Source organism: Arachis stenosperma, chromosome 6 (assembly GCF_014773155.1).
Source record: "Arachis stenosperma cultivar V10309 chromosome 6, arast.V10309.gnm1.PFL2, whole genome shotgun sequence".
Classification (NCBI taxonomy): domain Eukaryota; kingdom Viridiplantae; phylum Streptophyta; class Magnoliopsida; order Fabales; family Fabaceae; genus Arachis; species Arachis stenosperma.
Genome location: NC_080382.1, coordinates 51,791,118 through 51,863,206, shown reverse-complemented (window position 1 = coordinate 51,863,206; position 72,089 = coordinate 51,791,118). Strand labels below are relative to the sequence as shown.

The 72,089-nt window shown below is 35.9% G+C and overlaps 2 protein-coding genes across 2 annotated transcripts; one reads left to right on the top strand and one right to left on the bottom strand.

The window, feature by feature from the left end:
* The first annotated feature begins 39,097 nt into the window (after nucleotides 1-39,097).
* LOC130934038 (uncharacterized) lies at nucleotides 39,098-58,175 on the top strand. Its single transcript, XM_057863629.1, has 2 exons — nucleotides 39,098-39,278; nucleotides 57,677-58,175. The coding sequence occupies exons 1-2, from the start codon at nucleotides 39,098-39,100 to the stop codon at nucleotides 58,042-58,044; spliced, it is 549 nt and encodes a 182-aa protein (XP_057719612.1). The 3' UTR covers nucleotides 58,045-58,175.
* Nucleotides 58,176-58,236: 61 nt separating this feature from the next.
* Nucleotides 58,237-61,401, bottom strand: LOC130936546 (vacuolar protein-sorting-associated protein 37 homolog 1-like). Its single transcript, XM_057866637.1, has 7 exons — nucleotides 61,210-61,401; nucleotides 60,767-60,973; nucleotides 60,583-60,670; nucleotides 59,058-59,097; nucleotides 58,912-58,958; nucleotides 58,694-58,814; nucleotides 58,237-58,587 (listed from the first exon to the last, which is right to left on the bottom strand). The coding sequence occupies exons 1-7, from the start codon at nucleotides 61,221-61,223 to the stop codon at nucleotides 58,427-58,429; spliced, it is 678 nt and encodes a 225-aa protein (XP_057722620.1). The 5' UTR covers nucleotides 61,224-61,401; the 3' UTR covers nucleotides 58,237-58,426.
* Nucleotides 61,402-72,089: the final 10,688 nt, after the last annotated feature.

Sequence of the window (72,089 nt, the reverse complement as noted above, 5' to 3'; positions counted from 1 at the left end):
TTATTTACAATGAGTGAGTAGTTTCATTACTTGATGGGGAGTTGATTAAAAAGGAACTCTTGAGTTGGGAGGATTGGAAGGAAAATTTGTGATTGGGTTGAATGTTGGATTGCTATCCTGTCATCGACGCCAATACCTTTAAACTAAGTGGGTTGCAACTTGTGAACAGATCTGGCATTTCCATTTGTTTGACTTTCTCTTACCTAGTAAGGGATAACCAAACGGAACAACAATTAATAATAATAATAATAATAATAATAATAATAATAATAATAATAATAATATCTCTCTTCTCTTATAAATCGAGTCCGGTTCATTGAACTGAGACTATTTACGAAAAATAGAATCAAAACTCCTAACCGATACGGTTCAAAAACTAGGTTCTTCGTGACTGCGTTATCGAGATTGACTTAGAAAAGGTTCTAGCTTAAAGATGACAATGAGAATTGAGATACTTGATGATATATCAGAGGTTCTCCCGTTACTGATCTTCCAGAGAAATCCATACTTTCAGAAAAGATCTCACGTACTCGAAAATTGGGGTTGTTACAAGTTGACTAGGACATATAGATTGAGATCAATTATGCCCTTTTGACTAATTCTCAAGGAAAATTGACTAATTTTGATTGATTCCACACAATTTCCATGTTTGTGGTCCATAACTAGGATAGGAATCCTAAATTTCCCAATTCTTGCCAAGAGTTGCCATTTACATTCCTTGCATGTTGTTTTGCTCTCTTGCTATTTACATCTCTTCCTCTCTTGCATTCCCAATTTCCCATGCTCTCTTATAACCAATAAATATACATTTCATTGCAACTCCTAGGGAAGACGACCTGGGCTTGAGAATTCATTGTTGGTTTGGACTATGCTACCAATGAATTGATGTTAGTTTTGATTGATTCCAAACCATGTAAGAATTCTCTCTATCAGTTGTAGGTTAGTGTCAATGTTTATCAAATTGACCACTAAGGGTTCTCAAATCACCAATTCATTGAGACCCAATGACTCAAGGTCACTCAATTCCCTTAGCCTAAGCCAAGAGTAAAGAAACTACTCAAAAATTAGTGTAAACATTTTATCAAACACCTAGAGTGCAAGAAAGTAAACATCACCAAATGCAAGAATTAAAGACACCCATAACTAACATAAGTAAGAAATCAACAATAACAATGAAGATAAACATAAAAGAACATGGAAACATGAAATTACATTGAAAGAAAATTGGAATCAATAAGAGTGCATGAACATAAAAATGGGAAAATAAGGATATTAACAGGGAAATCTAAGAAGATTAAGACAATAGAACAACAAAATATAAAGAGAAATTAGAATAAAAACAAGAAATGAAAGTTGGATCTAAGGAAATTTGACCTAAACTACCCTAAATTCTAGAGAGAAGGGAGAGCTTCTCTCTCTAGAATTCTAACCTACAACAGAATGAACACTACACTATGACTTCTCCCCCCTCAATCCCTTGCCATCCTTGGGTTCAAAAGCATCATAAATGAGTTGGATTTGGGCCTCCTTGAGCTTAGAAATTGCCCCCAGTGTTTTGCCTTTAGTGAGGTCACGTGCTGCTTGTCACGCGTACGCATGAGTCACGCGTACGCGTCGCTGTCAAATTCCTGGTCACGCATACGCATGGGGTAATGCGTAGGCGTGGCCTTCAGTTCAGCAAGTCCATATTTCTTCATGAATTTTCCATTTTTGCATGCTTTTTCTTCATTCCTTCAACCCAATCTTTGCCTTCTAATCCTGAAATCACTTAACAAACATATCAAGGCATCGAATGGAATTAAAGTGAATTAAAATTAGAAATTTTAAGGCCTAAAAAGCATGTTTTAACTCTTAAGTACAAATTAGGAGCAATTCACAAAACCATGCTATTTCGTTGAATAAATGTGAGAAAAGATGATAAAATCCCCCAAATTTAGCACAAGATAAACCACAAAATTGGTGTTTGTCAAACCTCCCCACACTTAAACTAAGCATGTCCTCATGCTAAACCAAGAAAGACAAGAAAAGGTGTATGGACAATTATTCAATGCAAAAAAAATTATATAAACCTATCTATATGAATGCAACTAATTGCAAAATGACTCTACCTACTTGGTTAAAAGTAAATCAATCCTCCAAGAACGTATATGAACATGTAGGGCTAAGTAGTATGATGATTCATGAATCCCACCAATTTAAATATCAAAATTGAAGTTCAAGTAGATGATGAATCCATATTTGATGATGATTTCTTGGTTAGAATTGAATGGATTTCATCACATAAACTTGCACTTATTCCCTTGAATAGCATGCTTTTGAACTTTCCTCCCAAATTGTGCTTGATATTGAAAACATGCTCTTTTATGCTTAATTTGATCTATTTTTATTCCATTTGCCTTCCATTTGATGCCTTGATGTTTTTTGTGAGTGAATTCAGGTTTATAAGGTAAGAATGGGTTGGAGAAAATGGAAGAAGAGCTTGCAAAATGGAGGAAGTATGAAGAATCAAAAGAGAAGAGTTCAGAGACGTGTGCGTGCGCACAGCCTTCTGTGTGCCCGCACAGGAGCCCAAGCAGAGCGCGTGGATCAGTTCGAGTGCGTCACGTGTCCTGCCTAGTATCGCCTAGTGTGCGTACGCACAACCTCTTGTGCATACTGATGAGTGGATAATTTATATGCTTTTTGGCATTGTTTTTAGGTAGTTTTTAGTATAATCTAGCCACTTTTAGGGATGTTTTCATTAGTTTTTATGCTAAATTCACATTTCTGGACTTTACTATGAGTTTTTGTGATTTCAGATAATTTCTGGCTGAAATTGAGGGACCTGAGCAAAACTCTGATAAAAGGCTGACAAAGGACTGCTGATGCTGTTGGATTCTGACCTCCCTGCACTCGAAATAGATTTTCTGGAGCTATAGAACTCCAAATGGCGCGCTCTCAACAGCGTTGGAAAGTAGACTGGCGCTCAATGCCAGCTCTATACTTTATTCGAGATTTGACGACGTAAACTTGCGCTTAATGCCAGCTCTATGCTGCATTCTGGAGTCAAATGCCAGAAACACGTCACGAACCAGAGTTGAACGCCAAAAACACGTTACAACTTGGCGTTCAACTCCAAGATAAGTCTCAGCTCGTGTAAAGATCAAGCTCAGCCCAAACATACACCAAGTGGGCCCCGGAAATGGATTTATGCATCAATTACTTACTTCTATAAACTCTAGTAGCTAGTCTAGTATAAATAGGACTTTTTACTATTGTATTCGGTGTCTTTTGACCACGTTACATCCTTGATTGTATTTTTTGATCTTTTGATCATGTTTGGGAGCTGGCCATTCGGCCATGCCTAAACCTTCATCACTTATGTATTTTAGTTAGAGGTAGAATTCTAGAGAGAATTTATTTAGTTTTAGTTTTAGTTTTATTTAGTCACCATTAGATCATGTATTTAGTTTTATCTAGGTAGAATTTTTTAGATCTAGATCTACTTCTTCTCTTGCTTCAATTTTCTTTTTGCTTTATGAATTCTTATGTAGATTTCTATTTACCTTTCAATGCAATTTATGAGTTCCATGTCTTTTCATGTTTGATTTGGTTTTCTATTATTCTCTTGCCATTATAGTTAGATCTCTCTTTAATTCTTGCAATTCATGTTGTTTACCTTTATTGCCTTTTATGTGTTTGATGAAATGCTTCTATTAGTTATGAGTTAGATTTTTTTCCTCTTGGCCTAGGTAGAGAAATTAGTGACTCTTGAGTTATCTAATTCTTTTGTTGATTGATAATTGAAAGTTGCTAGTTGATTTGAATCCCTCTAAAGCTAGTCTTTCCTTAGGAGTTGACTAGGACTTGTGGACTCAAATTGGTATCCACTTGACTTTCCTTTATAGTTAGAGGTTAACTAAGTGGAGCCATGGACATTTCTCATCACAATTGATAAGGATCTTTCCTTTATAGTTAGAGGTTAACTAAGTGGAGCCATGGACAATTCTCATCACAATTGATAAGGATAACTAGGATAGGACTTCTAGTTCTCATACCTTGTCAAGAGCTTTCTTAATTGTTAGTTCGTTTCAATTTGCCATTTACATTTCTTGTCTCTTACTACAAAAACCCCAAAAAAAATTTCATAGCCAATAACAAGAACACTTTATTGCAATTCCTAGGGAGAACGACCCGAGATTTGAATACTTCGGTTATTTTTATTGGTGTTTGTACTTGTGACAACAAATTTTTTATTGAAGGAAGGTTGTTTGTTGGTTTTGAACTATGCTTACAACGAGATTTCATTAGTGAAACTCTTTACCGACATCAATTTCCCTTCATCATTAATCCATATACTCATTTTGCCCAAGCCAATGGGTGGAAATTATCCCATAACTAAGATTTGCATTTCATCAAACACCTAATAGGCATATTCACAAAACATGGAAAAATTAGGAAACTGATGAAAGCTATGAACCGTAAATGATCAAAATCAATAAAGGCAACTCAAACAAAGATAAAATAAGCATCAAACATCAAATTCAACAACTAGAAATCCAAAATTGCAAAACTATATAAATTGGCAAGAGAAATGAAAATATGAGAAATGCTACAATAAAAGAGAAACCTTGAAGTATAAAATGCTACAAACCATAATTAATCCTAAGGAAACTTTGTATGCTACACTACTCCTACTCCTACTATGTGTTTTCTATCTAATCTCCCTACTAAAAACTTCATGAAAACCTAATGTCTTCATATGAGATGTTGCTCCCTTCATATAGCCTTTGATTTCAACAACCAAGCCTTCAAAAATGGGCCAAAAGAGTCCCAAAACGCGAGTCCACATGACTTTTTAATGGAGGCACGTGCTGTTACCTGGGCGTACACACAGAGGGTTGTGCGCACGCACGCATGCTGATTTCCTTCTTGTGCATACACACATAGGGGTGTGCTCACGCACGCATGGCTGTGTGCTTCTACTTTGTTTTCTTCATATTTTCTCCCTTTGTACATGCTTTCTTCCACTTTTGCATATCCATTCTTGCCTCTTTGATCTGAAATCACTCAACAAATATGTCATGGAATCAAATGAAATAAAAATAGAATTAAATTGCTCAATTTAAGCATAAAAATGCATGCTTTCATATTTAGGTTCAATTTAAGGATCAAACACAAAATTATGCTATATAGGTGAATAAATGTGGGTTTATATGATGAAATCCACTCAAATCAATCCAAAATTTATCATCAAATATGGATTCATCACCTATCCTAAGGATCACTAGCCTAAGGTTCACGAAACATTACATATTACATAAAGAAAATCGAAATCATACCTTGACTGATTTCCAATAGGCACAAAACACTAAATTGATTGCAACAAGCCTCAAATCACCAATAACTCACCAAATGCAAGACCAATGCTCTGAATCAGCACCAATAATCTCAATTTCAAGCTATACACAAGCAATACACCCAAAATAAATCCTAAGGTTCATCAATAATCACAAATCCATAAGGGAAATGAGTTCCTTACCTTACTCATAGAAAATAGGTATGAAACCCAACAATTTATCACTATTAGTTGACACCTAAATAACGAAATCATGAAAATTCACTCAAAACCCAAACCTAAAACAAGAAATTATACAGGGTTGAGAACTTGGGCATGAGTTTTGAGTTCTTACCAACTTTGTTTGGATAGAAATGAAGAGTTTGACAAGAGTTTCGCGTCGCCGCAAATAGCTTGTCAAACCAGCGTGCCTTCCTTTCTTTCTTGGTGAAACAAGCTGATTTGATACATTAATAGGTTTATATACATTAGGCTTTGGCCCAACTTGAGCCCAGTTCAATCCGTTAGCTTTTTTGGCCCATTTGGCCCAATTTTGGGCCAAACCTTTAGAATTAGTGCCCATCTTTCAATTCCAAATATTTTCTTAAGTTTTTCTACTATTTTTATTACTCTCACGCAGTATCAGACAGATTTAAGCTGGTACTGCCAGCTAATTTATCAGTACACGTTTTTACGCAGTTTTTTGTAGAAAATTATATTTTTCAACTTGAAAATTTCTACTGAATTCAAATCTCACTTCGAAATTTACAAATTAAAACTTCTAAATTTTTAATTTATTTTGGGTAATTAATTTATTATTATTTTAATCTAATTAATCGATTAATTATTTTTGTTCTTACAACGTGCAACATGAAGACAAATCTTGATTCAAATTACTCCCTGGATTGCCCATGTTGTACGTGAACAATTCCACGTTGTACGTGGTCTTGAAATCCTTCAATTTTCACCTCAGTTTTGCCCCTGGCATTGTACGTCAAAAAGCTCACGTCCAACGTGAAAGTGAACTTGTGCGTATGCATGCCTCATGCGTACACATGATGGCCCAAAATCTTCTTGTTGTGCGTATGCATGGGTCATGCGTAGGCATGATAGCCGTATCATACGTGAAAGCCTTCACGTCCCACATCTAGTCTTGCTATATACCACAATTAAATGGGATGTCATGCGCATGCATGGGTCATGCATACGTATAATTGAGCATTTTTCACCACTTGTACGTACGCATGGGTCATGCACACGCACAGCTTCTATTTTGGCATTGCACGCCAATGCTCTCACATTGCACATTGAAGCACCTAGTTCCCTGGGAGTGCATCTTTGGTTGGCGTGGAACGTGAGCAGCGTCACGTATGTGAAGCTCTCTGTTCAATTCAGGGGGCTTTCTGTTTGTATCCATAGAGCTTTCTATTTGCTCCTCTATTCTCGCTCTTCTTGATCAAAGTGATTCCTTGCCTTCTTTTCTTCAATATTCACCAATTCTCTTCTAAATTCTCTTGTAATCAATGAATGAACACTAACTCAAAGTATTGCTCAATTAATCATGAAATCACTGCTCATCTTGTAGTAACTCTTAGTTTATTGATTGGAATTCTAAGAGAAAAACACTAAAGATGCACACGCATTAATAACTATCACAAAATATACACAGAGCTCCTAACCCTTTGACAGAGGATTAGTTACCCATGAAAGAAAATACGAAGAAAACTAGCTGAGGAACCAAATCCCCTCTCTGTGAACAGAGTTCACTTATTTATATCCTAATTCTAGAATTCAAATTCAAACTATCCTAATCTCATCTTACGGAGAAAAAGATAAGATAACTAATTATTGACTTCAAATTCTAATCGAAACAATAATTCAAATTAAATCCTAATAACTAAATCTTTTATGTTTCCAGAAAGAATTAATAACTAATCTTCTGGAGTCTTGAATGTTGTAGATGTGATTAAGGCTTCTAATAATGTGTATAATTGAGGTTGGGCCATAATTATTGCATTATGGGAGTTGGAATTTTCTTTATGCTGGGCTTGCATAGAGGAATTTGGGCGTAAGCCCAAAATGCACCTCCCATGGGTATTCACATGCTGGGCATCTGGCTTGGGAGCATGAGGGATGCTCAGTGGATCAAGGGAGAAGGCAGAGCCTCCGGACATGGAGACATGACTGCTGGGCATGTTTGAGGCAAGGGGGAAGGCCGTCGGGCGTGTATTGATGAGCGGATAATTTATACGCTTTTTGGCATTGTTTTTAGTATGTTTTTAGTATGTTTTAGTTAGTTTTTATTATATTTTTATTAGTTTTTAGTTAAAATTCACTTTTCTGGACTTTACTATGAGTTTGTGTGTTTTTCTGTGATTTCAGGTATTTTCTGGCTGAAATTGAGGGACCTGAGCAAAAATCTGATTCAGAGGCTGAAAATGACTGCAGATGCTGTTGGATTCTGACCTCCTTGCACTCGAAGTGGAGTTTCTAGAGCTACAAAAGCCCAATTGGCGCACTCTCAATTGCGTTGGAAAGTAGAAATCCTGGGCTTTCTAGCAATGTATAATAGTCCATACTTTGCCCGAGATTTAATGGCTCAAACAGGCGTTCCAAGTCAGCTCAAGAATTTTGGCGTTAAACGCCGGAACTGGCACAAGAATGGGAGTTAAACGCCCAAACTGGCACAAAAGCTGGCGTTTAACTCCAAGAAAAGTCTCTACACATGAAAGCTTCAATGTTCATCCCAAGTACACACCAAGTGGGCCCAGAAGTGGATTTTTATGTAATTTACTCATCTTTGTAAACCCTAAGCTACTAGTTCTCTACAAATAGGACCTTTTGCTATTGTATTTTAATCTTTAGATCTTTGAATCTTTTGATCACATTTTGGGGGCTGGCCTCACGGCCATGCCTAGACCTTGTTCTTATGTATTTTCAACGGTGGAGTTTCTACACACCATAGATTAAGGTGTGGACCTCTGCTGTACCTCGAGTATTAATGCAATTACTATTGTTCTTCTATTCAATTCAGCTTGTTCTTGTTCTAAGATATCACTTGTTCCTCAACTTGATGAATGTGATGATCCGTGACACTCATCATCATTCTCACCTATGAACGTGTGCCTGACAACCACCTCCGTTCTACCTTAGATTGAGTGGATATCTCTTGGATTCCTTAATCAGAATCTTCGTGGTATAAGCTAGAATTGATGGCGGCATTCAAGAGAATCCGGAAGGTCTAAACCTTGTCTGTGGTATTCTGAGTAGGATTCAATGATTGAATGACTGTGACGAGCTTCAAACTCCTGAAGGCTGGGCGCTAGTGACAGACGCAAAAAAATCAATGGATTCTATTCCAACCTGATTGAGAATCGACAGATGATTAGCTGTGCTGTGACAGAGCGCGTTGAACATTTTCACTGAGAGGACGGGACTGTAGCCACTGACAACGGTGATGCCCAACATACAGCTTGCCATGGAAAGGAGTAAGAAGGATTGGATGAAGACAGTAGGAAAGCAGAGAGATGGAAGGGACAAAGCATCTCCATACGCTTATCTGAAATTCTCACCAATGAATTACATAAGTATCTTTATCTTTATTCTATGCATTATTCATAAATCATCTATAACCATTTGAATCTGCCTGACTGAGATTTACAAGATAACCATAGCTTGCTTCATACCAACAATCTCTGTGGGATCGACCCTTACTCGCGTAAGGTTTATTACTTGGACGACCTAGTGCACTTGCTGGTTAGTTGTGCGAAGTTGTGATAAAGAGTTGAGATTGCAATTGAGCGTACCATGTTGATGGCGCCATTGATGATCACAATTTCGTGCACCAAGTTTTTGGCGCCGTTGCCGGGGAATTAAATGTCCTAACTACAGTTTCGCATTTGTTCCCTGCAATAACAGTGCCAAGTTTTGATCCGGCAACAACACCATGTTTTTGGCGCCGTTGCCGGGGATTGTTTGAGTTTGGACAACTGACGGCTCATCTTGTTGCTTAGATTAGGTATTTTTCTTCAGAGTTCTTAAGAATGAATTCTAGTGTTTCAAGGTGATGTCTTATCATCACCAAACCTGATTGATTCTCATCAATTTAGCTCTTGAATGTAATGTCCTGCTGAAGCTTGGCTAGCCATGTTTAATTCCTTTAGACTAAAGCTTTAGACTAACATTGCATGATTCCTGGAATTCTCATTAAGAATTTTGATATCCTTATTTTCTTTTTCACTCAATTTTCAAAAAAATCCAAAAAAATTATAAAATCTTAAAACCAAAAATATTTTTGTTTCTTGTTGAGTCTAGTGTCTCATTTTAAGTTTGGTGTCAATTGCATGTTTCTTTTCTTCTTGCATTTTTCGAATTCATTCATGTGTCTTAATTGATCTTCAAGTTGTTCTTGATGATTTCCTTGTTCTGATCTTTAAATTCTCTTGTCTTGAGTGTTTTGCTGTTTCTCATATGCATTCTCATTTTGTTAGTGTCAGTAGTATACAAACTTCTAAGTTTGGTGTCTTGCATGCATTGTTTATTTGATTTTAGTTGCATTTTGATTATTCCTCATCATTAAAAAAAATTTCAAAAAAAATTTAATTTGTGTCTTTTTAAGTCAATAATACAGAGAATTGAAGATTCAGAACATACAGCAGAGGAATTACACAGAAAAAGCTGGGCGTTAAAAACGCCCAGTGAGGAAGGAAAACTGGTGTTTAAACGCCAGCCAGGGTGCCTGGCTGGGCGTTTAACGCCCAAAAGGGTAGTGTTTTGGGCGTTAAACGCCAGAATGGTAGGATGGCACAAGAGGGAAGATTTTGTTTTCAATTCAAATTTTTTTTCAAGTTTTCAAAATTTTTCAAAATCAAATCTTTTTCAAATCATATCTTTTCAATCATATATTTTCAAAATCAATTTCTTTCCACTTTTCAAAAATACTTCCTAACAATTAATGATTTGATTCAACATTTCAAGTATGTTGCCTTTTCTGTTGAGAAAGGCTTAATGTTTGAATCATATCTTTTCTTGTTAGCCAAGTCATTAATTTTAAAAATCAAATCTTTTTAAATTGTTTCTCAATCATATCTTTTCAATCACATCTTTTTAAAACCATAACTTTTCAATCATATCTTCTTAATCACATCTTTTTCAAAATAGTTTTCAATCATATCGTTTTGATTTCTAATTTCAAAATCTTTTTCAAAAATCACTTAATTTCTTTTTCAACTCTTAGTTTTCGAAAATCAATTAGTATTTTTTCAAAATGTTTTTAAAATCTTTTTAACTTATTTTCGAAAATTTCTTCCCCTCTTCTCACATCCTTCTATTTATGGACTAACACTCCTCCTCAATGCACAATTCGAACTCCATCTTTCTTGATAAGTTCGAATTCTTCTACCTCTTCCTTCTATTTTTCTTTTCCTCTGACACCTCAAGGAATCTCTATATTGTGACATAGAGGATTCCATATTTTCTTGTTCTCTTCTCTTTCATATGAGCAGGAGCAAAGACAAAAGCATTCTTGTTGAGGCTGACCCTGAACCTGAAAGGACCTTGAAGCGAAAGCTAAGAGAAGCTAAAGCACAACTCTCTATAGAGGATCTAACAGAAATCTTCAAAGAAGAAGACATGGCAGCCGAAAACAACAACAATGCCAACAATGCAAGGAAGGTGCTGGGTGACTTTACTGCACCTACTCCCGACTTCTATGGGAGAAGCATCTCTATCCCTGCCATTGGAGCAAACAACTTTGAGCTTAAGCCTATATTAGTTTCTCTAATGCAACAGAATTGCAAGTTCCATGGACTTCCATTGGAAGATCCTCATCAGTTTTTAACTGAATTCTTGCAAATCTGTGACACTATCAAGACTAATGGGGTTGACCCTGAGGTCTACAGACTTATGCTATTCCCTTTTGCTGTAAGAGACAGAGCTAGGATATGGTTGGACTCACAACCTAAAGAAAGCCTGAACTCTTGGGAAAAGCTAGTCAATGCCTTCTTGGCAAAGTTCTTTCCACCTCAAAAATTGAGTAAGCTTAGAGTAGAAGTCCAAACCTTCCGACAGAAGGAAGGTGAATCCCTCTATAAAGCTTGGGAAAGATACAAACAATTGATCAGAAAGTGTCCCTCTGACATGCTTTCTGAATGGAGCATCATAGGTATCTTCTATGATGGTCTGTCTGAACTGTCCAAGATGTCATTGGACAGCTCTGCTGGAGGATCTCTTCATCTGAAGAAGACGCCTGCTGAAGCTCAAGAACTCATTAAAATGGTTGCAAATAACCAATTCATGTACACTTCTGAAAGGAATCCTGTGAACAATGGGATGAATCAGAAGAAAGTAGTTCTTGAGATTGATACTCTGAATGCCATACTGGCTCAGAACAAAATATTGACTCAGCAAGTCAATATGATTTCTCAAAGTTTGTCTGGAATGCAAGCTACACCAGGCAGTACTAAGGACGCTTCATCTGAAGAAGAAGCTTACAATCCTGAGAACCCTTCAATGGAAGAGGTGAATTACATGGGAGAACCCTATGGAAACACCTATAATCCTTCATGGAGAAATCATCCAAATCTATCATGGAAGGATCAACAGAGTCAACAAGGTTTCAACAACAATAATGGTGGAAGAAACAAGTTTAGCAATGGCAAGCCTTTTCCATCATCTTCTCAGCAACAGACAGAGAATTCTAAGCAGAGCCACTCTGACTTAGCAACCATGGTCTCTGATCTAATCAAAACCACTCAAAGTTTCATAACTGAAACAAGGTCCTCCATTAGAAACTTGGAGGCACAAGTGGGTCAGCTGAGTAAGAAAGTTACTGAACTCCCTCTTAGCACTCTTCCAAGCAATACAGAAGAAAATCCAAAAGGAGAGTGTAAGGCCATCAACATGGCCAAATTTGGAGAGGAAGAAGAGGCAGTGATCGCCACTGAGGAAGACCTCAATGGACGTCCACTGGCCTCCAATGAGTTCCCTAATGAGGAACCATGGAATCTGAGACTCACACTGAGACCATAGAGATTCCATTGGATTTAATTCTGCCATTCATGAGCTCTGATGAGTATTCTTCCTCTGAAGAGGACGAAGATGTCGCTGAAGAGCAAGTTGCTAAGTACCTTGGAGCAATCATGAAGCTAAATGACAAGTTATTTGGTAATGAGACTTGGGAGAACGAACCTCCTTTGCTCACCAAAGAATTGGATGACTTGTCAAGGCAGAGATTACCTCAAAAGAGACAGGATCTTGGGAAGTTCTCAGTACCTTGTACCATAGGCACCATGACCTTTAAGAAGGCTCTATGTGACTTAGGGTCAAGTATAAACCTCATGCCTCTCTCTATAATGGAGAAGCTAGGGATTTTTGAGGTACAAGCTGCAAGAATCTCACTAGAGATGGCAGCCAATTCCAGAAAACAAGCTTATGGACTTGTAGAGGATGTTTTGGTGAAGGTTGAAGACCATTACATCCCTGCTGATTTCATAGTCCTAGAGACTGGGAAGTGCATAGATGAATCCATCATCCTTGGCAGACCCTTCCTAGCCACAGCAAAGGCTGGATTGATGTTGACAGAGGAGAATTGATCATTCAAGTGAATGAAGAATCCTTTGTGTTTAAGGCTCAAGGATATCCCTCTGTAACCATGGAGAGGAAGCATGAAGAGCTTCTCTCAAAACAGAGTCAAACAGAGCCCCCACAGTCAAACTCTAAGTTTGGTGTTGGGAGACCACAACCAACTTCTAAGTTTGGTGTTGAACCCCCACATTCAAACTCTAAGTTTGGTGTTGGGAGGTTCCAACATTGCTCTGATTATCTGTAAGGCTCCATGAGAGCCCACTATCAAGCTACTGACATTAAAGAAGCGCTTGTTGGGAGGCAACCCAATGTTATATTTATCTATTTTCCTTTGTTATTTTATGTTTTCTGTAGGTTGATGATCATGGGAAGTCACAAAATCAATTGAAAAAGCAAAAACAGAATGAAAAACAGAAAGAAAAATAGCACACCCTGGAGGAAAACCTTGCTGTCGTTTAAACGCCAGTAAGGGCAGCAAATGGGCATTTAACGCCCAGTCTGGCACCATTCTGGGCGTTTAACGCCAGAAAGGGGCACCAGACTGGCGTTTAACGCCAGGAATGGGCATCAAGCTGGCGTTAAACGCCAGAAATGGGCACCAGCCCGGCGTTTAACGCCAGGATTGGTAGAATGAGCATTTTTGCTCGCCACTTGGTGCAGGGATGAATTATCCTTGACACCTCAGGATCTGTGGACCCCACAGGATCCCCACAACTCTCTCTCTTCTTCACCCATTCACCAATCACCTCAACACCTCTTCCCCAAAAACCCCTCACCTATCAAATCCTACTATTCTCTTCACCACTCACATCCATCCTTCATAAAACCCCACCTACCTTACCATTCAAATTCAAACCAATTTCCCTCCCAAACCCACCCATACATGGCCGCACCATACACCCCTCTCCACTATTATATAAACCCATCTTTACTCCTTCATTTTCACACAACCTAAACACTACTTCTCCCACTTGGCCGAACCACAAAGCCCCCTCCATCTCCTCTATTTTCTTCTTCTTCTACTCTCTTCTTTCTTCTTTTGCTCAAGGACGAGCAAACCTTCTAAGTTTGGTGTGGTAAAAGCATTGCTTTTTGTTTTTCCATAACCATTTATGGCACCTAAGGCTGGAGAAACCTCTAGAAAGAGGAAAGCAAAGGCAAAAGCTTCCACCTCCGAGTCATGGGAGATGGAGAGATTCATCTCAAGGGTGCATCAAGACCACTTACTTCTATGAAGTTGTGGCCATGAAGAAGGTGATCCCCGAGGTCCCTTTCAAACTCAAAAAGAGTGAATATCCGAAGATCCAACATGAGATCCAAAGAAGAGGTTGGGAAGTTCTTACCAACCCCATTCAACAAGTCAGAATCTTAATGGTTCAAGAGTTCTATGCCAATGCATGGATCACCAAGAACCATGATCAAAGTGTGAACCCGGATCCAAAGAATTGGCTTACAATGGTTCGGGGGAAATGCTTAGATTTTAGTCCAGAAAATGTAAGGCATTCAACTTGCCCATGATGCAAGGAGATGAACACCCCTACACTAGAAGGGTCAACTTTGATCAAAGGTTGGACCAAGTCCTCATAGACATTTGTGAAGAGGGCGCTCAATGGAAGAGAGATTCAAGAGGGAAGCCGGTTCAACTGAGAAGGCATGACCTCAAGCCCGTGGCTAGGGGATGGTTGGAGTTTATCCAACGCTCAATCATTCCCACTAGCAACCGGTCCGAAGTTACTATAGACCGGGCCATCATGATTCATAGCATCATGATTGGAGAGAAAGTAGAAGTTCATGAGGTTATAGCCCAAGAACTTTATAAGGTGGCGGACAAGTCCTCTACCTTGGCAAAGTTAGCCTTTCCTCATCTCATTTGTCACATCTGTTATTCAGTTGGAATTGACATAGAGGGAGACATCCTCATTGATAAGGACAAGCCCATCAATAAAAAAAGGATGGAGCAAACAAGAGATCACACTCATCATGAAATCCCTGAGATGCCTCAAGGGATGCACTTTCCTCCACAAAATTATTGGGATCAAATCAACACTTCCCTAGGAGAATTGAGTTCCAACATGGGACAACTAAGGGTGGAGCACCAAGAACATTCCATTCTCCTCCATGAAATTAGAGAAGATCAAAGAATCATGAGAGAGAAGCAACAAAGGCAAGGAAGAGACATTGAGGAGCTCAAGCACTCCATAAGATCTTCAAGAGGAAGAACAAGCCGCCATCACTAAGGTGGATCCGTTCTTTAATCTCCATGTTCTTTATTTTCCTGTTTTTTGAATTTTTATGCTTATGTTTATCTATGTTTGTGTCTTATTACATGATCATTAGTGTCTTAGTGTCTATGCCTTAAAGTTATGAATGTCCTATGAATCCATCACTTTTCTTAAATGAAAAATGTTCTTAATTGAAAAAGAGAAGAATTGCATGAATTTTGAATTTTATAACAGATTAATTATTTTGATGTGGTGGTAATACTTTTGGTTTCTGAATGTATGCTTGAACAGTGCATATGTCTTTTGAATTTGTTGTTCATGAATGTTGGCTCTTGAAAGAATGATGAAAAAGGAGACATGTTACTGAGGATCTGAAAAATCATAAAAATGATTCTTGAAGCAAGAAAAAGCAGTGAATTCAAAAAAAAAAGTATATGCGAAAAAAAAAAGAGAAAAAAATAATGAAGTTGTGATCCAAGGCAAAAAGAGTGTGCTTAAGAACCCTGGACACCTCTAATTGGGGACTCTAGCAAAGTTGAGTCACAATCTGAAAAGGTTCACCCAGTTATGTGTCTGTGGCATGTATGTATCCGGTGGTAATACTGGAAGACAGAGTGCTTTGGGCCACGACTAAGACTCATAAAGTAGCTGTGTTTAAGAATCATCATACTTAACTAGGAGAGTCAATAACACTATCTGGATTCTGAGTTCCTATAGAAGCCAATCATTCTGAATTTCAAAGGATAGAGTGAGATGCCAAAACAATTCAGAGGCAAAAAGCTAAAAGCCCCGCTCATCTAATTAATATTGATCTTCGTAGATGTTTTTGGAATTCATTGCATATTCTCTTCTTTTTATCTTATTTGATTTTCAGTTGCTTGGGGACAAGCAACAATTTAAGTTTGGTATTGTGATGAGCGGATAATTTATACGCTTTTTGGCATTATTTTTAGTATATTTTAGTTAGTTTTTATTATATTTTTATTAGTTTTTAGTTAAAATTAACTTTTCTGGACTTTACTATGAGTTTGTGTGTTTTTTTGTGATTTCAGGTATTTTCTGGCTGAAATTGAGGGACCTGAGCAAAAATCTGATTCAGAGGCTGAAAAGGAATGCAGATGCTGTTGGATTCTGACCTCCCTGCACTCGAAGTGAATTTGCTGGAGCTACAGAAGCCCAATTGGCGCGCCCTCAATTGCATTGGAAAGTAGACATCCGGGGCTTTTCAGCAATGTATAATAGTCTATACTTTGCCCGAGATTTGATGGCCCAAACAGGCGTTTCAAGTCAGCTCAAGAATTCTGGCGTTAAACGCCAGAACTGGCACAAGAATGGGAGTTAAACGCCCAAACTGGCACAAAAGCTGGCGTTTAACTCCAAGAAAAGTCTCTACACATGAAAGCTTCAATGTTCAGCCCAAGCACACACCAAGTGGTCCCGGAAGTGGATTTTTATGTAATTTACTCATCCTTGTAAACTCTAAGCTACTAGTTCTCTACAAATAGGACCTTTTGCTATTGTATTTTAATCTTTAGATCTTTGAATCTTTTGATCACGTTTTGGGGGCTGGCCTCACGGCCATGCTTAGACCTTGTTCTTATGTATTTTCAACGGTGGAGTTTCTACACACCATAGATTAAGGTGTGGAGCTCTGCTGTACCTCGAGTATTAATGCAATTACTATTGTTCTTCTATTCAGTTCAGCTTGTTCTTGTTCTAAGATATCACTTGTTCCTCAACTTGATGAATGTGATGATCCGTGACACTCATCATTATTCTCACCTATGAATGTGTGCCTGACAACCACCTCCGTTCTACCTTAGATTGAGTGGATATCTCTTGGATTCCTTAATCAGAATCTTCGTGGTATAAGCTAGAATTGATGGCGGCATTCAAGAGAATCCTGAAGGTCTAAACCTTGTCTGTGGTATTCTGAGTAGGATTCAATGATTGAATGATTGTGACGAGCTTCAAACTCCTGAAGGCTGGGCGTTAGTGACAGACGCAAAAGAATCAATGGATTCTATTCCAACATATTGAGAACCGACAGATGATTAGCCGTGCTGTGACAGAGCACGTTGAACATTTTCACTGAGAGGACGGAACTGTAGCCACTGACAACGGTGATGCCCAACATACAGCTTGCCATGGAAAGGAGTAAGAAGGATTGGATGAAGACAGTAGGAAAGCAGAGAGATGGAAGGGACAAAGCATCTCCATACGCTTATCTGAAATTCTCACCAATGAATTACATAAGTATCTCTATCTTTATTCTATGCGTTATTCATAAATCATCTATAACCATCTGAATCTGCCTGACTGAGATTTACAAGATGACCATAGCTTGCTTCATACCAACAATCTCCATGGGATCGACCCTTACTCGCGTAAGGTTTATTACTTGGACGACCCAGTGCACTTGCTGGTTAGTTGTGCGAAGTTGTGATAAAGAGTTGATATTGCAATTGAGCGTACCATGTTGATGGCGCCATTGATGATCACAATTTCATGCACCATGTATGCACAGCCACCCAGCATGCATGCTATGGAGGAGGGGACGCCAGGCCTATGAACGTGGCTGTCAGGCATCCCTGATGCGTGCCTCAGCTCCATTTCTCCTCTTTCTTAGGGCATGGTTTTGTTCCTTAGGCTACGCTTTTGTTTGTACTTATGTTTTTTATGTGAAATAGCTTTGATTCTTGGTTGTTTTAGAGGCATAAACTCTTGAAAATATAGAAACACTATCCAAAGTCCAAATATTTGATTATTTATGATACTCTATTAGAAAACATAAGAAATTTGATTAAAATCTAAGAAAATACCTTAAAAATTGCTTAAGATAATGTGTCATCAATAATCAAACATAACCAAGATTAGAATCAAAACCATAATTATGTATAATTGTAACACCGTAATTATCAAAGCTTATGGTTCCAGCTGCGCTACTCTGATAGCTCTAGTGTTACGACCACTCTGAAAGTACTTAATACTAAAATATGAGCCTGTTTAAAACTTTAAACCGTATAACCGCTCCAAAAATGCTTTTTGATAGGTAATATACATCCATACATACAATCAAACTTACAAAACTCACAAATAATACATATATGTGTATATATATATATATATATATATATATATATATATATATATAATAATTTACTAGCATTAACTAATACAATTACTATTCCTCTTACAGAATGAATAAAGATAAAGGCGAGGGAACAATAAAGAATAACTAAAGCAATACAAAACATCACGACAACAATAACTAGGTAAACTCATCGTGACTTCTACATCCATATCCTGAAAAGGGAAATTTGTAAGGGGGGTGAAAACATCATCCTCGAAAGGGTTCTCAGTAGAGGGTTTTTGAGAATTACTATAATAGGATACGTGAAGGTAAGACCGTTACAGTGATTAACAGCCGTCTTGTGCATCTTTCCAAAACCAAACGTTTAATATCAAAATCTAAAATCCTCTCTGAAAGAAAAAGCTGTTAATTCCTCAATAAAATAAACCAAAAGCCTTTTTGAAAAATTTTTCTTACATAGTATAAATGACCAAGTTGTTCCAAGAATAGGTTCATTAAGTCTATGCTGAACCAATTTAGCTTTTCATACTTTTCTAAACCAAAAACACAAAACCAACCACAACCCTAGGCCCATCTCATAATCAACCTTGTCCCTAGGCCCAAACTATCCAAACAGCAGCCAATCCACCATAATCCAATAGAGTTTCAATCGGAAACACAAGTAGGAAAGCTCAAGCACAAACAAGAAGTTACATCAAGTAGAACAATTAACAGTTAAACACAAATAATCACATAGGCAAACCAAGGACAATATGCACACCCAAACAATGTCACATAGGTGCATATGATGAATGCATGTCCTAATGGCTGATGAGTATCATCTATTGATTATAAAGTCAACCCGACAAGTCCTGGTAGCTAACCATTGGACTGTTCCTCTGTCGTGCATCCCTAACTCGAGTTATTCATAATCATAATCATAATCATACAACACCCACACTAGTGTTTATCCATGGAGACGAGCTCATCTGGAACTTTCACATTGTCCGGCAACACTTACGACATAAGGTCAGCAGAGTATCGAGTCTCAACCTGGAGCACGTAGTGCCTAGCCACTGCTTTTACCCAGGAAAACCCGTATCTCAGATAATTGGAAGTGCAACAATCACTTTATCAACTCAATAATCATCCATATTCATACTCAGCCATCTGGCTCATAACATATACCACAATCAGCCATAATTTATTATCATATACAGCCATTCTGGCTCATAACATATTTCACAATCAATAATAATTCATTATCATATACAACCATTCTGGCTCATAACATAATAGCACTTCCACCATCCAACATCATAAAACTCATAAAATCATCACTCAAGCCATAAATCACTTTTCTCAAATCACTTCTAGCTTATAAGCCATCTTTCTCAAAAGAAATTTCCTCTTTCAAAACAAGCCATATTTCCACAACATCCTTTTAAAACTTCCAAATGACTCAGTAACTAAGCCAAATTAAAAATCTCTTTGGAAAGATCCAAAAATCAGTTATTATAAAATTGAACTTAGTAATTGAAATTTCTCAGCAAAGTCTCAAGACTTTAGGGAAGGACAACCTATCTCAATTTATTAAAACTCTTAAAATTATAGATTCTTGGTTTAGGTATATAGAAACAGAATTTATTATAAAATTGAATCATATAAAGTCACAAGTCTAAACCTAATCCAAAACCAATTCACTTAAAAGGGAGCCAATCCATTTAAATCAAAACCACTTTCAGGTTCCTTCTTAAAACCAATTCTCTGATTTCTTCCAAAATGTCACAAACGGAATTGTTCAATCAAAAGTCCAATTTCCTTTATCATCACTAAAAGCTCCTCTGAACGAAATCCTTAACTCTAACTAAAACCATAAGCCCTTTTTATATTTAAAATCAATATTAGAACATAGTACTATTCTTTAGTTATTCAAAATGGTAAAGTAATTCCTTTCTAAATAAATCGAACTCAAGACATATAGTTTTCTTAAATAAATTAAACTCGAAAACATAACTATTTTCTTAAGAGTAAATACCCTTTCCGGCCCTTGTCCTTTTTGAAAATTGACTAGCCGCACCCTAACATATAAAAATTGACGAATCGGCCCCTGTCTATTCGCTCCGTTAGGCAAATTGACCCTTCCGTGGCTCCATCGGTTAAAACTCGACAGAAAACGCTGACATGTAACGGTGAGCATGTGATCTGGCATGTACACGTCACCTTAATTTCTGAACACAATTAGGACCCTGTGTAGTCATCAAAATAGCGTCGTTTGAAGGAAGGAGAGACGCGTATTTTAGTGACCCTCTCCCCCTTCGTTCCCCTCTTCGAACCCTAATTCAAGTAGCAACCATGAGTGACGCAGAGCTATCCTCAGCCGCTCAGACCCGTGGTGGTTGGAGGAAGGGTTGGATCGGTTCGAGTAATGCTAGTGGAGGAAAGAAGTTAAAGTTTCAACACCCTAAATGCAAGTATGGAAGTTATGCAATCATGCAAGGATCTGTAACTGCCAAAAACCCAGAAAGGATCTTCCTCGGTTGTTGTCACTATCGTGTAAGTGTTCCTCCAGGCTTGGTTATTGTAGTTAGTTTGCCTTTGTGCTTGAATGAATGATCTTCATGATAACTGCAATTACAGACAGAACGGCCTCACTGCAACTACTTCATGTGGCTGGATGAGCTGATTTCCTGTCATTTTGCACATGAGGAAGAAATTGATGTACATGGAAGAATGTTGATGCTAGAGAACAAGTTTGAGCAGTTGGAGCAGAAAGTGGATTTGGCAATTGAAGGAAATTCAAAGAAATGGAGTATTGGGTTTAGGTTCAATGTCATGGTAGCCATGTTGATTGTATTAGTAGTAGTGAAATACATTGTAGTGTAAGACATAAATTGTATGTTGTTGCAGATGTATGGTTAATGTTAATTTATGGAAAGTTTGCTTTTGGTTATGTAGTTACTATGTTCTACATGGATGGATTGTGATTTTCTTGTATCAATGATAATCCAGTTTTGTGTTATTGTCTATGAATCTATGAAATCCTGGACATTGTGATCTATATCCAAAAGTAAAGGAATTTCATTCATAAAAGCTATACACATAGGCATAGCTAAGTCTGCTGATGTATCAACTGGAAACAAAATACTTGGAGTTGTTGAGCTAAATGTTTACTCCCTAAACAAAAGGTCACTAGTAGTTTGTTACATACTTTAATTCATTAAACAACAGGTCCCAGCCTTTAATACATTGTGCATCCAAAATAACCAAAAAAAGACAAAAAGACACCAATCCCATGCTGCTCAACCAAGTGTATGATTTGGTCACTTCATCGCGGGTGGCCTTAAGCAATATCTCCTCTTGGATATAGTAGGCTTTCTCAGTCCAGGTGTGGGGATAAACTTGAAGGTGGGTGCAGTTCCTAAACCAGTCTCAGCAGTAATATTCTGTTGTTCCGGACCTTGTCTTGTTGTGTTGCTAGTCACATCCATTGTATGCACTGTTTTGGATTGTGCTCCATGGTTGACATGGTTTGACTCAGCATAACTTCATGCAATGCATTAGCTAGTCCCTTTAAGAAGATACACACATTGAAATTTTAAATAAAACCAGCCAAGCTAACATAATGAAACAGTTGATAAGAGGAAACATAATACCTTTTGTTGATCGGACATAAAGTTCCATCCATGCTCACTGACTGGCCTGATATCATCTTGCAATATGTTCAAAAACCATCTCCAAGAGTCAGTGTTTTCAGATTCAACCACAGCAAAGAAAAAGTGGTTGTTCGCGTCCTGTGCAACAGCAGATAGTAGGTGTCCACCAAAGTAGCCTTTTAAGAAACAACCGTCCAACCCAATCAGAGGCCGACAACCAGCCTTAAATCCCTTCTTACAAGCGTCAAGAGATATGTATAACCTATTAAAAAGTGGACGCCCTTCTGGTTGTGGGATTACATCAACCATTCCTGTTGACCCCGGATTGCTTCTATGAATTTCGTTCAGATAATCATGAAGCTTGCCATACTGTTCTCGCTCTTTACCAACTGTCTCCTCTCTTGCAGCCTTCAAAGCTCAATAAATCATCTTGTAGTTAACGTGGACATTATAGTCCTGTTTCATATGCTCCAATGCCTCTTTTGGTGTCATAAGTGGTTGGGTTAGCAGCCTCTTAACCAGTTTGCTTGTGACCCAAGCTCTCGTTGCCATATTACTGCTCAGATTTCTTCCACATTTGTGCTCTCCATACAGTGTCTTAATCTGATAGCAAAGACTCTGGCTGTTATAGGAACACAGCACAAGCCAGGGATAATCCTCCTCAGCACATTTAGCTCTAACTCTCTTCGGCTCATTCTTCAAATATTGCAGCTCCTTACCCTCAAACACAAAAAAGTCTTTCAACGCTTGCTTAAACTGCTCCATAGTAGTGAATTGCTGGCCTATTTGGAACTCAACCTCACCATACTCAGCTTCCTCATTAAAATCAGGATATCTTGGTCTATCCTCATCCTCTTCACTAGAAATGGGAGAGTTAAATGCCTCAGATTCATATTCATATGGCTTGTCAATGTCTGAGTCCACCTCCTCATTACCAGGCTCTGAACTGGGCCTACCACTTGCCTCTGGAGTTGGATCCACCCCACCTGGCCCATTACCTGCTTCAGTGTTAGGCCCACTACTTGGTCCATTACCTCCTCCTTCTTGAGACAATATATGTTTTCTGACTCTTCCAACATATCTTTTTGCCCTTTTCTTCTTAGTCCTAGGAGACAATTTCTTGTCATCAATACCACCAGGTGGCGCATTACTCTTCTTCTTAGGGGTATGTGGCTTCCCAACATTCCTCTTCTTAGCAGACTTGTGTTCCACACTCTTTCCACCCTTTTCACTCTTCTTGGCCTTACCTTCTTCACTGCTACTGCTACTACTAGATTCAAAATCAGGTGGAGGGGGTTTGTACGGCTCATCTTCAGTGGTCTCATATCCATCGTCAGAAGAGGAAGACTCAACGTCAACAGCTTCATCCACTGTCCTGCCTACAGCAACATAATCTGGCTTGCTAACATTGTGTTCAAAATAGATCACAAGCAAATTAGACTCCATATCCTCCATCTTTTTGTCACACATCTGGTTAATCTCCTTATCTCCCTTAAGAAAATACAATCCAGATTTCAAGTCAGGGGCAGTACCATCATACCAATAAACCTCTTTGTAGCTGGTATACCCTAAACTCGTAAACATTTCTACCAAATCCTTAAAGTTAACATAGTCTATATCTAACGGAGGAAATATTTCCACCTTTCCATCAGAGTAGTGCAACACTCCATGAGAATCCCTTTCGAACCAACCCCCATGGTGAAACACAGGAACAATTTCATATGACATCTGCCAGAAGAAAAATGTGCAACACCTTTGATTAAATAGCTACTATATTTATCCACACCAATCATAACCAATGAAAGTGACTAAGGGTATGAAAAAAAGATTACAAAAACCCAGCTTTACAAAGTACAACCTACTCAGAAAGTAGCGAACGAATATTACCACACTAACCTTTGTAGCGCCGTCAAGTCTCTATCAACAAAGCATTTGCCACTTCCTCGCTGGAACTCTTAGTCAGCTTGTTGAAGGAGGAAAATGTCTCGCTTTACTAGGGTTTGTATGTAATTTTGTGTTCGAAGTGTGGGTGTTTTCCCCACTGAAGCTACATGTAAGGGAAGAAGGGGGAGAGGGTCACTAAAACACGCGTCTCTCCTTCCTTCAAACGACGCCGTTTTGATGACTAGGCAGGGGCCTAATTGTCTTAACAAATTAAGGTGACGTGTACATGCCAGATCACATGCTCACCATTACATGTTAGCGTTTTTCGCCGAGTTTTAACCGATGGAGCCACGGAAGGGTCGATTTGCCTAACGGAGCGAATGGACAGGGGCCGATTCGTCAATTTTTAAATGTTAGGGTGCGGCTAGTCAATTTTCAAAAAGGACAGGGGCCGGAAAGGGTATTTACTCTTTTCTTAATAAATCAAATTATACAATTTCTCAATCCAAGCCTTTCTAAGTAACTTTTCAATCAAAGTCTAAGATTTTTATAGAAATTTGGGCAGCACCTTCCCTAAAATTTGGACCCTGCCACCCTTTTCGGATCCCAACCAAACCATTCCACAATCCTTTTTAATGGTCCAAAACCCAAAATCAGATCAAAATCAAGCTGGATCTAAAAGTGCGTACCATTTTCATATTTCTAGAAAACCAATTCAAACTCAAATCAATTTCCAATGGATTAAATTCGATTCCTAAAGTTTAGAGAAACACTGCAAAATAGTCCATTTCACAAAACCCAATAATAACCCAGTCAAACAAGCATTCACATCCATCCAGGACAATCAAACAATACACAAGACTTATACAATCACCAAAGGTACATTTCTCACATCATTATCCATTTATAACAATTCCATATGAATAAGTTTAGTTTTCTAAAAAGGCCCCTACCTCGAATAATCAAAACCCGAAAGCTACACAATGCGTCAAAACCCCTTCTTCTCAGCCTATAACCTCGTCAGCCGCAACATCAACTCCAACCCACTTCCACAGCAACCAAAACAACTCTAATCACAACATAGAATAACCGAGACTCAATCTTATAGTAATTAATGTCGCAAAACCTTAGTACGATAACATAGCAGTGACTATAGGCTTTTCGAAATAAAGACGCTTACCACAACTAAGAAGAAATGATTGAGCCAAGTAGTGGCATCCCCAGCGGTGGTTTCGGTGGCCACAGAACTGCTCCTGGCGGCCCGAACAGCGGCGAGGCTTCTTTCTCCTTCGGCAGCAATAACAGCGGTGTTTTCCAGCAACCACAGAACTCTGGCAATAATAACAGAAGCTCCAGCTAAGCACCGTGGAGCGGTAATTCGGCAGTGACGGAGGCAGACGACGGTGTCGGGAACCATCTCAATCTCAGACCTCTCCCCTTCTTCGTCACGCACGTCAGGCTCCTCTTTGTTGGTCTCCATCTTCTCATCTAATCACAACGGTATTGATGCCAGTGAAGTGAGCTTCATCGGCGGCGCGACCAGCGACGAATGGCCCACGTTGACGGTGATGCAAAGGCGGGGTGAGTTGAACTAAACAGCACCCTCTGTCAATCTCTCTCTCCCTCAGACGCATCCCTTGCTCGCGCCTCCAATGGCAGTAGACAGATTGGCGAGGGCAGCTTTAGTGGCGACGTCGAGGAGGCTCAGCGACGGTAAGATTAACGGCGAGGGTTTTTGAGAATTACTATAATAGGATACGTGAAGGTAAGACCGTTACAGTGATTAATAGCTGTCTTGTGCATCTTTCCAAAACCAAAGGTTTAAAATCAAAATCTAAAATCTTCTCTGAAAGAAAAAGCTGTTAATTCCTCAATAAAATAAACCAAAAGCCTTTTTGAAAATTTTTCTTACACAGTATAAATGACCAAGTTGTTCCAAGAATAGGTTCATTAAGTCTATGCTGAACCAATTTAGCTTTTCATACTTTTCTAAACCAAAAACACAAAACCAACCACAACCTTAGGCCCATCTCATAATCAACCTTGTCCCTAGGCCCAAACTATCCAAACAGCAGCCAATCCACCATAATCCAATAGAGTTTCAATCGGAAACACAAGTAGGAATGCTCAAGCACAAACAAGAAGTTACATCAAGTAGAACAATTAACAGTTAAACACAAATAATCACATAGGCAAACCAAGGACAATATGCACGCCCAAACAATGTCACATAGGTGCATATGATGAATGCCTGTCCTAATAGCTGATGAGTCTCATCTATCTGTTATAAAGCCAACCCGAGAAGTCCTTGTAACTAACCATTAGACTGTTCCTCTGTCGTGCATTCCCAACTCGAGTTATTCACAATCATAATCATAATCATACAACACCCACACTGGTGTTTATCCACGGAGGCGAGCTCATCCGGAACTTTCACAGTGTCCGGCAACACTTACGACATGGGTCAGCAGAGTATCAAATCTCAACCTGGAGCACGTGGTGCCTAGCCACTGCTTTTACTCAGGGAAACCCGTATCTCAGATAATTGGAAGTGCAATAATCACTTTATCAACTCAATAATCATCCATATTCATACTCAGCCATCTGGCTCATAACATATTCCACAATCAACCATAATTTATTATCATATACAGCCATTCTCGCTCATAACATAATAGCACTTCCACCATCCAACATCATAAAACTCATAAAATCATCATTCAAGCCATAAATCACTTTTCTCAAATCACTTCTAGCTTATAAGCCATCTTTCTCAAAAGAAATTTCCTCTTTCAAACAAGCCATATTTCCACAACATCCTTCTAAAACTTCCAGACAATTCAGCAACTAAGCCAAATCAAAAATCTCTTTGGAAAGATCCAAAAATCAGTTATTATAAAATTGAATTTGGTAATAGAAATTTCTCAGCAAAGTCTCAAGACTTTAGGGAAGGACAACCTATCTCAATTTCTTAAAAATTTATTGAAACTCTTAAAATTATAGATTCTTGGTTTAGGTAAATAGAAACAGAATTTATTATAAAATCGAATCATATAAAGTCACAAGTCTAAACCTAATCCAAAACCAATTCACTTGAAACGGAGCCAATCCATTTAAATCAAAACCACTTTCAGGTTCCTTCTTAAAACCAATTCTCTTATTTCTTCCAAAATGTCACAAACGCAATTGTTCAATCAAAAGTCCAATTTTCTTTAAAATCACTAAAAGCTCCTCTGAACGAAATCCTTAACTCTAACTAAAAGCATAAGCTCTTTTTATATTTAAAATCAATATTAGAACATAGTACTATTCCTTAGTGATTCAAAATGGTAAAGTAATTCCTTTCTAAATAAATCGAACTCAAGACATATAGTTTTCTTAAATAAATTAAACTCGAAAACATAACTATTTTCTTAATAAATCAAATTATACAATTTCTCAATCGAAGCCTTTCTAAATAACTTTTCAAACAATGTCTAAGATTTTTATAGAAATTTGGGCAGCACCTTTTCTAAAACTTGGACCCTGCCACCCTTTTCGGGTCTCAACCAAACCATTCCACAATTCTTTTCAACGGTCCAAAACCCAAAATCAGATCAAAATCAAGCTGGATCCAAAAGTGCGTACCATTTTCATATTTCTAGAAAACCAATTCAAACTCAAATCAATTTTCAACGGATTAAACTCGATTCCTAAACTTTAAAGAAACAATGCAAAACAGTCCATTTCACAAAACCCAACAATAACCCAGTCAAACAAGCATTCACATCCATCCAGGACAATCAAACAATACACAAGACTTATACAATCACCAAAGGTACATTTCTCACATCAGTATCCATTTATAACAATTCCATATGAATAAGTTTAATTTTCTAAAAAAGGCCCCTTCCTCGAATAATCGAAACCCAAAAGCTACACAACGCGTCAAAACCCATTCTTCTCGGCCTATAACCTCGGCAGCCGCAACCTCAACTCCAACCCACTTCCACAGCAACCAAAGCAACTCTAATCACAACATAGAATAACCGAGACTCAATCTTATAGTAATTAATGTCGCAAAACTTCAGTACGATAACATAGCAGTGACTACAGGCTTTTCGAAACAAAGACACTTACCGCAACTAAGAAGAAATGACTGAGCCAAGTAGTGGCATCCCCAGCGGTGGTTCCAGTGGCCACAGAACTGCTCCTGGCGGCCCGAACAACGGCGACGCTTCTTTCTCCTTCGGCAGCAACAACAGCGGTGTTTTCCAACAACCACAGACCTCTGGCAATAGTAACAGAAGCTCCAGCTAAGCACCGTGGAGCGGCAATTCGGCAGTGACGGAGGCAGACGACGGTGTCGGGAGCCATCTCAGTCTCAGACCTCTCCCCTTCTTCGTCACGCACGTGAGGCTCCTCTTCGTTGGTCTCCATCTTCTCATCTAATCACAACAATATTGACGTCAGTGAAGTGAGCTTCATCGGCGGCGCGACCAGCGACGAATGGCGCACGATGACGGTGATGCTAAGGCGGGGTGAGTTGAACCAGACAGCACCCTCCGTCAATCTCTCTCTCCCTCAGACGCATCCCTTGCTCGTGCCTACAACGGCAGTAGACAGATCGGCGAGGGCGGCTTCAGTGGCGACGGCGAGGAGGCTCGGCGACGGTAAGACTAACAGCGACTGGGCGCAGCTCGTGTGACGTCGGGATTTTTGCCAGTAAAGAATGTCATAAAAAAAATAGTCGCGTTGTAGATATAGTCTCTAAACCGACAAAAATCCCTTCGTACAAACGTTTTGGGTGTCACAAGTAACAAACCCCTTTAAAAATTGTTAACCGAGTATTTAAACCTCGGGTCGTCTTCTCAAGGAACTGCGAGGAAGTATGTTCTTATTATTGGTTATAAAGGTTGTAATCGGGGTTTAGAAGGTGAGAAGCAAGTAATTTAAATGAGGAGTGAATTAAATGGCAATTAAAAATAAATAATAACTGTAAAACAACTTTTGGCAAGATAAGGGAATTTAGAAGTCTAACTTAGTTATCTCTCTCAACTATAATAAAAGTTGAATCTAAACTCCACTTGGTCAACCTTTACCAGGGCAAAGGAAAGTCAAGGGACTAATTAAATTGACCTTTGAATCCTAATTATTTCCTAAGAAAAGGTTGGGATTATTTAGGTTCAGCTCAATTAGCAAGATAACGATTATTAATTACGTTGAGTTTAATAACTGTTGAGTTACTAAATTCTTAATCAGAACCAAAAGGGAAAAAAAAGTAAAATTGCTGGAATAATAAAAATATCCTTAGATGGGAAGCAATGGCAACTTAATTCAAAGAGAATAATTATAAACTGAAAATACCTCAATTATCATTAAATAAAAATGTCATCAACAGCCAATTGGGCAACATCAATCAAACATAATAAAGGCTTCAGAATAATCAAAATATAAAAGAGAAATTAAATAGTAAAAAGGAATATTAAACCTGGGATCGAGAGTCACTCTAGAAAGCTAAGAGAAGTCCTAAATCCTAATTTCTAAAAACACTACCTAAATTCTAAGAGAGAGAGAGGAGAGAACCTCTCTCTCCAAAACTACATCTAAAACATGAAAAGTAAATTATGAGAGGCATGATTATGAATGGATGCATTCCCCCATTTTATAGCCTCTAATCTGTGTTCTCTGGGCCGAAAACTGGGTCAGAAACAGCCCAGAAATCACTTCTAGCGCTTTTTGGTCCGTACAGATCGCGGAAAAGTGACGCGGCCGCGTCGTCCACGCGACCGCGCGGATTGGGTGTTGGCCAGGTCACGCGTCCGCGTGACCCACGCGTTCGCGTCGCCTGGCGTCGGAGCAACTATGGCAAATTATATATCAAATCGAAGCCCCAGACGTTAGCTTTCCAACGCAACTGGAACCGCGTCGTTTGGACCTCTGTAGCTAAAGTTATATCCATTTGAGTGCGAAGAGGTCAGGCTGGACAGCCTAGCAGTTTCTCCAACTTCTTACATTCCTTTCACTTTTGCATGCTTCCTTTCCATCCTCTGAGTCATTCCTGCCTTATAATATCTGAAAACACTTAACACACATATCAAGGCATCTAATGGTAATAAGAGAGGATTAATAATAAGCAAATATAAGATCAAAGAAGCATGTTTTCAATCATAGCATAAAATCAGGAAGGAAAATGTAAAACATGCGAATTGTATGAATAAGTGAGTAAAGAGTTGATAAAAACCACTCAATTGAGCACAAGATAAACCATAAAATAGTGATTTATCAACCTCCCCACACTTAAACAATAGCATGTCCTCATGCTAAGCTCAAGAGAAACTATAAAGAGATGAAGAGGAATGGTGAAATGTATGAAATGCAACCTATGAATGCAACTACATGCTAAATATTTCTACCTACTTGGTTAAGAGTAAATAAGTTCTCCAAGACAAAAATAATTCAAATCCCACTAATTCAAATCATATAAAATAAGGACAGGTAAACTTGTGAGAAGATAGCTCATGAAAGCAGGGAATATAGAATCAAGCATTGAACCCTCACTGGTAGTGTATATCACTCTAACTCTCAAGTGTCTAGGGTCAATCTCTCTATTCTTCTCTAGTCATGCTTTCTAAACTTTGTTCTTCATCTAACCAATCAACAAATATTTAATGTACCAATGCAAACATCATGAGGTCTTTTCAAGGTTGTAATGGGGCCAAGGTAAGGGTGAGGGTATATATATAAGGCTAAGTGAGCTAGTGACGTGAATCCTTGAGTAGTCTAAGATCTCACCTAACATATACATACTATATAAAAAAATTTAAAATTATACTTAGCTTCCCATAATTTTTTCTACTTTTGTATTACATGCTCATGTATCAAATTTAATTTTGAATTTCGTCCCATGTGCATTGATCCTTTTTATTTTGCATTGGGGGTAATATTACTTTTTTTTTTGTTGTATCCCCTTATTTAATATATTTTTTTTTCAATGCACATGGTAATTTAATTATTTTGACTTCACATGAGCATGCTTCCCAAAAATTTTATTTTGAATTATTTCATTTTTTTCAACTTCCTACCCTTTGTTTTTATCATCCATGTTCCCAATAGGTTTCCCACACTTAAACAATTACACAACTTCTATCTTAAGCTAACCAAGGATTCAACTTGGGATTTTAAATTTGTTTTTCTGCTTAAGGCTAGTGTTGTGATTTATAGAATAAGAGGGAATTAAAGGCTCAAGGGGACTAACAAGAGTGATGTAAAAGGTAGGCTAATTTTGGGATAAGTAAGTTAGAATCAAACAATGGCCTCAATCATATGCAAGCATGTAGATATATTAAATATGGACATACAGAATGGAACAAAGCAAAGATTGCAATTCTAGAGAAGGAAACACACAAAAATAATTATGGTTAAATAATGTAACCATGTAAATAAGCTCAAAGTCTCACAGGTTGTGTGTTCTTTAGCTATAATTCATGTTCCAATTACAACTTCAAACAAATTTTTAACATAAAAATTTTCAATTTAAATTAGTGAAATTTTTCAAAAATAGGATCTTAAAAGAAATTTATTATTTTAACCAAGTAGTAACTAAATGCACAAAATCATCAAATAAATATGCAATCAAATATGCAGATGCAACAATGAACAAATAAAGAAAATAAGATTATTGGTGTTGAAAAGAAAGTACTAACCCACGGAGATCGGTATCGACCTCCCCACACTTAAAGATTGCACCGTCCTCGGTGCATGCTGAGATGTGCAGGTGGACGGGTTGTTCCAACTGAAGCTTTTCTTCAAGATTTTGCAGATGGACTTGTCTGTCTCCCCATGTAAACGTCTTCCGCTTCCCTTCCGGGTGGCCATCCTGAAAGAAAAAGGAAAGAAAAGTAACCCAAAAATAAAGATAGAAAGTAAATGAAATATGGGTTGAGTAATGCCAAATGATAATGGTCTCGTTCACATGGAAGCTTCAACATGTACGTGAGAAAATGATAGAAAACATGGCATACCAGTGGTATAAAATTTGTAACATAGGGGAGGAGTGTGGGTAGTGGAAGTATCATAAAAGATTGGCATTGGCATACAATTAATATCATTCCACAGTGTAATACAAGTTACCAAAATAAATTAAAGAAAAGAAGCAACAGTTGAATAAGAAAAATTTTTAACACCAATGAAAAAATAAAAATGTGCACAAAATTAAAATGTAATGAATGAAATATGCAAATAAATTAAAATAAAATAAAAAGAAAAATAAGAAGAATGAGAAGGGAAAGAAGGGAAGAGGAAGTAAATAAGAAAGGAGAAGAAAAATTAGGATTTGGAGGAGAGAAAGATAAGATATGTGGCAATTTTAGGGTGAGCTGTGCGGCGCATGCGACGCGGCCGCGGAAGGCACGCGTTCGCGCGGGTGCGCGTCAGGTAAGACGACGCGATCGCGTCAGTCACGCGGTCGCGTGACCCGTGTTGCACTGCTGGCGCGAGTGCAGCCTCACTCCAGCACAACTCTCTGTTCGATTCAATTTAATTGCCAAAATTGGGTGACGCGATCGCGTGGGGCACGCGATCGCGTGAGTGTGCGTCAGAAAATAATTGACGCGGCCGCGTCGGCAACGCGGTCGCGTGACAAGAATTGTGCTTCCAGTACCAATCCAGCACCACTCTCGCACAATATGGCATTGTGCACCCTTTTACGTCGAAAATGCAGGGCACGCGGCCGCGTGGGCACGCGGTCGCGTGGGAGGCCATACTTCCCATTCGACGCGGACGCGTCAGCGACGCGGTCGCGTGGGTCGATATGTGCCATTAGCACGCTTCCAGCCACGCTCCTGCGTGACTCTCTGTTCATTTTTAATTTCCCTTTCTCTCCAAGCGACGCGGACGCGTCGCTTACGAAAATTTTTTTTTATATATATGCATGAACAATGCAGAATGCAGTGATTAATATGAGTGCTATGCATGATTCCAGGTTTACTAAAGTAAAATGAAAAGGAAATAAAAATAAAAACAAATAATGATGGAATAAACTGAAAAAGAAACGACCATACCATGGTGGGTTGTCTCCCACCTAGCACTTTTAGTTAGAGTCCTTAAGTTGGACATTGGAGGAGCTTCCGGTTAGGGTGGCTTATGTTTAAATTCGTCCAAAAATCTCCACCAGTGCTTGGAATGCCAATAGCCTCCGGGGTCCCAAACTAGGCATGTGAAGCTTCTGAACAGCTTCAAATAGATTTTTAGGTTCCCGGGGTGATAAATGTCAGAATAAACTCCAGGATTCCAAGCCTTGCTTTTAAATCCGCCTCCGTTTTGATTTGTAAGTTTCCATTCGGGCGGGTTAAAAAGTAAAATCTCACCATGGTGACCAAACGTTCTCTGTGATCCATGCAATTGAGCATGATACCAATCCGTGTACTTCGAGGTGAAGCGTGGAACTTTATTGAACCTTGTGCACCAGCTCTAAGTACGAGCCATTTCCCTTTTACTCTTAAAGCCGCAGAGAGCTCTAAGCTGGCCATCTGTTTCAAGTAAACCATATTCAAGTGAATAAGTAAACCATAGTGGCCTTGGGATAGGTGTTTCTGGTGGTTCTGTAAGTTCTACTCCCTTATGCTCTTCTGTGAATTCCTCCACTTCTTTGCAAAGATCTTCAATTGTATCTGTGTCCTGGTCAAAGTCTTCTGTGTCTTCCTCATCACTCAAGTCATAGATTGGAGGTTGAGAGAAATCTACCTCTGCATCATCTTCATATTCACTTGGGGAAGATTCTTCGATCTCAGAGAATTCACTTGCGGATGCAAGTTCATCACCAAGAGAGCTAGACTTGTGAATATCATCATCAAGGGAATTTGCTTCTTGGATTATTCCGTCTGATTCCTCGTAAACGACTTGCCTTGGAGATTGTACATTATCTTCCTTAGCATCAACTGTAGCATCCTGGACGGAGTTTTCCTCAATTCTGGATTCCCAAAGAAGTTTAGCATCGCCTAGATCTTCAACCAACTGTTCTTCTTGAATAAAGACAGCCTCTTCTAATTGTTCTAGTACAAATTCATTCACTGCCTTGTCCACTGGAGTCTCTAGTATTTCTTTCATGCTACGCTCTTTATCGGGTTATCCACATGGAGCTGTGGTTGATCCTTGTATATTTGAGCGTTTAGTGGCCCATTGGATTAGTGCGTGCTCCAGTTGTTGAATGGTTGTTTGAAATTTAGTTATTGTTTCTTTTAGGCGATCCTCTGCTTCGCGGTTTGCTGGACTTAGACATGATACATAGGGAAGTGGTGATGATTGGGAACGATTGGATTGGTATTGGGGTAAGGAAGGATCATATGATGGCGAATGGTGAAGAGAAGCTTGTGAGTGTGGTGGTTCGAGGTTATGTTGAAAGGACGGTTCATATGCACGGGGTGGGGCTTGTTGGTAGTTACAAGGTTGTCCACCATGTCTTTTAGCTGGGTATGCGCGGTAGAATGGTCTTTGTCCAGGATATCTTAGAGGGTGTTGCTGCCAAAAGGGTTGATTAGATCCTCTTGGTTCCATCCTTCCTTGATTGGTCTGACCTTGATGCACATTCCTGCTGTAACTTCTATTTCCTTTAACAATATTAGAACCAAACTCAAAGCGAGAGGGGTGAGAATTCATAGTAGCAAATAAAAATAAAAAGGAAAAACGAAAATAAATAAACAAGCAAAAGAAAAATATTTACAATAACCAATAATAAGGCACACGTTAGCAGTTCCCCGGCAACGGCGCCATTTTGACGTCGGGATTTTTGCCAGTAAAGAATTTCATAAAAACAGTCGCGTTGTAGATATACTCTAAACCGACAGAAATCCCTTCGTACAAACGTTTTGGTTGTCACAAGTAACAAACCCCTTAAAAATTGTTAACCGAGTATTTAAACCTCGGGTCGTCTTCTCAAGGAATTGCAGGGAGGTATGTTCTTATTATTGGTTACGAAAAAGTGTGTTTGGGGTTTTGGATTAAGGTAAAAGGTTAGTTGGGCAGTGGGCACAGATATATTTTTAAAGCAACAAAAATAAATAAATAACTGTAAAATAAACTCTTGGCAAGATATGGGAACTTAGAGGTCTAACTTAATTATCTCTCTCAACTATAATAAAAGTTGAATCTAAACTCCACTTGGTCAACCTTTACCAAGGTAAAGAAAAGTCAAGGGACTAATTAAATTGACCTTTGAATCCTAATTATTTCCTAAGAAAAGGTTGGGATTATTTAGGTTCAGCTCAATTAGCAAGATAACGATTATTAATTACGTTGAGTTTAATAACTGTTGAGTTACTAAATTCTTAATCAGAACCAAAAGGGAAAAAAAAGTAAAATTGCTGGAATAATAAAAATACCCTTAGATGGGAAGCAATGGCAACTTAATTCAAAGAGAATAATTATAAACTGAAAATACCTCAATTATCATTAAATAAAAATGTCATTAACAGCCAATTGGGCAACATCAATCAAACATAATAAAGGCTTCAGAATAATCAAAATATAAAAGAGAAATTAAATAGTAAAAAGAAATATTAAACCTGGGATCGAGAGTCACTCTAGAAAGCTAAGAGAAGTCCTAAATCCTAATTTCTAAAAACACTACCTAAATCCTAAGAGAGAGAGAGGAGAGAACCTCTCTCTCCAAAACTACATCTAAAACATGAAAAGTAAATTATGAGAGGCATGATTATGAATGGATGCATTCCCCTATTTTATAGCCTCTAATCTGTGTTCTCTGGGCCGAAAACTGGGTCAGAAACAGCCCAGAAATCACTTCCAGCGCTTTCTGGTCCGTACAGGTCGCGGAAAAGTGACGCGGCCGCGTCGTCCACGCGACTGCGCAGATTGGGTGTTGGCCAGGTCACGCGTCCGCGTCGTTTGGACCTCTGTAGCTAAAGTTATAGCCGTTTGAGTGCGAAGAGGTCAGGCTGGACAGCTTAGCAGTTTCTCCAACTTCTTGCATTCCTTTCACTTTTGCATGCTTCCTTTCCATCCTCTGAGCCATTCCTGCCTTATAATATCTGAAAACACTTAACACACATATCAAGGCATCTAATGGTAATAAGAGAGGATTAATAATAAGCAAATATAAGATCAAAGAAGTATGTTTTCAATCATAGCATAAAATCAGGAAGGAAAATGTAAAACATGCGAATTGTATGAATAAGTGAGTAAAGAGTTGATAAAAACCACTCAATTGAGCACAAGATAAACCATAAAATAGTGGTTTATCATCGTGGCTCCATAGGTGACAGCTAGCGTTGAGGCACAAGCTCCCTCTCTCTCTCCAACGCGAACTCTCTCACTCTCTCTCTTGCAATCGGTTTGGCAGCGATGGCGGTGGCGAGGCCCACCGGTGCCAATGTCCCTCCCTCTTCTCTTCTTCTCCCTGCTGCAGCTCTCTGCCTCTCTCTCCCTTTCTGCTTCTTTTTCTTTCTTTCATGGTGAAGGGAAACTATATGTGTGTGTTGCTGCTGGATTTTGGGGAAAAGGGTAACTGGGTTAGGGTTTTCCCAATTCGGAAATTAGGGTTTAGGTAAAATTAGGTTTAAGGGTAGTTTTGTAATTTCAAATAAAAATAGGGATAATCTAGTAATTAGAAATAAATTTTAATCCAACAATAATAGTGTATAAAAAAACTATTTGTCCATCAATTTTACAAATTATTTTCAATAAAATGTTCAAATCCAATAATTAGAGATAATATAATTAATTTCTTGATTTTTCAAAATAGCAGTATTAATATTTTAAAATACTAATTATTTAGTCTAAATCATATAAAATTCTTATTATTTCATAACTACTAACGTTATAATTTAAATATAGAAAATATCTCAATAATTATGAAATTAAGTAAAATCTTCATTTTAATTATCAAAACTTGATTTAATTATTCTCAATGAAATAATTTCTAAAAGTAAAATTTCTAATAATAAATAAATTTAAAATCAGCTCATAATAAGATTCTTCAAAAGTTCTGGGTTTTACAATAATCATATGTATCACAAGAATAATTATCCTCGACTTTATCCTTGAGCAGTGATTGGGATAAAACCACCGTCCTCACTGTGGGCAGAACGAACCACCATCCCTATAACGTTTATATCTCAAAACAAGTTTCCAAAACAAATCTCAACTTCGTTTTTGAGTTTAAGACTTCCCCAAAAAAGGCTAAAAAATAATTCCATTCACCAATCAAATTTAAATACTTTAAATTCTCTAAAACTTCTCAAAACATAATTCTTTAATGAAAATTAACTAATTAAAACTTCAAAACAAAGACTCTAGTTTTTATGAAAATAGGATCAGTTTCTACCATTCTTATTATGCAATTTCATTCAAATTCCAACAAAAATTTTGGCAGAACCTCCCCTAAAACTCAAACTTTTCCACTTCAAGAATCCATCTAAATCAAATAGTTTCTCAACATGAACCAATAAATATAACAGAGAATTCCAGTAATTAATCATTTTCCAACAATCAGGAATCCAATCACAATTCATAACCACAAATAATCCAACTTCTCATTTAATTTAATTACTTAAAAATCCGAAATCACTTAACCAGTTTCATTTATCCAAAATAGTTTAATTTAGTCCATAAAACTCACATAATCACAAAAATATATTTTTTTACATCGATATCGATTTATAACAATTTCTTAAAAGAATTGGCTTTAAGGAAAAGTCCATACCTCAATCGTGACTCAGCTACGCAACAAACTCCCTCTTATTCTTATTTCATAGCAGCGGCAGCAATTCCAACCATTCCTGTGACAACAACATCATCGAACACGACTTACAGTTGCAATTCTAGCAGTTCCGGGACTCCCTGCGACAGCTACAAACGCAGCATGCAACTACGGTAACTCAACCCTAAGATATTAACGTCACAAAATCCTCAATGATTTATAACAAAACAATAGCAAGATTTTTGGAACAAGAGGAATGAAGGAAGGGAGCAGCAGCAGCTCCGGTGATCTATCCTAGTAACAACGACAGAGCCGCAGAACTGCGACAGAGCTTTGGTGAAAGCCGTGGAAACCAGAAATAGAAGTGGCAGAACTAGCAAGCCTCCCCCACCGGTCCACAAGCCACATCTCCAGCAATGGCATCCAGCAAGCAAAACGACGGCAGAGAGCTCAAGCGGCTATGCAGCAGTTTAGTGACAGTGTACCAGCCCCTTTTACTCGCATGCAGTAGCACCGATGGAGAACTCGGCAGCGGCGACGACGAAGCACAATGGCGGTCTCGGCGATAATAGCTCGTCGCGTCTCTCTGTCTCTCACTTCTCTAATTCTCGCCTTCTCTGGCTCACTCGACGACGACGGCGACAGCAGCAAGGTCCCAGTCAGCGTCATCCCCTCCTCTCTTCTCTTTTTTTCCCGTACTCCCTCTCTGATCTCTATCACCCTATTTCTCTTTTCTTCCCTTCTTCGTGTGCGTGGGTGGCAGCTGGGGGTGTGGGTGCGTGCGTTAGGGTAAAATTAAGGTTTAGTTTAGGAAAAGAGGGGTACGAGTGGTTTGATGATTTTTTTAATAAAATTGAAAGGTAGAATAGTAAATTAAAAATCAAATTTTATCCAATAAAATTATTTCAAGTATATTATTTATTTATCAACTTATTCATTGATTTTTTAAATAAGTGCTCCAATTTAAAATTAAAGATAATATAGTTTAATTTTCGTTTATTTATGAAATTAAATTCAAATTTCTAATATTCAAATTAAATTAACAAATTCTCATTATTTTTAAATTCAAAACTTTATAACTTTGATTTAATTACTTTTAGTAAAAAAAAGTAATTTTTCAAATATAAAATTTAAAATAAATATAATAAATTATAAATAATCTATTATTTAATTTTCAAAAAGTCCAAATCTTACAGATTAGATATTAGTTAGATACTCAATATGTACTTACTGGTTGGAATTACAATCGTATTTTTATATTTTTTCCGGCATATATATAAGATGCATGATGAGTTCTATAATGTTTTTTATGTTTGCAAATTTTTAAGTCAAAATATCAACGAATTTTTAACGTGATGATCATCAGCAAGGTAATTAGAGATTCTTCCTATATATTAAGCTAATCAATGGCTAATATTATTTATTTATTAATTAAAGTATATAGAGAATTGAATAATAATGGACTGCACGTCATGAACTTGATATATAGTAGTGGTGTGCCACGATGATTGTTCCGAATTCAAATACACACAACACAAAAGGACGCCTATTATTGTGTGTATATATATATACGTAACATAATTGTTAGTTCCTTTAATTTCAAGGCAGTAGAGCCATATCCATCTTTCTCTGCGTATTCGGAGAGGAAGAACCTGTTAAAGGTGAAATATGGGATTCGCAGTAGTGGTGGTGATGATCATTGCAGCCTCGGTGATAGCGGGTTGCACCAATAACATGGCAGTGTTGGCTTGGGATGAACCCCACATCATTCACGTGGCTGGAAAAGTGCTGTGCCAGGATTGTACCCAGGGTTGGAACGAATGGATTAGTGGTGGCAACCCGATCAAAGGTATAATGTTATTCCTATGTGAAGTTTCTGTCTCTTGGACACAAAACTTGCTTTCTGTTCGCAATTATACGTGTTTCGAAACAATATATAAACACAAACATAGCTGAGATGAATTTTATTTATTCACTTGCTACAAGAAGAGTAGACTTAGGGTGTTTTTGGCAAACCATCTGAAAAGTAAAATCACGTTTAAACTAATTTTTTAAAAGCTTCGATTTTTGGTTTGATTGATTTTTGATTTGGCAAAAGCAGAAATGATTTTTTATTCAAAACCACGTTTACAATAAGCAATAATTTTTAGTTTTTGCGTTTCACTAAAGAGTTTTTAATCATTTACACTAAACATCTATTTTTCTTTTACCAATTTTATCGTTTAGAGATGTTGGTGTATTATTTATGGAATTCTTATTATTTTTCTTGATATGAGCTCCCTTTTTCTATTATTTATTATTTTTATTTTTTTGTTAAATTTTTATTTGACATTATACACTCTTATATTTGTGATTTTTGTATATTATATTTATTATTGTCTTTTTATAATAAAATTTATTGATCCCATTAGGTAAAGTAAATTAAACAAAAAATTAACCATAAATAATAATAATAATAATAATAATAATAATAATAATAATAATAATAATAATAATAATAAATTATAGGGTTCTAAAAAAGAGTACTAAGAGAACTAAAAATATACAATATAAAATACATCATCAAGAACTCTTAGATTTGTTTCCATCACTATCAAGATAAATATTTAATTTTATTATTTTTAGTATTCTTTTTTTATAATTATAATTCTGGTATAAACAATTTTTTTATAATATAGATTATGATCCCATTAAAAAAGATAAATTAAATAAAAAATTAATCATAGGTATTAATAAAATCATAAACGTTGGATTCCAAAATAATATTAAGAATAAGATTATTGTGAGTATTAGAACAAAAATACGATGTAAAAAAGTACTAAATTAGCATTTTCACGTTAATACTTAAAATATAAGAAAAATGTAACATATATGGTTAAATACTCTTATATATATAATTTATATTTCTTATTTTTAATATAAAATATATTTTGCTAATTTTTATATGTTATTTTTCTTTTAATAAATAAATATTAATTTTATTATAAAATTAATTAATAAGATTATTTAAATATCTAAATTAAAATGATAGAATAATATAAAAAAATTATTTAAATTAATGTCTATTTTAGTAATTTTTCATCTAAAAGTAATTTTGAGTAATGTAATCCAAACAATATTTATTTTACTATAATCCATTTTGATATAAAGATGGCCAAACATAAATCACTTCAATACAAACTTACTTTTTATCAAAATCAAGTTTGCAAAATAAATTTTATGCAAACTCCCATTTGCAAACTATAATCCAGACACACACTTATACGGTCAAGATTATTAAAAATCGGACTGTTCAGAGAATTAGAGAAATTTGAATATTTAGAAATTCAGTCAGACTTGAACGGTATATAAAGTTAGATAGCTAAATCTTTTTTGAACCAACACTACAAGAAAACAGCTCTATTGCCACGCTTTTAAAGCTGCCGGCACGCTTTTGAAAGGGTCACATCTGCTAGCATAGCGGTTACTCTATCGCCATGCTTTTGGTGACCTATCACCATGCTTTATTTTTCGTCATGCTTTTGCAATAAACATGGCTGTATGTGAGAGATATTGCCACGCTTTTAAAGCGTGGCAATAGCGAGAGATACGACCACACTTTTAAAGCATTGAAATAGCGAGAGATACTGCTACGCTTTTAAAAGTGTGGCGATAGCAAGAGATACGGCCACGCTTTAGCGAGAGATACAGCCACGCTTTTAAAGCGTGCCGATAGCAAGATATTGCCACGTTTTCAAAGGGTGTCAATAGCAAGAGATACAGCCACGTTTTTAAAGCGTGGCGATAGTCTTATCAAATTAAAAACAAACTCATTTTTCTGACTTTACCTTCATCACTGCACAATATAAATTTTTAGTCCTTTTTTATTACCAAACCTATAAAGATAGTATGCAATTTTTATTACAAGACAAATCAAATAGTAATTAGTGACATATATAATTTTTGCAATAATTGTTTTATACATTAATACACAAATACATAATAAATCTCGAGTTTAAAACTCTAATCTCTCAACAAGCTTCTCAACCTGAGCATAAAAGCATAGAAATAATCAAATGGCCAATGCATCATCTCCATATATTAGTCCCACCGAGAAAGAAAACACTAGGGCACTCTTTTTATATGGATAAAAGAACGGAAGGAATTTAAGAGTTTAAATTTCAAGTCACATTATATATAATGAATTCTATGTTTGTCCTCTACCAACTAACAAAAAAAATGAATTTTTTTCAATAGTACAAAATGTTGTCACCTAATTCACGAGTAATTTCCAAAACCCTCATGCATTGTTTTCTTCGACGTCTCAATTTTTGCCAACTTCGATAGCCGCAGCAGCCATCAGCTCATCAAAGTTTGTTGTCTTTCCAACTCCCAAGTAATATTTCAATCTAAAACACCATATATCACATGTAGCAGTCAGAAATCAAATGGATTAAGACAACAAACATAATCTAAAATCAGCAAGCATAAGATGTCTTACTCTTTTCAGCAGCAAGCCCATTATTTTTCAATATTTCAACAACGGTTACCATTGTGGCAATAGCTGCAGCAAAGAAAATGCAAATAATTCAGAAATATCAAAATCGCAATCACGAAAAAAAGTTAAGAAATATTGAACTACAAAGGAACAACTCATAAATAAATCACTAAAGAAATCATGCATATATTCCTTATTAATTTTTAAATGTAATTCTCCCATCCCAGAAAAAATGTGTTGTACTTCAAAAATAGTGAAACAACTATACAAATATTGCATTTCCAAAATACAATGCTATCTAATACTTCAATTAACTTACTAAATTTGACAACTATTACACAATTTTTTCAAGTTCAATTGTGAATCCTTGCTCAAATATGCCAGTTGCTACAAATTATTAGTAGACTTTGGAAAAATAAGCACAAAAAAGCATATTCGCAGCATATACATTCATAACCCTTCTATAATTAGAAACTATTATACTGAGTTTATAAAAGGAGGAGATAACAAGATAATGCATAAGAGAAATGAATAACATCTATATTCAGTGTCAAAATTTATTCTTAAATCACAATCTACTTATTATTATACCATTAGAACTAGCAAAATAAAACCTTTCCTTTTCAATAAACATATAAGAACTCAATTTTCTACTCATCAAACTTAGTACTATGAATCAAGCAACTCAATTTTGAGATTTCAATTAGTTCATACAAGTAAAAGAGATCATTAGGTCAAATGCAAATGAACTAAGCAGTGCTGAAGAAAATTAAACAAAGTAAAAGCATTAATAAGAGAGTTATCTATATACATACCATTGAATCAATGGATTTTTAGTTCATGCAATAATCCTCAAGCTGTTAAAGCTCTTGAGAGAAGTTCTGCAAATACGGGAAGAAGGCACCTAAGACTGAGATTGGAACACAGAGATAGGTAGCAGTAGCAAAGTAGAAGTAGAATAAGAGGTAGCAGCGACAGCGAATAGTAATATGTTGAGCTCGTCAATATTTATATATGGTCACTTTGAAACATTGGAGACAAAAGTTTTTGGGATCCCAAGATAAGCTATTCAACCAATCAGTTCATAATTTCTTATAAATATAAAGCAAGCTAGAGCATTAACAGCTTCATATATTAGATTATATTAATCTAGTATGATTTTCAAATGAAAAAAAAAATATGGAATCTATGAATTACCTTTTTCAATGATTCGGAGTGCTTACAGCTAAAGAACTACACTCAGCAATGATTTTGTTATGCATAAACACATAAAAAAAGAAAAAAACTTAGTTTAACAAATGAACCAATTGACCTTAGATTTAACTACTATAATGAAAGCAAAAGAACCACGTTCGACATTATTATATGAGGCTTAAACAATTATCATTTAAACTTCTCTAACTACTTACAAACTAAAGAATTAGAGAACTAGGAAAGCACAGATGAATCAGTGAACAACATAAACAAAGAAGCACAAATGAATTTTGTTGAAATGAGAAGTCAAACCTTGCTAGTAACCTTGTTCTTTGGGAACTTGACGGTACCTGCGGTTCTCTCCTTCCACCGGTTCCCTTCCTTGTCGAATCGGTAAAACTTCAATATCCTAAAATCAATTGGAAAAGAATACTAACAATTAAAGGCACAGAATTATTGTAATATTCAAAATAAATTATTAAATGGTGATTGAAGATTTACTGAAAAAGCATGAGTTAAAGATTACAGATCAAGGATGGCACCTTCATCCTCTTTGCCGGTTGTGATAGCAACCACCTCGAGCTTGATGATGGAAGGGAGTGGCCCTGAGCAACAAACCTTCTCCAATGCTCCTATGGAAAGGAGTGGGGGTTAGGGGTTCGTAGCGACGAAAGAGAGCAGTGGCGGAGTGAGCATCAACGGAGGGTTTGTGTTGGACAGTTGAGCGTTGAGGGAGTCACCACCAGAGAGAGTCACCGCCGAAGGAGGTTAGGGTTTAGGGTACGAATAGCGATGGTGGGAGTGTCGGAATAGGGACGATGTTCTTCAGATTGCTGGGGTCGCGTAGTGCTGCGGTTCTTTCGAAGAGTTTAGAGTTCTTTCGAAGCGCCTTTCTTTTAGGGTGAATACAAAGGTTTCGAAGAGTTTAGGGTCCAAAGGAGAAAGATAGAGTTTTTGTAGAGGGTGTTCAATTTAATTAACTAATTATATCCTTTTCAAAATGATTTTTTTTGCAACCTTTTGGCCACGCTTTTGAAGCGTGCCAAAAGAGTTGTAGGAAACGGCCACACTTTTAAAATGTCACTATAACAAAACTCTGTCACCTTGCTTTAAAAGCGTGCCTGTTTTTCTCTATGGCTACGCTTTTTAAGCGTGAAAAAAAAGCATGGCCAAATCTCGAATCAATTGCCACCCTTATAAAAGCGTAGCAAGAAAAAATGTGACCAAATCTCTAGTCAATCGCCACCCTCATAAAAGCGTGGCCATTGACCACTTTTGGCCATGCTTTTAAAGCATGGCAAGAAAAAAGCATGGTCATATGCCTTTTTTCTTGTAGTGCAAGTTCCAATAAGCGCTTTTCATTGTTTTCTATTTTTATTCTTCTTATACATGTTTAGTAAAATTATTTAGCACAGAAATTTTGATACACAATATAGAAATTTTAGTACATAGCATAAAAAATTTTCAAGGATCACATACCTAAAACATTGACACCCCACAAAATATGCACAACATAGAAATTTTGGTGCATAGTACAAAAATTTTGATACACATCACAAAATTTTTGTGCACAATGCATAAATTTTTGAAGGACCACATTTCTAAAATGTCGACATCTAACTAACAAAATACGCACAGCCCAAAAATTTCAATGCACACCACAGAAATCTTTGAAAGACTACATGCCCAGAATATTTGTAACGATCTAACTTTCGACATGTTCAAACAATTCCCAATTGTCAGAGGTTACCACTTAGTTTACCTATGGGACCCTAAACTCTGTATTACTTATATAGATATGAGTTTGTTACGCTATCAAATTCACATAACTTAGCCAAGTTTTTTGAATTTGCGCTTGAATTAAAGACAAATCTAAGTGAAATCATACAATCACGTAACAAAATAAAAAAAATAAAGCAGTTATCATATAATGCCTTAAGGCTCTATTCATAGATCTTCCAATTAACATAGAAAGTCATCACAGATACCCAACCAATAATACTTATAATTCAGAAGTTAGTACATAGTAAACTTATAAATACGTAGAAAAAATAACCATTTTTATCCACAAATATTTAAAAGAATGATAAAACTATCTATAAAGAACAAAACTAATGTTGTACTCACCAAAGATGTGTTATGCTTGACAAAAATACCCAAATATTAAAATTTTATTAACTCTGTTAAAAATTTAAACAAAATTCTCAAATTATCCTTATCTCTATCATTTTCAATATCTGAACAATCACTACTTTTATTTTTTCAAACCCTAAAACCCTTCATAACCTCTACTTTAATCACCTTTAACTCATAACAACCATACTAACACCACCAACAACACTACCAATATTACCAACATGATTATCAACAATTGAGAGGATAATTAATCTGGATGATACTAGACCAACGAGTGCTTGGGATTAAAATCTTGTGGATCTAACATAGGGTAACTAGAAATTTTGCCATCCAAAATTTGCAGTGGTTCATACTTATACCCAATCCCTATAAATTGATATGAAAAATTAAAGATCTCGTTAGGTTTTCCTTTGCCAAACTAAACCTAGTAGCTAACAAAGCCTGCCACGTCAACTTTGCCACCGTCATGGATGAGATTGCCACTAGGATGCAGCATTCTCTGATGAACTTGCTACCGAGAGGAATACCATTGTGGCAATGTTCGAATTGGAAATAGAGGCCCTCAGAACCTTTAAGAAGTGGGAAGAACCGCACAACGGTGAGTCCATGAAAATGAGAAGAAAGAGAGGATGAAACAAGAGTTGGAAGTGGTGAAGATAAAAGACTTTATTAACTTGCAAATGAGGAAGTTTGTGCAGGAGCAAGAAGAGTGGCTTGACAAGTTTATGAAGATGTTGGAATAGAAAGAGAAAGAGAGGGTGCTAAGAGGAAGAGGTAGTGTTGGTAGTGGTAGTGTTGCTAGTGCTAGTGTAGTTGTTGTTATGAATAAATATTGTTAAGGTGGAGGTTATGGAGTTTTAGGATTTGAAAAAAATTGATGATGGTTCAGATGTTGAAGATTATAGAGAAATAAGGATAATTTGGGAATTTTGTGAAAAAATTTAATAAAGTAAATAAAAATTTAACGTTTGAATATTTTTGTCAAATATAATGCATCTTTGATGGGTACAACATTAATTTTATTATTTTATGTATAATTTTATCAGTGTTTTGAACATTTATGGGTAAAAATGGTTATTTTTCCAAATACAGATATATACATACAATACATATGACATTCCGGAACCTAGCCTACACATGAGCCTCTAGTCTGGTACCCAAGCTAACATAAAAGACAGTAAATTCTTACCCCTCAGAAAATACTACAAAAGAGAAGTGGACAAAATCTAGTACTGAAGATGACCTATCCTACAACTGCCTTCAAAATTGAAAACCCAGTCTACTATTATCGTCTTAGAATCATCGCACGGAGCTTCCGACCTATCTCCTATAGCTCCACCACCTGAGGAGGGATCAAAAGCCTCCTCTACTGGATCCTCCTCAGGATCATCCTCCTTAGATGATTACATCACAGGTCTGTCACCCCTAACTGGAGTGAGTGCCTCTCTTAGGGGATCTAACTGTGCAACCAACTAATCAACTGGAAAGGGATCCAACGGAGGCTTTGATGGTGTGTCGGGCTATAGATCAACATGAAGTCCCTCAGGATGGAACTCTTCCTAATAGTAGTGTGAAGGGAAGGCATGATGAGTACCTCCTAAATGTAAGGCAAAAAGTGAAAAGTCGTAGGGTTGGAATAGGTTGAAGTCCGAAACATATAGTGAAAAAGCAAAAGAACGATCACGGAATGTATACATCCGAGTACTTGGCTCTCCCCAATTGATGGCGCTCTCCAGCATAAGGTCCCCGTAAGTAAATACAGTTGGCATCTCAATAAACATAACTCTTGTGCTAGTGATCATCACCGTAGGATCCATATGTGGAAAAAAGGAAGGAAAAGGGGGTGAGAACCTACGTTTCCCAATAAAGTACTAATCTAACAAAGGGGATGAATCGTATATCGTACCTAGGGCACAACTATAGTGTAAAAGATCGTCGTAAGTTTTTCCATGTTAACCATAGGTTCAATGGCTATTTTGCACTTGGTTTTTATAGTCAGACTCTCATTAACTATACTCTAGTCTTTGTTAGTATATGTGATGAGTGAAAACATGATGTGCTCAAATACTGGCAAGTGCACCATATCGTTCAAGTAATACCATGGTGAGTGGTAGAGGTGTTTGCAGTTCAGTTTGGTTCGGTTTTTTAATGAAAATTCATCCGATCCAATGTCATATTAATAGTATGGTTAGGTTTGGTTTGATTTTTTTATTAAGCCCATCCGAACCAAACCAAACCAATTAAATTTGGTTTGGTTCGGTTCGGTTTATTCAGTTTTTAAATTGTTTTGAAAACCTTTCCTATTCTAATCATCAAATCATATCTAGGGTACTAAAATAATTAACAATTTCACAAAATCAGTAGATGCAGATGGAACAATGATCAACTTATAAATCACTAACAAATTAGCAGAAGCACAACAAATTAAAATCATTAACAATTTTGTTACAAAAATAGCAGAAACAGATAGAACAATAATCAAGCTGAATTGAATCAAGAAAATCAAGAAATACATCCAAATTAATTCCAAAAATTTTGCAAATATAGTGCACCAATTCCAAACTGAATCAAGAAATAGAACCAAACTAAATAAAAAATACAACCAAACTAATTCCAAAAATGTTCATGTAGTGCACCAATTCCACAAATTCTTCCTCTTTCACCTAAGATGTACATATCCGCCTGCAGCACAAGTAAACCCAAGAATTACATAAAATGGTTTCAAACAGATTATATGCAACAGAGGTTATGAAAAAGTATAAAATAAATGGTCGGAATCATATAATGGTGAATCTTTTACCCCTTCTCATCAATCTAAGGCCATCCTTGTTCAATTTCAGGAGCTTCTCATCAATCATATAATGGTGAACAGCTTCGTGAAAGTCAACCCCATTTTTAACTACTCTGAACACAACAAAACAGAAACCGTCATCACATCATCAACACATCCGATCCAAATTTGATTATTTTTTATGTTAAAAAAATGAAATACACATATGAAATGGATTATCATAACACCATAAGCAATTGATGAATGCAATTCCAAAATTGGTCGATAAATATAGTCTATTACATTCACTATCAGTAGAAGTAATAATGTTCAAGGCATAGTCAAGAAAGCACAATAATATTAGAAATGATCGATAAATATAGTCTATTAGATTGATGTTCATAGACATACCAACTGTCGATCGCCTGCTAAACTAATTCATGGTTCCCACATTGGCTATACACCTTAGCTCTTCCAAAGTCTTCCCCTAAACTAAAAAGTTCAGAATCAACCCTAAACCAGAATTTCCTTAAATCAAAACAGAACAAAAATTTTAAAATTAAAAAACTAAATCAGAATCAACAACTCAACCATAGAATCAAGAACAAGCTAACCAAGTGTTCATTACAAATTAAAATCAATAAGACTAAACCAGAATTAACAAAAATAGAATCAGAACAAAAAAAACAACAAAAGACTTAGGCTCCATTGCAGAGGACGACGGTGGTGCAGGATGGTGAGACGATGGCAGCGACAAACCAATGACCAGAGAGACTGGACAGATTAATGGCAAACGAGAGACAGACGACGAGCGGCAGCGGCTTCAACTGCGTTTAGTGTGTGCTGTTGCGGTTCGTTAAAGACGACAACGGCTGTTGTTTCGTGGAGGAGACGGCTGATGGAGAGGTGGTGTGTGGAGCCGTCGAGGCTGAAGGAGAAAGAGAATCGCTACGAGTCTATGAGGGAGAGAGAGGAAGAGAGAAGGACCGCACCGCCGCGATGGTGCTGTCCGGCAGCGTCGATGGCTGAGAAAAAGAAGGATGAGTTTCCGCTGAGATCTGCGCTGGAGAGACTGAGAGAGTGCTCGAGGGAGTTAGGGTTTCTGCTATGGGCGGCTGGTTTAGAAGAAATTGGGGAGGGAGGCTGCTTTTATAGTAGAATTTTTAATAACACCGGTTCAGTTCGGTTTGGTTTGATTTTTTCTATCAGAACCGAAAACCAAACCGAATCGCAGAAAAATTGCAAAAAAAAATCATTTTTTTGGTTTTTTTGGTTTTCGATTTTTTTGGTTTGGTTTATCGGTTTTGTTCGGATTGAATCGGTTTTGAATACCCCTAGTGAGTGGACATTGTTCCCATGAGGATTAATTGATTGAGGCAAGCAAGGTCTAATTGAATCTCTAATTAGATCAATCAAACCTTAGATTGTAAAATATGGATCTTGAAGAAAAGAAAGAATAATGAAGAAAATCATAAGAGAACGCTTTATGAAGTTGGAAGAAAATCAATGGATGAGGATGTTGAAGGTCTTGGAGATGTTTGATTTTTGGAAGATGTGGTATAGTGTGGTATAGTCATCGAGGGTCTTGCTAACATTGTTGTTCTCCTCTACCATTTTCTCTTCCTCTTCTTTTTTAGATTTTGATTTCTTCCTTAGTTGTGCAAGCATTCTTTGTATTTCGGGATCAAAAAGTGTCCAATCTTCTCTCCATTGCATACACAAACAAAATAGAAATAAAATGCACCGTGTTTAATAAAGAGGAAGAAAAAAAGAATAATAAGAAATTTAAAAACAAAGATCTAATTTTGTGATTCAACTAAATGTATGTGGTCAATCTCAGTTAATCGACGGCAATAGTGCCAAAAACATGATGGACTAATATTGGTAAGAGCACCAAGTCACTTTAAGTAATACCACGGTGAGTGGATATCGTTCCTACGAGGATTAAAAGATTGAGTAAACAACTTCTAATCGAATCTGTATTTAGATCAATGAACCTTTGTGAAGGAAGGATGAGATCTTGAAATAATAATAGTAAAGTATGTGAACGAATGCTTATGAATGATTAGAGAAATAAATAATGAATGGAGATGTTAAGATTTTGAAGGTGTTTAATTTTCCGAATAGGAAACGTTCATGTTTTTTTCATTTTGACTCATGCAAGATACTTTCACAACAAATTAAAACTCAAATTCCTTGGCAATTCAATTTTTCTTTATCTTATTTAATTGTCAATTTCTTGGTCAATTAATTAACAAAAAGAGGTTAAACACAATTCCGATTTAAAGTCGCACAACCATTCAAAAGCTATTCCTAGTCAATTTGAAAAATTATGAAAAAGAGTTTCAAACTAATCCCGATATTAAAATTCCCAAGATAATAAAGGAATCCAAGAAAGAGTTAGAATATTTTTCAATATTTCTAATCATTAAGATGAAGAACGAAACTAAATTTTAAAAAAGTATCAATGCATTAATCAAAATAAAAGAAACAATTGATTTACAATTCCATAAAAATCAAGCAGAACTCCTAACTATAACAAAAGAGAATTAGTGACTCATGATAAATAGAAAGATAAACTAAAACTAATGAATATGAGATGTTGGATTCCAGATGATCCTCAATGAACCATTGCTCGCTTATTTATATTCTAAATCCTAACCTAAAATTCAAATTCAAACTAAATCTAATCTTATCTTTTAAAGAATAAGATAACTAAAACAATAATTCAAATTTAAATTAAAACCAACTCTTATCTTTCTAGAAGAAGATAACAATAACAAATCATTCAAATCTTAAATTTTTGGAGAGTCTGGGCCGAATCAAAGTATCCTATAAGAGATTTCTGGGCACTGGACTTGGAGTTCTGGTGCCGGGCTTGGACAGTTGGCACTGGACTCCCACTCCTCTGGCTCTTTTGGGCATCTAGTGCCATACTCTGGCGTTGGGCGCCAATGTATTTTGGGCCTGGATGTCAAAAGCTAGTCTTATCTTTCTTCGAACGCATTGAGCGCCAAGGTTTGGCGCTTGACTTCTTAACCTGCCAAGCTCTAAGGCTTGGGCGCTGGGCGCCCATTATGTTGCAAAATTATTGAAGTTGGGCACAATATTGTGGAGTTTGAACTCCTACACCTGTTTCCTCCTCAAAACCTTTTTTGTTTGCTTTTTTCACCGGATTTCTTTAAAGAATACTCCTAAATATACAATAATTCTAAAACAACTCCAAATATATAGATTAGCTTGAAAACTTTAATTAAAACATAAAAATTTAATTTAAACATAAGAAAATTATTAAAAAGTGATGCAAAAATTACTAAAGATGCCCAAGCATCAAATACTCTCCTCATATGTATCACTCGGATTAGGACGCTCGCGTTTACACTCAATTTATGACTTTTTTCCCCTCTTTTGTGCTCACTATTCTTACATTTTTCACTCTTAAATTGCTTTAATAAGTTTAATAAGTTGCATTTCATAAATTAAGAAACAAAGAGGCCAAACTAAGATAAACTTAATGATAGAAACTTTCAATTTGAAAAAAAAAATCATATTATATGACAAAGAACACAAAACTAGGATGGACACTTTTTAGAGTTTTAGAGACATTAGAATAATTTTCAATCCCAATTAATATCCCAAAGTAATTTGAAACAAATCTAAAATTTTGAATACTTAAAAATTTAAATCAACAACCTTGTTAATTATATTGTATGACCTTCTCCTCATCGTTTTTTCTTGCACTTCAAAAACACCACCTATTTCGTTTTTTTTTTAATTCTTTTTTGTCTACACTTCAAGAACACTATCATTTTTTTTTGTTCGTTTTTTTTTTAATTTCTTAGTTTTTTTGTAATGTAACTCTAAAGTAAATTTGCAAAAATAGAAGATAAAACAAAGATATTAAACAAGAACACTAGCATGTCTAGATAAATAAGAATTTTCCTACAACATATAACTGATACCAAATGTTATGAAAATACAGACAAAATTGAAAGCAATAAGAAAAGATACAGCGAACACACAAAATACGGATAAAAATTTTTTTTACTAGACCAAATAAAGTTTTTTGACAAATCTTAACAACAAATCAAACTAAAATATGGACTACATAACTTCAAAAATTAATGCTAAATTTGTGACCCCAATGAATTTGAAGAGCTTTCTTAGTCTCTTTGATGTCCAACACCACTATTTTGAGACAAACTCTTGGTCTCTTTGTTGTCTAAGACCAGCATAGTATAATTCTTTTAATATTCAGATCCTTTAACAAGACAATATTACCATTCTACCCTTAGTTTTTAAAATGCCAAAAATGTCCTCTTAAACACATATCATAAGGTGAGCGTCCCTACATCGTTTTTATCCCCAATGTTTAGGGTAAGTCTCAAAGTTGTCCTTAACGTTTAAATCATCCTATTTAAATTCCTAATGTTTCAAAATTGATTCAATGTTGTCCTGCCATTAGGAATCTGTTAACGGAATTGATGACAGGACAAAATTGAGACAATTTTAAAACATTAGGGACTTAAATAAGATGAACACGTTAAGGACAAAAACGATATATAAAAATAAATTTTATTTTTATTTTTCAATAATATTAATTTTTTACGGTACATAGTTATTCAATTATTTTTTAATCACATCTAAATAAATTACACTTAATCACATTAATTTTTTATTCTAAATAAATTTATTTTTTTATAATTTAACTCTTAAAAATTTTTACTCATCTTAAAATGTTTGTAGAATGACTAATACATAAATTTGTGGAAAAAATATGATACATATACAATAAAGTAATGTGATTCTAGTCATTTTACAAACATTTCATGATGTCATGATGAGTAAAAATCTTTAAGAGTTAAATTATAAAAAAATAAATTTATCTAGAATCAAAGTAATGTGATTAAGTGTAATTTACTTAAATGTGATTAAAAATAATTTAATAACTATGTACCGTAAAAATTGATATTAATGAAGGATAAAATTAAAATTTATTTCTATGTATCGTCTCAATTTTGTCCCGCCGTCAATTCCATTAACAGATTCCTAACGGCAGGACAACATTGAGTCAATTTTAAAACGTTAGAAACTTAAATAGGATGATTCAAACGTTAAAAACAACTTTAAAACTTACCCCAAATGTTGGAGACAAAAATAGTACTTTACTCTTTTAATTACTTTTATATCCTTACTTCCAAATTTGTACATCTTTATCATTAATCTTTTATGATATATCCTTTTACATCCTTTTTCTTTTGTAGTTATTTTTGTATCCTTCATCTTTATTTGTAATTACTATTTTATCCTTTAATCTTATCCTTAAAATATTTTATATTTCTTTTTCTCTAAATTACCATGTTATCCTTAACATTTTATAATATGATTGTTTTACCCTTTCCTCTTCAATTTTACCATTTAAGCATTATACTTTTTCTTAAATGATGATTTTGCACCTAACTTCTCACTTTGAATATTTTATCCTCCTATTTTATCAACATGACTATTTTATCTTTATGTTATACAATTATCTATTTTAATATTCTCTTTTATTCAAAATGATTATTTTTCTTTTATATTTCATAATTATCTAATCTAACTTTAACTTTTTATCCAATGACCTTTTTATCCCTTATTTTACTAGTTTATTTTTAATCTTTATCTAAATGAACATTATAGCCTTATGTTCCATATTCATTTATCCTAACTTTATTTTTTTTTATCAAAAATAACAAATTTGTCCCTTATGACTCCCAACTTACTATTTTATCTAAAAATTTTTTTCTAAAGACTCTTTTATCCTTTTAGCCTAAATTACTATTTTATCCCTAATCTTTGACCCTTATCTTTTATCTTGTTATATTTACACTTTTATTTCTAAACTCTACTAAAAATTTTTTTATAATTATATTTTTATTTCTAGGATTCCTATGGTCATATTTTTAAACATTGTCTTTTGTTATTTATACTTTTAGCCCACTTTTTATTCTAAGTTACATTTTAACCAAGTGTGGTGCATCATATATTTTACATGGACATCAACTTTGTTACGTTTTTGTGATTCTCCTAGACTCTTTTAACTACTTTTCTTCTAATCTTTCAATCTTTTACTTAATTAATTTTATTAACCACTTTATGAGTTCTTATCTTGATTTTCAACCTATGTAAAAGTATGACTTAACCACAAAAATATAGAGGTGTAACATATTCCATATTCATCATATATGCTTCTATAACATTTTCAAGTCTTTAAGACCCTTCTTTTAATCTTTCATTCTTTTACTTTCTTAAATATTATGAGCATCCTTTAATTTTATGATTTCTTCTCTTGATTTTCATCTTTTACAAAATCATATTTTTTAGCCCCAAGATTGCATACATAATTCGGCCATCATACATCATCAAATATATCCATAAAAAATTCATATAAAACATCATCAACATACTTTAATGTTTCATTCACCATACAAGCATCATCAAGCACACTCAAAATGATCATTAACCATCACCGAAACATCATTAAAACATCAATAGAAGCATTTTATCCAAAGAAAAAGCTTTCTAACTATCCTAACCCTTACCTTCCTTGTTAGTGCTTCTAAGTTTACTCCTTTAATCCTTATGATCACAACAACCTCCCTTATGAATTTGGATCCTTGATGTATGAACTTCTTAAGAATACTAGAACATGGTTTATGAACAAGATACCATCAAAACAACTTTTTGGATCATAGAAGGACCATGGGGGAATTTACAAGAGAAGAGGAGGAAGATTTGTTCTCACTATTAGAAATGATGTATCCTTGATCTTTAGAGACTCCTAGGCTTAATTGTCTAAGCAAGAAAAATAAAATCATGATTCCTTCTTGGAACCACAAAGTTGTCGAACATAAGGAGAAAGAAAAAGGAAAAATTCTCCTTACATACCTTGATGATCTTGAGATGGAAAACAAAGAAGATAATGAGAGTTATTGGGCTAACATGGATTCTTAAGAAGAGAGGTTATGTTCTTGAAAATGGAAGAAGAATTTGAATGAAGGTTTGAGTGTTCATGCTCTCTTTTTCTTCCTCTCAATTTCGGTCATTCTCTCTCTTTTTTTTTTTCGTTCTCTTTGTTTTCTTTTCTTCTTACTAGATAACTTAGAGAATAAGTGGTGAAAGGTTAGAATATTTGGTGAAAGGAAAAAGGATTGGCAACGTTGGGAACAAGGAGAGATAAGGGTGGAGTTTTAGTTTTCTCTTTCCTTTTTCTTTCTTCAATCTTATCTCACTTTTCTTTCTTAATAACTTGGACAGAAATTAAGCATGTGATGAAATGAGATGATGATGAGATGGCGGAAGGTTAGAAGGAGAGTGAGAAGTTAGTGATGTAGTTTAGATGACATAATCATTCTTATCCTTAGGTATTTACCACATGTTTCATTTAATTTCCTTTTTTTTTCTTTTTAATCTTATCTCACTCTTCTTTCTTACTAATTATGACATAATAAATTTTAGCATGTGAGGCATTATGAAGGATAAGAGAGAGCCGAAAGCTTAGTTTCTGATAAAAATTTTTGAAGAAATTTTTGCACTTTTTAAAAACGCAATCACCTCATTTTATATTTGGTAAATCAAAAGGTTTATGTGCTTATTTTTGTAGCTTTTAAAAGTTAGAGATGTTTTTAAAAATACTTAAAGAAAACTTTTTAAAATTGACTTGTACTTATTAAAATTAAAAAGCCTAATATAATCTTATACATTAATTAATATTTAAATTTTAAAAATTATTATAATATTTTAAATTTTAAATTTAAAAACATCTAATATCTATTATAGTATTTTTAAATTTTAAAAATTATTTTACTAAATACATTTGTTTATTTATATTTATTAAAAGTCATTTTTTATTTTTTTTACCAAATATATATACTATAACTTTTAAAAAATTAGTTTTTAAAAGTTAGTTTTCATAAGTTACTCAAAAGGTAAAAACTATACTAAGCTAAGGCAAAGTTGTAGAAAAGAGAAGAGTGAAAAATTATCTTGTGTGATAAAATCCTTGTGACATAATCAAGCTTATCTTATGTTAAGTTACCACATTCTCTTATCTCTCTTTTCTTCCTTGGTTCCTAAGACATAAGATTTGATCATGTGATATATTAGAGAGTGAGAGAGAGAACTGATTTTTGGAGAAGAGATAACTGATAGATAATTAGTTCACATGATGAAATATTGGTGACATAATGATGTTCGTCTTAAATTAATTTACCACATAGTGAATGAGTATACGGTGGACAATGGTTTATGAAAGGGGAATTAATGTAATCTTGTGGCTTGGAATTCTTGCAAAATAATCATTAAAAGTGGTAATTATTTGATTATTTATTTTTATTGTATTAAATATAATGAATAATTATGTCAATATGAGAAATATTGGTATCATAAATTATCTCAATTCTAAAATATCTTTAAAATATTTTGGTGAAGTTAAACTGATAAAAAAATACTAATTAAAAACTTTTATCGAATAAATTTGGACCTAGTAATTAAAAGTTACCATTAAAGAGTATTATTTTTTTTATATGAAAAATAATATTTTATTGGTGAAATTTTTTTTATATATTTTTTATTTGAATTCGCCTCGCTAATACGAAGTGAACCGTGATTCTTGATTTTCGTAAATTCCAGTTGCATAATGCTCGAAAATTGCTCTACGGAAAATTGGGTTATTTTAATATTGACTCATCGAACCAACAAAATACATTTGCAATAATTATGTACTATGTGAAAAAATTTTTGTTCTATGAACAAATATTTTTGTGCTATATGCAAAAATTTTGATACTATATAAATTTATACTATGTGTAAAAATTTTTATACTTTGTACAAAAATTTATGTGCTATATGAATAAGCTTTTTGTATTCTGCAACAAAAATTTTTGTATTGAAAAAGTGCAGAAAAGGAGAAAGCGATGACATATGCATGCGCCTTTTTTTTTTTTCCTAGACTTGTGGCAACTTAGATTTAGTTACAAAAACGTTAGTACATGTAGTATGACTATATAATAAAATAGTTTATTTTTATATAAATATACTTTTAAAATATGTTTTTAAATAACTAGATTGTTGAACCAATTTTTTACAATAGGTTTTTAAACCCGAACTAGACCAGCTAAGTAACGAGTTTTCAATTAATCGACCTGAACTAGCCAATTTATTCTAGTTCTCAGAATATTGGATTTTGGATATTATACTGTCAACTTTATTGGTTCTAAAAACGGTACCAAGACCTATTTGGTCTGTCAAATGTTTTCTATTTTAATTTTCAATATTTCCTGCTATATTTTATGAAAGAATAAAGTATAAAAAAAAACTAAATAAATAAAAGAACACCTTATTTTTGAAAATAGAAAGCAAGAACTTGGGGAAATTCTATCCGAAACTATGAAGATGGCTGAAGATTTTGGAATACATGGGGCTTACAGTCGCCGAAGTGAAGAAGAAGGAAGAAGATGAAGACCACTTTCCTTTTTCTGTCTGAATCTTTATTAATAGCTATTTGTTATAATTTTGGGAGACCCCCATATTTGACAATTTTGTATATTGCAATAAAATTATTATCTTCGAAAAAAAAATATTGTTTTCACCGTTCTCATTATTATACTAATTCTTGTCTTTGCACTATTAGGAGTCAAGGTGTCTCTAACCTGCATGGACAAGAGAAGCAGGGTTGTGTATTATACAAGTGACGCTACAGATGAGTTGGGGCAATACGAAATAACCGTGAACAAGTATTTCAACGGCAAGGAACTGTATACGAAGGGGTGTACAGTGAGGTTGGTGTCATCCCCAGACGATGTTTGCAATATCCTTACTGAATTTGGTGGTGGAAACTCCGGCATCAAGCTCAGCCGCCCAACATCCGTGTATCGTGGTTTGATCAAACACTTGCTCAAACCTTTGTATTATACGACTCCTATGTGTGATAAGCCGGACACCGATAACTCTGATTCTGAATACAAAGATGCACAAGGACAACGAGGCCACTACAAATAAATGGCAATGTACTTTCTTTGTTCACCATTTCTTTCCCTTCGTTATCTGTTATTTTCCCCTTTCCCATTTATAAACTCTTGCAAGAAAGTGTTTAGAGTGTGTCAAGAAAAAAAAAATAAAAAAGAAATTAATATAACGAAAATTTAGTAATTTCAAGCTATATAACGTTTCATCGTCCAAAAGAATAAAAAAAGCAGAAAAAAAAGGGCGAGCTGTTATAATGTTCCCCATCTGTAACGGATGGCATTATCCAAACGACTATAAATTTAATATAATTGGTGCCAAACAGCATTGATCAATTGCCAGATATATTGACAAGAATGAAAACAAAGTAGAATACAATTTTGACAAGAGTTAATTTTCATATTCCATATGTTTGTGCTCATATATTTGATGTCTTGGCAGCAAGATGTATGAGACTTTTACGGTGGTAAGCGATACGTAGCTTCTTGTAATGCTGCAAAAATGCTGCAAGGTCAATCTCTCTGTCAAGTATTTTCTGGTGTAGATTTTCAGATTCCTCATCTGTCTTATTCATAGACTCTGCAAAATAATTATTTAATTTCGTCAAATTCATGAAACACCAGAAGCCGTCTCAATAGTAATAAGTTTGTGATCTATTGCGTCGAATTATCAATTGAAATCATACCTTGAATCCTGTGGATAAGGGATGCTGGGGAATTCATCTTCAGCATTTCTTCTTTCTGTTTCTCAAGCTCGCTTAGTTTCTCTTTAGCAGCAGCTAACTCAGTTGTCCGAATAATGCTACTCTGTTATAAAGGAGTAAGGAGGGAAATTTTATGTGGGAAATTTTATATTACCATAAAATTTCCCAAAAATAACCATAGTATAGGATTTCAATCTTACTTGATTCCTGAGTTCCATTATCCGAGGTTCCCTTTTTAGATTTTCCTCTGCATTAAACAGAAAATTTGTGATGCTCTGCAATACTTAGTTGCAGCACAACCATCAAATGGCAGCACATCATAATAATAAATAATAATATAACTCACCCGCTAGCTGCAAATTCTCTTTGCAAAGTTCATCTTTCAGCTGATCAAATAAATATGGAATAAAAAGTTAACACATAAGCATATATAAAAACAACTAAACAAGCATCAGAAGGAAAACTGCTTGAGGAAAAGATTTGTATAGATTATAGAACAATAGATCAATAGAAATCAGCTAAACCTTATCCAATACATTTTGGACGGAACCACTTGTGCAATTGTGCGACGTTTTCTAGATTAGTATGATAAAGGCAACTGTTTGACCATTGTTCTGTAATAATCAGTATATATTGCGACCCTTCCAGTATGGCACCAATGAATTTCAAATTCTCAGTACTAGTAGCTGCAGACTGCACAAACATATGTACTCACCGGATTTAGTGCCAATCCCCCATTATAGCTAGCACATGGTGGAGGCACTAATCTCAATAATCCTAAGAATGTTCCTAATATATCCATGTCCTTCTAACTGTATATATATTAAGGGTAACTCTGAAGGAAGAAACAAAGAAGTTAAAATACATCTTTGGATCAAAATCACATTTTGAAATGGTATAAGACTGTAAGTCATAGACAACTAGCATTAGATATAGGGTTTGGCACACCAAACATGCAATACTCCTCAAGACAGCATAGGGTGATGCTTTTATCTATGAACCCTAGAGGCAAATGGTATATATGGTAAGAACCTTCTAAAGCTTGTAATATCAGTTTACAATTCATCCCAAATGCAGAATGGCCCAATAACAGCATGCCGGTAGAATTTCTCAAAATTTATGTTAATGCATATCACCTCTTTTCATGCTTATACTCTCCAAAACCAGAAAGATCAAGGTATACTAAGACAACAAACCAAACACTGGCTCAGCATGATATATAGTCGCAAAGAGACTCTGAAGTGAATGAAAAATCAATCAGGGAGATGCTTTGGTTCCCTCTGAAAATTAGAGGTACGTTACCTTCTGTGATTCTGCCATGTATTAGTCTATGATAAATCTATTTAACACTCATTTAACGCATCCAATAAATCTCTTTGCAATTTTATTCGAATACGAAGTATTATATTTGAATTGAATTCTAAACAATTAACTTATCGCATTATTTCTACTCTTATAGAAGTAAGAGCTTGATAAATACTTGCATAGTTCTAGAGTATATTTAATGTATACTCCAAAACTTATTTTAACCAAACTTTAACTACATGTTCAATTGATTAGAAGTGATAATTTGATGTGTTATATGCCATAGAGGGTAATATACTTCTTTGGAAGGTACCCGAAGAAATTGCCAGTCAGAAAAGACAGTTATCTAAACTGCCAGGGGAACAAAGTAGCTCTTCATAGCCCTTACAAATACATTGAAACAAATATTTTCATATCAACTTACAAAAAACTATCTCAGCAGAATGTAGAAGCAGCACTAAGCCACTTCCATAAAACCGGCTAACATAAAAAGCAATCAAGGCAGCGACAAAATTAAGAGGCATCAAGTTACCATACATTAGAGAGAAATCGTGTATTCAACTCACATTATTTTGAGTCTTGACCATATCAAGCGAATTTAGGAACTGTTGATAAGTATCCTTGTCGGACAACATCTTCCTCAACTCGTCGATACTGATAAATTCACAAAGAACAACACCATTAAGAACACCATATTCAGATGCAAATTAAAATCCCAAGAAACAAAATGGAGCAAGAGAGAGGTCTTACCTCTTGTCTTTCAAGGCGGCAATGACGCCGGCAGCTTCGGCAGGCCGAACATGCGACGAAGGGTGTATCCTCGGAGAAGCGTAGCCAGTGGAGGAAGCGGCGGAGGGTGTGGCAGGCCTCGATGAGCTCGGCGTGCTCATCACCGATGGAGGATACCACGACTGCGATGAAGAACCATCGTGCTGAGGTTGTTGCTCTTGTGATCCCCTAACCACAAAAAACAAAAAAAAAAAATCAATCCAAATTTGATTTACGGCTTTCGTTCACACACATTGGAATTCGATAACCGTTGAATCTAAGCTAGGTATACAAAGAATTCTACTTGGGATTTTAGTTTTTGTCGAATTGAAAACGAGTGTTACAAAAGATGCCATAGCGAGTTATTCCAAGGAAGTTTGGAAAATCGAAGGGGAAAGAAATAAAGAAAAAATAAATTGAATTACCAGAATCTGAACATCGAGCTGACGATCGATAACGAATTGCTGAATCACTGAGCTGAGCGAAGGAAAACCCTCGAAATTTTTGAAAAACAGAGACACGGAACGGCACGGGTAAGCAAAAATTTAATGACTCGTCGTTCGTTCGAGTTTTTGATTTCTTGGAAGGAATATTTTTTGGGTCAAGGATTCGTTACTCCGTCTTTGTGTGGGAGTTTCATTAACCAACACAATAATATTTATAAAATAAATTTTATTTTTTTAAAAGATAAATATTAAATTGATATTTAGAAAATTTTAGTGTAGATAAAATAGTATTTAATTTTTGTTATTGATAAAATAATTTATAAAAATTTTAGAATTTGACAAATATGTTCTTGAGCGAGTACGATGCTGACGTGGCCACCATATTTTGGTGACCTGACAAATAAGGGTGGCAAAGCAGACCGACCTGCCCCAACCCGCCTCGCCCCGCCCAGGCCCGCCTCATAAACGGGACAGATCGGCCCGCCCCGCCAACTAAAATGGGTTCAAAATGCTAGTCCGCTCCACTTTATGGCGGATTGGCGGGTTAGCCCGCTTGACTCTTTTTTTTTTGAAAAATAAAATTCATTAAAATTAACCAAAAAATAATTATTAAAAAATCAAATACAAATAAAAAATAGTCAAATTATAATATAATTTTTTTATTTTTTTATTTTTAACTTCAATAAAATTGTTCAAAATAATATTTGTCAATAGAATCTTCTTTATTTTAAAAAAGTAAGTCACATAATTTGAACATATATACAAAATTGTAAAATAAAATAAATAAAGTTAATAACTAAAAGAAGAATGAAAACAAAAAATGAAAAAATGTTTAAAAATTCTATAATTATTAATTTATAATAGTAATCACTCTTTTATTTATTAAAAAAATAAAATAAAATCTTCGACCCAGCGGGCCAGCCCGTCCCGCCCCGCCAAAACCCGCCAATTTGGCAGTGCGGGTTTGGCAGGTTTTAAAAATTTGGCGGGTTCCAAATCCTAGCCCGACCCGCCTTTTTTAGCGAGTTTAACGGATCAACCCGACTGGCTCGACCCGTTTTGCCACCCCTACTGGCAAAACTCTCTTTGCACTCTCTCCTCTCCCTTCCCAACGCACTCCCCCTCCCCAACGTAGCCTCCTCTGTAAGAACTGAGTTTTAATTAATAATTTAATTATCCAGAATAAGTTCAAAAAATTAGAAAGATTAATTAGAAAATATAAAGGTGAGATTCAGATTCAATGAATTTTTACGAGCAAGAAAAATTATTTTTCTGTTGAAAAAGGCATAAAGACGCGTACTGGTAATTTAGCCGACAGTACCTACTTAAGTCTACCCTGTACTGCATGATAGAAAATAAAACAGTAGAAAAACTTAGGAAAATATTTAAAGTTGAAAATCGGGCACTAATTCTAAAAGTTTGATCCAAAGTTAGGCCAAACGGACCAAAAATTCTAACAGGTTGAACCAGGCCCAAGTTGGGCCCAAATCCAACGTACATAAACCCTTTAATGAGTCATTTTCAGCTCATTTTACACCAAAATGAAGAAAGAGGCACTGAGATGAGAAGTGAGGAGAAGGAAGCCATTATCACTATTCATCTCCTCTTTTAAAGCTCCATAACTTTTGATCAAGAGTTCTGATTGACGAGTCATTTGCGGCCACGCGAAAATCTCGTCGAGCTCTTCATTTCTAGCCAAACAAAGTTGGTAAGAACTCAAAGCTCATGCTCCATTTTTCTGCCCTATGTAATTCTGTGATTTTGGGTTTTGATTTTGGAAAAATTTTGTAATTTTGGTTGTTTAGGTGTGATCTAGTAGCGGGTTATTGTTGAGTTTTGTCCTAATTCACAATGGGTAAGGTAAAAAAAACTCTATACCCTTGTGATTTATCACATTTGCAAACCCTAAGTTTCGATTGTGGTAATTTATATGGTTTAGCTTGGAATTCTTGTTGGTTGGAGTTGCATTGAGGAATTGGTGCACTTGGAGTTGATCTTTGGTGGCTAGGCATTGTTGAGCTTGTTTGAGGACTCAATTTGGTGACTTTGTGCATATTGAGAATCGGCCAAGGTATGGTTTCGGTTTTCTTTTTGTAATATGTATTGTTTCGTGACACTTAGACTAGTGGCTTTTAAGATAAGATTGAATGATGTGGTTGTATGATTAATTGCATGTAGTTATGGTTGATGATGATTTTGATGAAGGTTTAAGGAGTTGTATATGGTGGAGTATGAATTTTGATGATTATGATGATTGTGATGATTGGATGAATTATGATGTTGATAATGGGTAATTATTGATGTGTTGATGATTGATGATGTTATTGTTAATGAATGATGTTGAGTATTGATATTGGTGTTGAATGATGTAACTTATGAGGATTGAAGATTGATAAGTGACCAAAAGCATAGGTTTGGATTTTCACACTAAAAATAGGATTTTCACACCAAACCCAACCATTGATCATCAATCAAATAATAATGTCACAATACAAAATAACCGAGAGTATTTAGCTCCCGGGTCGTCTTCCCTTGGAGTTGCAATGAAATGTACAATTATTGGCTATGAGAGAGAGTATGGGGAATTGGGAATGCAAGCAAGCAAGAAATGTAAATAGCAAGAGAGCAAATAAATATGCAAGGAATGTAAATAGCAACTCTTGACAAGAATTGGGGAATTTAGGATTCATATCCTAGTTATGGACCACAAACATGGCAATTGTGTGGAATCAATCTAAATTAGTCAATCCTCCTTGAGAATTAGTCAAAAGGGCATAATTGATCTTAATCCATAAGTCCTAGTCAACTCACTAATTACTTAGTGAAAGACTAGCGTCAATGGAAACCAAACCAATTAGCCATTCCCACACAATACGGAATGGACATCCACAACTCAATTCCACCCAAACACCCAATTTCTTAACCAAGAGTGTGAAAACTAAACATGTAAGAAACTAAAAGTCAAAGCAATAAAAGTCAAAGCAAGGAAAATTAAAATGCAAGAAACCTCTTGGCAAGTAATTGAGAGTTAAGATTACCTATCCTAGGCATTGACCACAAACACATGATGATTATGAAGAGTTAATCCTACTTAGTCAACTTTACATCGAAGATAAGTCAAATAGGCATAGTTAATTTTAATCCGTAAGTCTTATGTCAACACTAGGGGTCACATAGAGTCAAGGGAGACCAAATCAACTAACTACTCTAATGTATCAAACAAGAATGGACATCAATGACTCAAGGGACACCAAAGTCATCAATTTCAAGCCAAGAGTGGAGAAAAACTAAGTAAAAACTAAGCCAAGTATTTTATAAAACACTTAGTGTGCATGAAAATAAAATAATATTAAATTGCATTAAAAATAAAATCTAAAATACCAAAGGCGAAAAAATCATAACAACAACTAAAGAAGGCAATAAATGAACATAAAACATAAATTGGCATTAATTGAAATTAAAATTAACAAAGAGTGTTTATAACATGAAAGTAACAAAATAAAGAAAATAACAAGAGAAATGAAGAAGATAAAGACAAGAAAGCAAGAAAACATAAATGAAACTACATTAAAACAAGAATTAAAGTGTTGAAATTAAAAGAAAACTAAGTTAAAAACCCTAATTCTAGAAAGAGGGGGGAGCTTCTCTCTCTAGAAACTAAGAGAAAACATCATAAAAGCTAAACCTAATCGCCCCCCTTCATTCTTCTTCACTTTGGCCATAAATAGCTTCAAAAATTGAGTTGGATTAGGTTTTGGGGGCCAAGAAATTGCTGCCAGTGAGTTGCAATTAATGAGGTCACGTGCAGGGACCTGTACGGACGCACAGATGTGTGCGTCCGCACACTTGGCTGAAAGTTGACCTGTGCATATGCACAAGTACCTATGCATACGCACACTTAGACTTATGTCCACTATAGCAAATTGCATATCATTTTGAAACCCCGGACGTTATCTTTCCAATGCCATTGAAACCGCCTCATTTAGACCTCTGTAACTCAAGTTATGACCAATTTAGTACTTAGAGGTCAGGGCTGGCAGCTTTCCAAATCCATCATTTCTTGAATTCTTCCCTTTTGCATGCTTTTTTCCTCACTTCTTCAACCCATACTTGCCTTAGAAACCTGAAATCACTTAACAAATACATCAAGGCACCGAATGGGATTAAAGTGAATAAAATTGACTAAATTAAGCACAAAAGAGCGTGTTTTCACTTTCAAGCACAATTTAGGAAGAAATCACAAAAGCATGCTATTTAGGTGAATAAATGTGGGTTTATGTGATGAAATCCACTCAAATCAAATCAAAATATATCATAAAATATGGATCCATCAATTCCTTTACAGTTACACAATAGCATGTTGATGAGCGGATATTTTATACGCTTTTTGGGGGTAATTTCATGTAGATTTTAGCATGTTTATATTAGTTTTTAATAGAATTTTATTAGTTTTTAAGCAAAAATCATATTTCTGAACTTTACTATGAGTTTGTATGTTTTTCTGTGATTTCAGATATTTTCTAGCTGAAATTGAGGGAGCTGAGCAAAAATCTGATTTAGGCTGAAAAAGGACTGCTGATGTTGTTGGATTCTGACCTCCCTGCACTCGGAATGGATTTTTTGGAGCTACAGGAGTCCAATTGGTGCGCTCTCAATTGGGTTGGAAAGTAGACATCCAGGGCTTTTCAGCAATATATAATAGTCCATATTTTGCGTGAAGATAAACGACGTAAACTGGCGTTTAACGCCAGTTCTATGTTGCAGTCTGGCGTCCAGCGCCAGAAACACGTCATGAACCAGAGTTGAACGCCAGAAACACGTTACAACTTGGCGTTCAACTCCAGAAATAGCCCAGGCACGTGAGAAGCTTAAGTCTCAGCCCCACCACACACCAAGTGGGCCCCAGAAGTGGATTTCTGCACTATCCATCTTAGTTTACTCATTCTCTGTAAACCTAGGTTACTAGTTTAGTATTTAAACAACTTTCAAAGATTTTTTTGTATCTCATGACATTTTTAGATCTAAATTTTATACTATTTGACGGCATGAGTCTCTAAACTCCATTGTTGGGGGTGAGGAGCTCTGCAGCGTCTCGATGAATTAATGCAATTATTTATGTTTTTCCATTCAAACATGCATGTTCCTATCTAAGATGTTCATTCGCGCTTAACTATGGAGAAGGTGATGATCTGTGACACTCATCACCTTCCTCAATCCATGAACGTGTGTCTGACAACCACCTCCGTTCTACATCAGATTGAATGAGTATCTCTTAGATTCCTTAACCAGAATCTTCGTGGTATAAGTTAGAGTTGATGTCGGCATTCATGAGAATCCGGAAAGTCTAAACCTTGTCTGTGGTATTTCGAGTAGGATTCTGGGATTGGATGACTGTAACAAGCTTCAAACTCGCGAGTGTTGGGCGTGATGACAAACGCAAAAGAATCAATGGATTCTATTCTGACATGATCGAGAACCAACAGCTGATTAGCCATGCTGTGACAGAGCATTTGGACCATTGTCACTGAGAGGATGGAAAGTAGCCATTGACAACGGTGACACCCTACATAGAGCTTGCCATGGAAGGAACTTTGCACTTTTGCATTGAGTTGAATATTACATTATAGGAATTCAAAAGACAAAGCATCTCCAAAACCCCAACATATTCTCCATTACTGCACAACAAGTAATTATTTCGTGCTCTTTTATTTTTTCTAATAATTCAAACTGATAATTATAATTGATATTAAGAATAATAAAATAAACATAGCTTGCTTCAAACCAACAATCTCCGTGGGATCGACCCTTACTCACATAAGGTATTACTTGGACGACCCAGTGCACTTGCTGGTTAGTTGTGCGGATTGCAAAAGTGTGATTGCAATTTCGTGCAACAAGTTGTTGGCGCCGTTGCCAGGGATTGTTTGAGTTTGAACAACTAAAGGTTTATTTTGTTGCTTAGATTAGGATTATAGTATTGATGCTATAGAGTCATTAAATTTGAGTCCTTTAATTTCTCTTCAAAAATTTTTCGAAAATATTACTTGTCCTTATTAATTTTAATTTTTCATAAATTAGTGTCTTGTTCTAAGTTTGGTGTCAATTGCATATTTTATATTTTCCTTTTAAATTTTCGAATTAGTGTTCTTTGTTTTTCCTTGATCTTCAAATTGTTCTTGTCAATTTTTCTTTTTTGATCTTTGGTTTGTCTTGTTCTGTGTCTTTTCTTGTTTTTCTTGTGCTTTTTCAAAACATTAATTTTAAAAAAAAAATTTATTTTTATCTATAAAAATAATACATCTTTAAAACACGTTACATTTATAGCTCAGTTGGCTAGAGCGTTGGCTTATGTTCTTGGCAATTGGGTATCTTCTTTTTGAAATCTTTTTCAAAAATAATTTTTCTTTGATTGAATCTTGTGCCAAACTTTAAGTTTGGTGTTTTCTTGTTAATCTTTTTATAATTTTCGAAAATTTTATTGAAGTTTTCTAAAAATTTTAAGTTGGTGTTCTTTCTTTTGTTCTTGTTGTTCTTGTGAATCTTCAAGGTGTTCTTGAGTCTTTTTTATATTTTGATCTTAAAATTTTTATGTTTGGTGTTCCTTGGTGTTTTTCCTCCAAAATTTTTGAAAACAAGGAGCATTAGATCTAAAAATTTTAAGTCTTGTGCCTTTTGTGTGTTTTTCTCTTTCATCATAAAATTCAAAATTCAAAAAAAATATCTTTTCTAACTATTTTTAAGCTACTTTTTTGAAAAAAATTTTTATATAAAAATTCAGATTTCAATTTCAAAATTTTTCAAATCTTATCCTTTTTAAGATTTAAAAAAAAATAATAATAATATTTTATTATCTTTTTCAAAAAAAAATATCCTAACCACTTTCTCTCTCCTCAATTTTTTTGAAAATCTTCACAAAACATTTTCAAATTTTTATTTTATTTTATTTTATTTCGTTTTTATTTTATCTTATTTTATTTTATTTTATTATTTCAAAAATAAATTTTTATATATAATAAAATAAATAATATTTACATCCATATCATCTCCCTTGCTCCATCATGGAACTAAGTGGAAATGAACAGTCCAGAAGGACTCTGGGGTCATATGTTAACCCCACTACTGCTTCATATGGGAGTAGTATCTTTATACCCTCCATCGGAGTCAGTAGTTTTGAGTTGAATCCTCAGCTCATTATCATGGTGCAGCAAAGTTGCCAGTATTCTGATCTTCCACAGGAAGAACCTACAGAATTTCTAGCACAATTTTTACAACTTGCTGACACGGTACATGATAAGGAAGTAGATCAGGATGTCTACAGATTATTACTGTTTCCATTTGCTATAAAGGACCAAGCTAAGAGGTGGTTAAATAACCAACCTAAGGACAACATAAGGACATGGAAACAGCTGTCAGAAAAATTCCTGAATCACTATTTTCCTCCAAAACGGATGACACAGCTAAGGCTAAGCATCCAAGGCTTCAAACAAGGAGATAATGAATCCCTTTATGATGCCTGGGAGAGATACAGAGAGATGCTAAGAAAATGCCCCTCTGAAATATTTTCAGAGTGGGTGCAGTTAGACATCTTCTACTATGGGCTTACAGAAAGAGCTCAGATTTCTCTAGACCACTCAGCTGGTGGATCTATACACATGAGAAAGACAATAGAAGAAGCTGAAGAGCTCATTGATACAGTTGCCAGAAATCAGCATCTGTACCTAAGCAGAGAACCTTCCATGAAAGAAGAGGCTAAAACAATAACTGCTGAAATGAGTTCTGCAGAACAAGTTACAGAATTCAATCAGCAATTGGATTTTCTAACAAAACAGTTAGCCGAATTCAAAGAGATATTACAAGAAACTAGAATGGCTAATAGGAATATGGAAGTGCAATTGAAGCAAACAGAACAGCAATTATCAAAACAAATAACAGAAGAGTGCCAAGCAGTTCAATTAAGAAGTGGAAAAATATTAAATACCTCACTTCAAGACAGCAGAAAGCCAAGAAATGAGCAAACTACCCAAAATCCCTCTGAGGACAGTAAGAGCCCAGAGAGGAATAATTCTGGTGCTCAAACGCCAGAGAATGGGTGGAAAGCTGGCGTTGAATGCCCAAACCATGCTCAGTCCTGGCGTTCAACGCCAGAAACAAGCAATGATTTGGCGTTGAACGCCCAAAGGGAGCACAGTTCTGGCGTTCAAATGCCAGAAACAAGTAAGGAGTTGGCGTCTAATGCCACTCCAACTTCCACCCCTGGCATTCAAATGCCAGTGGGGGATCAGACACATACAAGTGCTGATAATAACCCATCTAAAAAGGCTTCTCAACCCACATCTGTAGGCAATAAATCTGCAGTAACTAAGGTTGAGGAATACAAAGCCAAAATGTCTTATCCTCAGAAACTCCGCCAAGCGGAACAGGATAAGCAATTTGCCCGCTTTGCAGACTATCTCAGGACTCTTGAAATAAAGATTCCGTTTGCAGAGGCACTTGAGCAAATACCCTCTTATGCTAAGTTCATGAAAGAGATCTTAAGTCATAAGAAGGATTGGAGGGAAACTAAAAAAGTTTACCTCACTGAAGAATGCAGTGCAGTCATTCTGAAAAGCTTACCTGAGAAGCTTAAAGATCCGGGAAGCTTTATGATACCATGCACATTAGAAGGTACTTGTACCAAGCAAGCTCTATGTGATCTTGGGGCAAGTATTAACCTAATACCTACAGCTACTATCAAAAAGCTTGGGTTGACTGATGAAGTTAAACCAACCCAGATATGTCTCCAACTTACTGATGGCTCCATTAAATACCCATCAGGCGTGATTGAAGACATGATTGTCAAGGTTGGACCATTTGCCTTTCCCACTGACTTTGTGGTGCTGGAAATGGAGGAGCATAAGAGTGCAACTCTCATTCTGGGAAGACCTTTCCTAGCAACCGGCCGAACCCTCATTGATGTTCAAAAAGGGGAAGTAACCCTGAAAGTCAATGAGGATGAGTTCAAGTTGAATGTTGTCAAAGCCATGCAGTATCCAGACACCCAAAATGACTGCATAAGCATTGATATTATTGACTTTCTGGTAAAAGAAGTCAATATGGCTGAGAGTCTCGAATCAGAGCTGGAGGATATCTTTAAAGATATTCAGCCTGATCTGGAGGAATCAGAGAGAATAATAGAACCTCTGAAAATCCCTCAGGAAGAGGAGAAACCTCCTAAACCCGAGCTCAAACCATTACCACCATCCCTGAAATATGCATTTCTGGGAGAAGGTGATACCTTTCTTGTAATCATAAGCTCTATCTTAGAGCCACAGGAAGAGAAAGCACTAATTCAATTGCTAAAGACACACAAGACAGCTCTTGGGTGGTCCATCAGTGATCTTAAGGGCATTAGCCCAGCCAGATGCATGCACAAGATTTTATTGGAGGGTGACGCTAAGCCAGTGGTTCAACCACAAAGGCAGCTGAATCCAGCCATGAAGGAGGTGGTGCAAAAGGAGGTCACTAAATTACTAGAGGTTGGGATTATTTATCCCATTTCTGATAGCCCCTGGGTAAGCCCTGTCCAAGTCGTCCCTAAGAAAGGCGGCATGACAGTGGTCCATAATGAAAAAAATGAACTGGTTCCTACAAGAATAGTTACTGGGTGGCGTATGTGTATTGATTATAGAAGGCTCAATACAACTACCAGAAAGGATCATTTTCCTTTACCATTCATAGACCAGATGCTAGAAAGACTAGCAGGTCATGAATACTACTACTTCTTGGATGGATATTCAGGCTATAATCAAATTGCAGTAGATCCCCAGGATCAAGAGAAAACGGCATTCACATGTCCATCTGGAGTATTTGCATACAGAAGGATGCCATTTGGCCTGTGCAATGCACCTGCAACCTTTCAAAGATGCATGCTCTCAATTTTCTCTGATATGATGGAAAAATTTCTGGAAGTCTTCATGGATGACTTTTCAGTATTTGGAGACTCATTCAGCTCCTGTCTTGATCATTTAGCACTTGTCCTGAAAAGGTGCCAAGAGACTAACCTGGTCTTAAACTGGGAAAAATGTCACTTTATGGTGACTGAAGGAATTGTCCTTGGGCACAAAATTTCGAACAAAGGAATAGAGGTGGATCAAGCTAAGGTGGAGGTAATTGAAAAATTACCACCACCAGCCAATGTTAAGGCAATCAGAAGCTTTCTGGGGCATGCAGAATTCTATAGGAGGTTTATAAAGGATTTTTCAAAAATCGCCAAACCTCTAAGTAATTTACTAGCTGCTGACACGCCATTTATCTTTGATAAGGAGTGTCTGCAGGCGTTTGAGACTCTAAAAGCTAAGCTGGTCACAGCACCAGTCATCTCTGTACCAGACTGGACATTACCTTTTGAATTGATGTGTGATGCCAGTGACCATGCCATTGGTGCAGTGTTGGGACAAAAGCATGACAAGAGTCTGCACATCATTTACTATGCCAGTGGTGTTTTAAATGACGCACAGAAGAACTACACAACCACAGAAAAAGAGCTACTTGCAGTGGTTTACGCCATTGACAAGTTCAGATCCTATTTAGTAGGATCAAAAGTGATTGTGTACACTGACCATGCTGCTCTTAAATACCTGCTCACAAAGCAGGATTCAAAACCCAGACTCATAAGATGGGTGTTGCTTCTGCAAGAGTTTGATATAGAAATAAGAGACAGAAAAGGGACAGAGAATCAAGTAGCAGATCACCTGTCCCGAATAAAACCAGTAGAAGGGGCGTCCCTCCCTCTTACTGAGATCTCTGAAAACTTTTCGGATGAGCAACTCTTTGCCATCCAGGAAGTGCCATGGTTTGCAGACATTGCGAACTACAAGGCA

Coding starts and splice junctions, on each gene's coding strand:
- LOC130934038 (XM_057863629.1), top strand. CDS start 39,098: ATGGGATTCGCAGTAGTGGTGGTGATGATCATTGCAGCCTCGGTGATA. Junction 39,279..57,676: donor TGGTGGCAACCCGATCAAAG/GTATAATGTTAT, acceptor TTGCACTATTAG/GAGTCAAGGTGTCTCTAACC.
- LOC130936546 (XM_057866637.1), bottom strand. Junction 59,098..60,582: donor TGGTCAAGACTCAAAATAAT/GTGAGTTGAATA, acceptor TTATTTGATCAG/CTGAAAGATGAACTTTGCAA. Junction 58,959..59,057: donor AGAGAATTTGCAGCTAGCGG/GTGAGTTATATT, acceptor TGTTTAATGCAG/AGGAAAATCTAAAAAGGGAA.